General features: G+C 42.7%; 4 protein-coding genes across 9 annotated transcripts in view; 1 reads left to right on the top strand and 3 right to left on the bottom strand.

The window, feature by feature from the left end:
* Positions 1–4,013: 4,013 nt before the first annotated feature.
* Positions 4,014–7,236, bottom strand: arf3a (ADP-ribosylation factor 3a; the record flags this gene model as incomplete). 2 transcript variants are annotated; one of them, XM_080733135.1, is made up of 4 exons in its annotated part: positions 4,014–4,175; positions 5,777–5,901; positions 6,457–6,567; positions 7,089–7,236. In XM_080733135.1, the coding sequence occupies 4 exons, from the start codon at positions 7,234–7,236 to the stop codon at positions 4,014–4,016; spliced, it is 546 nt and encodes a 181-aa protein (XP_080589261.1). The 2 variants fall into 2 exon arrangements, with proteins under 2 accessions (XP_080589261.1, XP_080589262.1); XM_080733136.1 differs by lacking the exon at positions 6,457–6,567.
* Positions 7,237–17,272: 10,036 nt separating this feature from the next.
* On the bottom strand, positions 17,273–41,201 carry wnt10b (wingless-type MMTV integration site family, member 10b; the record flags this gene model as incomplete). 2 transcript variants are annotated; one of them, XM_080733346.1, is made up of 5 exons in its annotated part: positions 17,273–17,773; positions 18,229–18,366; positions 18,910–19,223; positions 20,748–21,010; positions 41,122–41,201. In XM_080733346.1, the coding sequence occupies 5 exons, from the start codon at positions 41,187–41,189 to the stop codon at positions 17,273–17,275; spliced, it is 1,284 nt and encodes a 427-aa protein (XP_080589472.1). The 2 variants fall into 2 exon arrangements, with proteins under 2 accessions (XP_080589472.1, XP_080589471.1); XM_080733345.1 differs by lacking the exon at positions 41,122–41,201 and adding an exon at positions 21,861–21,934.
* wnt1 (wingless-type MMTV integration site family, member 1) lies at positions 26,889–33,788 on the top strand (the record flags this gene model as incomplete). The annotated part of the gene is made up of 4 exons (XM_080733347.1): positions 26,889–26,992; positions 31,526–31,779; positions 32,482–32,747; positions 33,297–33,788. Exons 1-4 carry the CDS (start codon positions 26,892–26,894, stop codon positions 33,786–33,788), a joined length of 1,113 nt encoding a protein of 370 aa, XP_080589473.1. The 5' UTR covers positions 26,889–26,891.
* Positions 41,202–66,244: 25,043 nt separating the features above from the next.
* ikzf4 (IKAROS family zinc finger 4) overlaps positions 66,245–72,089 on the bottom strand; it is a 13,666-nt gene continuing 7,821 nt past the window's right edge. For all 4 annotated transcript variants that reach the window (XM_080733766.1, XM_080733767.1, XM_080733768.1 and 1 more), the window contains 3 exons: positions 71,413–71,562; positions 69,687–69,812; positions 66,245–69,134 (listed from right to left, as the gene is read on the bottom strand). In XM_080733766.1, the coding sequence (XP_080589892.1) occupies positions 68,326–69,134; positions 69,687–69,812; positions 71,413–71,562 (1,085 nt within the window). In that variant the 3' untranslated portion in view covers positions 66,245–68,325. The remainder of the gene's footprint in view (positions 69,135–69,686; positions 69,813–71,412; positions 71,563–72,089) is intronic.

Here is a 72,089-nt window from a genome sequence, read left to right as displayed (position 1 = left end):
GTGACGTGTTGTGAGCTTGTAGATCGGCTATTTTTTGGCAAAGACATTTGATAGAGAGTGAAAAAAAAGATTGTATCAAGTACGTATATTATAAGTACCTTTTACCATTTATAAAAGGTTTAAGTGGTACCGGATATGCAGCTTGGCAAATAAAAGGTGAATTGATCCCAGTGCATGACCACGATACGATTATCGTGAGTGTTTTTTATCATGATAAACGATAATATCGTTTATCGTCCCATTCCTATGCTCAACCCTTTTCATTTCAAAGAACCCCAGTTTGACACGCATTAGGCCATACTGTAGACCCCCATTTGATACGATTTTTGTCTCTGGGATCGTGGGACCTCAAGCTGCACTGTAAATCCTCAGTGTTAATTTAACTCAAAGAGTGTACAAATGGAGCCAAATTGACCCTTATACCATTTGGCTCCATTTGTACACTTCTCAAGAGTTACAGACCTTTTTTGTTCTTAGCTATCAATCATTAAGCTGGGGACCCACTGGAACCACATCAAGAACCCCTGTCAGCCCCTGGACCCCACATTGGCCCCATTTCCACCAAAACAACTTTGGTTCAAGAACTGTTTCCGTTCTAGATATTTCCAAAGTGACAATGTAAGGACTTTTTAATACCTCTAAAATGACAAATTAAACATTGGTGAAATTGTCAAATATAATTAGAGGCAGAAATTGTGAAAATAGCCGATCTACATGCTCACAACACCTGGCAACACGGCGCGTTGTGAGCATGTAGATCTGCTATTTTCACAATAGAACCACGTTATACAAAATGTAGCCTCGGGAACCCAGGCTTTTATACAAAATGTAATGCCTCAACTCTTAGTGCTCGGCAGGGTGGGTGGGGGGGGGGGGGGGGGGGTGCCCCCGGTTAAAATATGCTTATTTTGGGGGTCACGGCCTGAAAAGATTGAGAACCACTGGTTTAAAGCACCGTTGTAATAAGGGGCAGGAGTCCCAGTTGACTCCAAAAATAATCATATTTGAAATAGAGACCCCCCCCCAAAATTAATCATTTTTGAACTGGGGACCCCCCATCCTGACAAGTACAATCGTAGTAGTTGAGCCATTTCATTTAGTTTGACTCGGTTCCACAGATACATATTGTGAAGATAGACGATCGTGAGCCTGTAGATTGTCTATTTAAAAGATTTCCCCCCTCTCAGAACCAGTGGACTAACAGTGATCAGAAGGAAACGGATAATCAATTAAAAACATTGTATTTGGTCTTTTTATTGATTGGTCAGTGCAGTGCCAGGAATAATTGAATGTTTCCAGTATACTGTTTTCATATTTACCTCTTTATAGTAATCTGCTAAATTAACCAATCCAGTTTAATTGAAATTTTTTCTTCTTTACATACAATCAATTGGAATGTCAGGTAGTCGTGTTATTCATATAAGTTCTATTTTGCAACAACCATACCGTTAGTACTTTGTTGTTATATATTATATGTGTGTATTACATACACATTTTTATCAAAGAGAAATAGACCGCCGGCTATATAAGGCCACAAAAAATTAATTTCACATCAAAACTAAACTTAATGAAGGGCACATCACATGCACAAGCTGTTGCCAACTATACATATTTTGTCAAACAGACTGACCACAATTATCTACAGGTTTATCAATAACAATTTCTGTTTACTGCTGTGGTCTTTTACTTGTTAACAGCACATAAATATATATATACAGTTGCGTTCACATAGAAAAGCATGCTCTTGCATATTAGAGGGTTGTTGTTAGGTAAACTTTACACTAAATCCATAACATTTATCAGCATTGTCCAATCCAGCAGCGGCAATGTAAACTGAGAAATAGTCTGAGGTTACAGGCTATTATAATTTACTTTTATTATAGCTCTGTTAAAGTATTCACATGCCTTATGATGCATTATTACTACCATACTTTCTCCCTATTTTATGAATTAATTAATGATATTTGTGGGACTCTCAACATGACACCAACAGAACCAATTAGTAAATTAATTAAAGCCATGAATTCAATTAGCGCTTGCCTTATGGTGCAAACTAAATAAAACAAATTAAAAATACAAGACACACACATACAGTGCATATAGTACAGCAATAATATTCCTAAAATGTAAATTATGCAATCTGGCAAACATAGGGAAAGAAGTTAACACAAGAAACTCGCAAAGTCAAGCCAATCAAAGATGAGCTACTTAAAGACTGACTATAGCAATGTGCATATAAGCCTAATTCTTACTCATTGTGGAGGTTATCTGATCTTCGGGCTAACAATGTGAGTATAAATTAGGCTTTAGTCGGACAAATGCACTGCAGCCATCAGCACAAGCCAGATAGATAACCCTTAGAAACCGTACACAGTCAAATCATAAGTATCAAAGCTGAAATCCATAACCTTTTTTTTTTTGCGAATAAAACATTATGGTAGAGTATGTTAATACAATATAACTAACACAACTGCAGTGGTTGGAGGTGGTGGTCTCCCTACTCTTCCAATTAGACATTTAGGACCACTAGTACTGGCATAAAAGAGTATTGCACGAATCTCAAAGTGTAACATCTCCAGCGTAACATCTCCAGCATCTCCCTTGCACAAACACAGGCTCTGTACTTGATACCACACTAAACTAAGCATAATCAAGTGAATACAGGAGATGTGGCGTACGGCATGGATTTCTACACAGAGAGGGCAATTCTTTCAACATACGATGCTGCATTCAAGTTCAGGAGAGTTTGGACAAGGCAATTCTCTTGAATGCTGCCTTCAGGTATGGCATGGAAAGGGCCAAAGGGGGCATTTGCATTTCTTCCTCCATGGTAAAAACTGCTTTCATGGCACTTTTTACAGAAAACTCAAGCCCCCTTTGATGTCTACTGTATGTGTGCACATGCCTGCTCTGCTCAGCACAGGAGACCCAGGTTCGAGGCCAAGACAGGACATAAATGTTATGGGTAATTGCAGCTTCAAATGAACACTGAGGATTTCACTGCGTATAAGCTCTCTTAATATCGACAATCACATGCTCCACTGCAGCCCCTCGGCCCAACGCCTGGTCCTTTAGGCCTGTTCTATCAACCTACACATTACTTAACTATTGTACCACACATCACTGACGACAGCATAACACGTTTTGAGCCCTAATTTATCCAGGCAAGCTGACCAAGAACACATTTGACATGTTATTTACAGCAACGGCCTGTGAGAGTAGTTCTAAGCCAATATTGGGATGTCATTCTCCAAGCACACTGGGGAGTATGGGTACTGTATACGGTGGTAGAGGAGTTTCATTTCTAACTGCATTGGTAATGAACGTATAATGCAACGATGGGGGAGAGATTATATTATGGTTATGGAAATAAATAAACGTGAATATATAAGCGAATTACAATCCAGAAGGTCAGTGTTTTGTTTACTTTGGTAAAATAATAGTCATCGTAATAAATAAAATAAAACAAGATAATGTCTTTGATAATAACATGTAAGCTTCAGTGTGAATTGAAAATGAATAGCTTACATTTATCAGTAGTATACTTCTATACTATTTAATGTTTTACACAATGCAACGATATGTTGTACGGAAATCAAAACATTCTTCTTAAAAGTGTCTGAGAGAAAATTCAGTTACACAAAATTGCACTGCCACCCTGTCTACATTTGCCACTTCTCAGCAAATCAAAAGGTCATAGAGAGTGGAAATAGTTATGCCTTTATCATTGGTTGTAAATTATTAAGCATTTACGTCAGTAAGTGATTCATTTAGGCCAATTTTTTGATAATTGGTTTCTAAATAATAAAAAGTCACTGTAGTTTCAAACAAATCAATTTCATTTAAATAAGGTAAGAAAACAGGAGTTGAGAGGGAGGGGGGGTAATTGTAAAATCTCCCCCTTCGGGAACCTCCCATGCTACCTGCCCATGTAAACACAATGGATTAACTTTTATAACCACTACCTGGAGCCGTTACCCAGGTTCTTCGCATCCCCTTTCTGATTGGACCCTTCACTTTTTGTTCTTCAGCTGATTGGCTAGCCAATCAAGACCCTCGTAGAGACCATCTCCACTGGTGGCACAGGTGGCCTGAATATACCAGTTGCGGTGACGCAGCGAGTGCAGGCCCAACTTGTCCGTGAGCTCTGCCGCATTCATGGCATTGGGCAGGTCCTACACAAGATGATATTGACACAGTCAGTCAGTAGTTAAGCAGTTCGTACATACATATCCTATACCAGTAAGACGCCCTAACGGCGAGAAGCGACCTCGGCTCGCCCTGGGCGCGTGCCCATGGGCAGTGACGGCAGACTGCTGAGCGAGGGCAGGCGCTTTGGCATGGGATCAACTTTTAATACAAAAATAGGTTGGACAAAATGTGGCCACATTTTCCTAAATATGGAGATGACTGACATCATAGATGTCTGACATCATGTATGTCTGACATCATAGACCACATGAGACTGACACAATATGTCCATATAAGGGCATTCCTAGATATGGGCTTAATATTGTTGACATCAGAGATCTCCATATACAGTATGGGCATAGAAGGGCGTGTATTGATGACATCAGGGATCTCCAATTCTGTCATGGCCATATATTGACGTTCTGTTGAGAACTCTGAGCTGGTCAAGTCATTGTGATGTCAGACAGGTCAGCTATATCCTTTTGCTGAGCTGGTCAAGTCATGAGTGTGACATTGTGATGTAGGGGTGGGCGATATGGTGATAATTATTGTTGAGACGATACAATGTCTCCACGATATGCCTTTTCAGAGGAATCGTATATATCGCTATACAATTGAGGGAGCCTTGTAAAAAAATCCTGTTTAATCGTTAATACAGAGATTCATTGCAGAAATCACTTAAACGTGCATTTTGGTCAAAATCAAAATGTCAAGGTCTCCACTTAACTCTGACAGTATACAAATGAAACCAAATGGAGGGTCCATTTGGTTTCATTTGTATGCTGTCAGAGTTACATACTTGTAAAGTTCAATTTAGACCTCCCAAAAGGAACCCAGAGAGTCTAGTTTTTGTCAAGTAACTTGAAAAATAACCATGAAAAACAACGTGAAAAAGAATCATGATGAAATCGTGTATCGTGATACAGCTTGGGGAAATATTGTGATATTGTATTTTTCCATATCGCCCACCCCTATTGTGATGTCAGAACAGTTTGCATGCACGCACAGGAGATGCAGGTTTTTATAGTAAATGCGAACTGCGGTTGCAATTAAAAGTGACTAATGAGAGGACAAGCCGGCCGGAGGGACCGCCGAGCGAGTCGCCATGCCGAGCGTTGCAGCATGTGGTCGTGGTGTTCTGCTGCTGTAGTCAATCTGCCTAATGGTTGGTATAGTGTATTGTGTGTTCAGAGATGCTCTTCTGCATACCTCGGTTGTAATGATTTATTTGAGTTATTCGACCCAGTCAGGCCATTATCCTCTGATCAACAAGGCATTTCACCCAAAGAACTGCTGCTTGCTGAATATATATAGATACATATTTTTGCACCTTTATCTGTAAACCCTGTAGATGTAGACCCTGTATTTGGGTAGGAAGAATACTCCTTGAAAAGAGGTATTTGCCTGATGTTCAAAGTGCAATTCTCACACGCCCAAGCTCTTCTTAGCTCACCGGTAGACATTTGGTCTCCTTACGTGAGGAGACCTGAGTTTCGAATCCCGGGGAGGACATAAATCTCACGGATTGCAGCTTCAACGCTGATGATTTTATTGCATAAGGGAGGAGAATGTGACGGAGCCTTACTTGTTTGTTGGCGAAGACGAGGAGAACGGCATCTCGCAGCTCGTCCTCAGCCAGCATCCTCATGAGTTCTTCTCGAGCCTCGTTCACCCGCTCACGGTCATTACTGTCCACCACGAAGATCAGACCTGAGGGAGGAGACACATGGTCTCAATGAATCCCCAGGCTGTGCCCGGTCCAAGGAGCTAGCCGATACAAACATCAAGTCAGCGTGTCAGAATGAAAGTGACAGTAATTAGATACATCCCACGTTTTAACAATATGCTGACTTCATATTGTTATAAATAACATATTGCTAAGCTGCATTTATTCCTTGTCGAGTCTGTCAACATGACTGAGAAGGCGTAATTTGAAACAGCCTGACGCTGCGAGCTTGCGTACTCATCTCGAATATTAGAGCCTGATTTTAACGTAGGCGTACGATGGTGCCCCGCGCAAAATGTAGCCGATCTGCAAGCTCAGGACACGTCGCAATGTATCATGTTGTGAGCTCGTAGATGAGCTATTTTCGCCCTGGGGACACCAATGAGCAACCATGTATAAATCAGGCTTTAGTCATCCTTGCCCATGGGTGCTAGGGGTGATTCTATGTTACAGATGAATGAGTCACATACAGTAGTAGCCTTGTTAACCCTAGCCAGGCTAAAAGGCCATATCAGCAAAGAGGTCAGTTTTTGCTTCACCTTGGGTGTTCTGAAAATAGTGTCTCCAAAGAGGGCGGATCTTGTCCTGGCCGCCCACATCCCACACTGTGAAGCTGATGTTCTTGTACTCCACTGTCTCCACGTTGAAACCTGGAAATGCAAATCGACATTGCACACAAAACCCACAGGTTACACGTGGCATGTTTACAATATACAATTTAGGCATTTAGCAGATTTACAATAAGCATAGACACAATGTAATACATCAAATGCATAGAAATAGAAATCTAGGATAATGGGTACACTAAGAATCTATCATCAGTCTAAACAGTATAATATAAAAAAATCGGTACATAAAGCTATACAACAAACTATAGGATGCCAGGAAAACAAATGAACGTTAATTGCATCTGTCTATATAACATGCTATCTAAGTTACATTTTAAACTTTAAGCCTGTTAGGTCGTCAAAAGTGCTTTGTGTGCTCAATGTGTTTCCACATTTCTAGGAGGCGTAAATTACATAATCATAACAGTGTTTTGTACCGGTATATCTTTTTGTCAGTTGGAGGTAATCTTCCTTTGAAACACAAGCCGCAGAATCAATGTATAGTGGCTGCTAACGATGATTACAGTCAGAACTCTTTTTAGATTCTTTCTTTCCACACGCACCGATTGTAGGGATGGTGGTGACGATCTCGCCCAGCTTCAGTTTGTAGAGGATGGTGGTCTTCCCCGCAGCATCCAAGCCCACCATCAGAATCCTCATCTCCTTCTTCCCTATTAGGCTCTTCAACAGGTTGCTAAAGATGTTTCCCATGACGGCGGAGGGAGGGGGGTGCCTCTGCAACGGAACCGCGCTGCAACAGAGCTGTCACAAGAAAGGGCACAGAAAAAGGGATGGCTTTCATATACCGAGCAGTCAAAACAAACTGTGAGGCCGCATTTGCACAGAAAACCCCACAAAAACATGCAGTGAGACATGTATAGTTCTTCAAAAGAGACTCCCTAACATTTAACACCTCGTTACACACAGCTCCAAGCCACCTCCGCAGAACAGCAATAAAGCACACTTCACACCTCGGCATGCAGCTGACCTGGCTGAGAGACTGTTGCATTACACGTTGACAGCTCACTGGGGAAACATAGCTGCCATGTTGAAGCTCTTATTACGTGGGATGGCTTTTATGTGATGTTTAGAGCAGTGGTTTTCAAACTTTTTCTTGTCCAGGACCCCTCAAATGAAGATGTATTTGGTCACAAACCCCCATCTGAAAATCTTTTCTGCCAGCTAGTGACTCCCTTACAAGATTTGTGTTGTTATAATGTTTACATTTCCAAGATGTATTTAAACAAATCTACAAGCTTGTAGGTCTGATATTTTCATATAGCCTGTACTATAGACAGGATGAAGTGGTTAAAATGATTTTAATACTAAGATTTGTGTTGTTATAATGTTTACATTTCCAAGATTTATTTAAACAAATCTACAAGCTTGTAGATCTGATATTTTCATATAGCCTGTACTCTATACAGGAAGTGGTTAAAATGATTTTAATACTATAACTAATTTAGCTGGGGACCCTCTGGAACCCCCTCCCTCAAGGACCCCTGGGGGTCCCTGGACCCCACTTTGAGAACCACTGGTGCATGCAGAGTAACTTTACAATTGCTGGTGGTGTTTGAAGCCCATATTATAGATAGTAGTACACATATAGCCAATGACCCTGACATCAGTGAGAGGCTTAGTTGGAAATATCACTGTTCTGTTACTTTTGGGCAACCTGCCTTGTGTAACTAACTGGTGGCTACTGGCAGTGGCTACACATAAGGCTTAGTTAATTATAAATAACCGGTGCCAAACCGGTGCCAACCGGTGTAAGGGATGTGGGGGTCTCCTTGGCAATGGCATACAGACTCACATCTTCTAAATAATCTAGGAACCCTTAATGTCTTGGATAATGAAATATCTCAGCACACGTTACACGCTCGTTTAATAGTAAAAACACATGCATACAGCAAAATTCCGCCCAGAATGCATACAGATGCTAGCGACAGTACAGTACATGGCCACACAGTCATCATGTAACGTTAACATCTGCCATAATAAGGCAAGGCAAGAGGAGATTGATGATGAAAAGTGTAGGCTATATTACAGCATGACAAATTTGAATTTTGAATACGCAGAAACAGGAATCACAAAACGGATAGGCCTACGTTAAAATTAATTGTGCTGATTTTCTCGCCTGCAATACTTGAATTCATTTCGCCGGGATGAATTCAATATAACGTTACTGTAATCCTCTCTCTCTCTCGTGCAGTCAGTCACGACAGGAAAAACCGTCGGTCTTGAGTCGTCGTTTGACAACAATTATCACAGCGAGACGTAGCCTCGTCCCTATGCAAACCTACCACGATATGCCACGCTGTTCTTTTACACACCCACAGGTTTTTTCGACAATTTTTACAATTTGGATCATGTCATTCAAACTCACCCGTCAACGGTGGGCTACTATCTGCTGGATTCAGGCAAAGGCTGGTAGTAGGATGATAGTCTCGCGATGAGCTATTGCTTCCAATAGCACCCAATAGCACCACTGTTCATTCTCGCGGTAGTTGGGAACACCTCTCACTTTGGCTATTCCTTGATTAAAGTCAACATAACAGTGCTAGTAACCTCGCCTCACCAGGCTTTCCTGAGAGAAAGTGCTAGAGACTGAGCTTTTGTTATATTAGATTCAATCAATTCAAAGTATATTGTCATCAATACCAAACACTGATGACGTCACATTAAAACCGGCTTTAAAGTGTTATATATCTATACTATAATTTTGCGAATGTCTGTCTGTCTGTCTGTCTGTCTGTCTGTCTGTCTGTCTGTCTGTCTGTCTGTCTGTCTGTCTGTCCCAGCGTTTCTCCTCGGTGGCTGGAGCAATTGATCTGAAATCGCATCACCATCAGCATATGAACACACCTGACATAACTGTGAAGGCCGTTTGTCACTTTCACAAATCGTATGCTGTATATTAGCATTTTTATGGTGCATCTATATCTATTCTGCATCTAGCATGAGGCATATCTATTCTGCATCTAGCATGAGGCAACATGTTTAACCAGCTGTGTGTGTGTTTGTGTGTGTGTGTGTGTGTGTGTGTGTGTGTGTGTGTGTGTGTGTGTGGGTGGGCGGGGGGGGGGGGGGTTGTTGGCTGGCCCTCTTTCAGATGTTGTCATGTAGATCGGTAGGCTACACAGTATCTCTGTAGCCTTTAAACAAAACGGGTATTTCTTACATTGATGCTCCTACATATTATCATGCAAGCACCAGGAAGTTACTTTCCATCCCTCATATACTGTGTGTACAGTGCACACCCCATAACCCACACACTGCACATCATTTCGGAGCTCATATCTTTGAACGGGTAAGGACTAGTAAATATAATAATAGCCTCCGCCGTGGACTGAAGACTCAACCTAAACCCATAGCACTACTGAAACACTCAATGACCATGAAGCTAGTTAACATTTTTTAGGTTTTTAAAAACTTCTTTTGGTCTATCTATGTTATTGTTTTTTCTAGATTGATATTCATAATGCATTTGTTATATTGTTGCGATGTTCTGACATATTACCTTGTGTGATGTATAGTCTCCACCAGCCGAAGGCATGGGGGAGAGTATGTTTTCGCCTCTGTACGTCGTCCATCCGTCCGTCCGTCCGTCCGTCCGTCCGTCCGTCCGCGTCCGTGCGTGCGTGCGTCTGTCCATCCGTTACCAACACTCCCTGGATACCATTCAGAACCTCTGCCCCACATTTTTCACATGGGCCTGTTCTAGCGCCACCAGGAGGCAGTTTTTTGCTAAACTAACTATTGCCAGTAGACCTACTCCTACAGATTTCGTCCAAAAATCACGAAAATCGGTAGACAGTGTCTCTACAGTCATGTGATCGATATGGATCTGTCCGATTTTCCATATTCCATCCTGATTGGCTAAAACTGGCTTCCAAAGTTAGCAGGATTGGTCAGTTTTGAATAAAATGCCTGAAATCATTAACGCAGTGTGCGATTTTGGTGAAATTGTGCATGCACATTCCCAATAGGCAGAGGAATAAATGCCACTTATATATTTTCAAATCAGCCTCATGGTGGCATTATAACAGGCCGATTCGTGTTTTTACCTATAACACCACTGATCAGTGTACAACTTTGTATATTGTGCACTCCCTAGAGGCCAAGGAAAAACCTTTGCCCTGTATTTTTCGTATCTGCCGTTTATAGCACCACCAGGAGGCCGACTTATGTAAAACATATTTTGTCCTATTATTCCATGAGATTTTGACCAAAAATCATGCAAATCACTACACAGTATCTCTATAGTCATGTGATTAAGACAGATCTGTCCGATATTTCATATTCCATCCTAATTGGCTAACAAAATCACAAAATCACTTAAATTATGAACGCAGGTTGTGATTACAGAGAAATTCAGCACGCACATTCCCACTAGGTCAAGGAACAAATGCCACACTTTTCACATTGGCCTGTTATAGCGTCAACTTTTTCCAAACACATTTTTGGAACAAAATGCTTCAAGTCATGCATGCAGGGTCCCATTGCCGTTAAAGGCCAAAGAAGACATGGCACCCTTTTCACATTTAGCGCCACCAGGACCTACATGACCTGGTGGAGACCTGTGCTCGGAAGAGCACTGCTTCTAGTTATAGAACATTTTATTCACAGTTTCTAGCAAAACAAAAGTGTCTGGAGGCAAACATGTCTGAATAATTAACTAGGAATCATTCTAATGAATAAGTAACTCTGACTGTGACTGTAACACGATGCCAAGTGATACTTCCTGATGTGTGTAAAGGATTAACTGAATGTAACCACTCAACAATCCAATAAAATGCAACTAGGCCTACATAGCGCATCATTTGATTTAGCTGAAAGATTAATTCAACATGGTACAGCAAAAGTGTTTTTCTCACTTTCACACTCTTATTAAAGTGGCACTGTATAGGGTTAGGCTATGCAACATAATTTTTTTAATGAATGAAATTTAATTTTGTCCAATCTGTAATGGAGTGCTAATACAATATAATATCATTGGGGTGGCCTTAAAGGAGTGTAAATCCCTAACATCCTTTAAAATCGTCCTTATACAGGCGGCAGGTGCTCGTAACTGGTAAATAAAACAGACTAGAGTACAGTACAGTAGAAATATCTACTGTATATATTTTTTGCACTGTTATTTTGTTCTTTATTTCTGACAATATCTACTGCATAGTACTGTGTTCTATCCCTGTCATTTAATGTTATACGAGATACATAAAGTTTTCCTGTGCAAATAAGCCGAAAAGCTTACTAGGCTTACATGGTCTACTTTTAGTTGACCTTGTACCAGTGAACTGTACTGCCATGAAACTGTACCTTTTCCTATGCAAACTTCTAATAAAGTCTTCAATCAATCAAAACGTTTAGATTGTGTCAAAGGTCATGTCTCACGTAGACAAAAGATCTGACACACATCTGAGCAAGCGAGATTCAGCACTTGATGACAAAGTATAAAACATCGCTTAAGTGGTTAATCGATGCGTTCACATATTTTAAAAACTGTATCTAAAAATACTTTCTGCTCGATTCTTCGATTAATCGAATGATTAATCGATAGAACAATGGCAAAGAGGGGTGCCCGCTGGCCTAGTGTTCCAGGCGTATATAGGCTCTAAGTCTGACGGTGTGTCACGGGTTCGAGTCCCGAACCTGACGACCTTTGCTGCGTGTCACTCCCCTGTCTCTCTCTCCCTGTTTCCTATCACTCTACAGTGTGTACTACCAATAAAGGCAGAAAAAGCACGCCAAAGAATATCTAAAAATAATACGAAATTAAGAAATTAATCAATAGTTGCTGCCCTAGCTAAAAAACAATCCCATAGAACTAAACGCTCAGCAGTGTGTATATTTAATAAATCATGTTTTTTTTCAGCAGCCATCAGAAACATAAGCCAGTGTTATTGCAACGATGTGGCGCTCAACGCCGGGCCCTCCTCTCATCCATAGGTAATGAGACAGTGAATCCGTGGCGCTTGTCCTCCCTCTCTCTCACTTGTCAGTCAGCGGTCCCGTGATAGATGTGTTTATCAATTCGGCGGTGGAGGCCGAGAAGGGAATAAAGAGGGGAACAGATGTTTGCAGCTGCACACCAGATTACGGGGTGGAGGAGAGGGATCGGCGGGGACGCTTGCCGCTGTTTGTGTGCACTGTGGGGATGGGGGGAGCTCGGGAGGGGTTACAGGGGGGTTATACGGCGGGTATACGGGGTGTGCTGCTGCGGAGAGGTGGGGTGGAGGAGTTATGACTTAAAGGAGAGGCTTTCCCTCTGAAGTGTCTGCCAGCGTGCACCCCAGCAAACACAATCACAAGTCTGGTTGGTTCTGCTAGCTGAACTAATGAGGGCCTGTGCGTTGAGGGCAGGGGCCTTTGATGTTCTGGTATAGCTGCTGCAGCTCCTTGAGTTTTCTCTCTCCAGCTCTCCTTCTCCCTCTCTCTCTCTCTCTCCCTCGTCGTCGTCCCACATCAAAAAATGAAAATGGGAGTCGAGAAGCAGATGTTTCGGGCCATGTATTTATACAGAGTATACTTTATTCAACCCCCCCTCCCACCCTACCACCCTGCACCCTTACCCCACTCCATCTCCGTCCCCTGTTTGTTCTCGACATGTGCATCTCTATGGTATGTGGGCTACTATACTGTACTGGTATGTAGACTACTATACTGTACTGTACTGTACGGCACAGTAAGGATCTATTCCTCTATCCTTTACTTCCAGCTAAACACACTAAATCACCTCACTTTATACATATAATCATACTGTCAATCAAAGTGTGCATGGAACATTTATCTCTTCTAACTTCCTCTCTGTCTTTCCTCTCTCCCTCTCTCTCCCTCCCTCCCTCCCTCTCTCTCTCTCTCTCTCTCTCTCTCTCTCTCTCTCTCTCTCTCTCTCTCTCTCTCTCTCTCTCTCTCTCTCTCTCTTAATTTTGACCCAGTCTGGTTGTCATTACTGGGAGGGAGGGTGGGGGGGCAGTCAATGTGTTGCTATGCATGTGTCAGTGTCTGCAGCGATGGAGAGAGAGAGAGGGAGGAAGGGAGGGAGTGGGAAAAGAAAGAGGGAGAGAGACGGAGGAGGAGGGGGAGAGAAAGTGATCCCGGGTCGTCCACCAGCCTCTCTGTCTCACACATGGGAGAGATGGTGACAGGAAATTCCCTTTCGATGCAGCAGCTCCAGGGTGAAATGATAAAGGAATGAAGAAATGCAAACCAGAAATCCACTCCCTTATCATTCCATACCAATCCGTCTCCCGCTCCCTTTCATCCCTCGCTAAATACGAGAGAAAGAGAGAGAGATACAAGGGCATTACATGTCAGTGGCCACAACCATTCTTCAAGAGTCAAGGGAAGTATTTCCAAATCTTCACCGATTATATTCCTACTTTTTTGATCAATTTAATAATTGAGAAGCACATTTTTAGATCATTTATACTGTATATACACAAGTCAACATGGAAAAAACTATTATTTTCTTACAATAATCAACTATATTGATTAGTCTGATCAAATACTTAATAGGCTTGCCATACAACGGTTTTGTATGAAAATAGCCTACATCTACAAACTCACAACGCGTCTCATCGCAATGCAATTGTGAACTTGTAGATCGTCTATTTTACTGAGTTAGTTTGGATCATCTAAAGTTTCTCGACCTCTTTGACCCCTAGGCTGACATGCATTAAGATACTCAGTGTTCATTTGTACACTAACTATTCAACAGCTATCAGACCCCATGGAACCCATTCAAGGACCCCTGGGGTTCCCCGGCCGGACCCCACATTGAGAACGAACGAGTGCTCTAAGATTGGAGTGCGTGTCCTCCCAAGTATGTGCACGTGTCTAGGAATGCTCCCATTGTAAATAACACTGTCAGGCGTTGAGATTATCATTTTGCTAAATCTGCACTATGTTCTGGACGAGGGTGTAAATCACGAAGAGCATTGTCAGAGCATTGTCTGCTTTTCAAACTGAGTGTTAGCGTGAACATCCATGTGTGTATCTTACTGTACATACATGCATGTTCTTTGTGTCGATAACTGTGCCCGTGCATGGGTACATGTCATGCATGTCTGCATGATGTCACGCTGTCATGGTTTGCAACTGCAAGCATACAGTACATGTGTGTCCGAGGGTGTGTAATGTGTATGCATGCATGTGCGTGTGCATGTTTTTCAATCCCCCCAGCTGTAGAGACAGATAGACAGAAAGACAGGGACACATCGTTCCCAGCATGCAGTGATTCACTGAATGTCTTCCCTAGGCCATGACCTCTAGTCTGGACCCATTATGATCCCCATAGAGCAGTGGTACTAAACCCGAGGACCGGGGCCCACTTGAGGTACAAGTGAAGGACCATTGTATATTTGTTTTCCAGATTGTTACGGATGTTATTCCACCCATTAACTAGCCGTTGAGGCAAAAAAAGGTGGGAGGTGGGATCTAGCATCCGTTCGCCTTTTTACGGCAGCTCCACAGAGACAAAACTCTGTGGAGATATCTGCCATTATGAAGGAGAGATTTTGAAATTGCCGAGCGATAGCGATTAGAAACAATCAATCAATCAATTGATCTTTAAAATAAACATGCTCTGAAAATGCACGCGGACCACCCATGTGACCACTTAACAGGGCTGCAGCCGCCAGCCAGTCAGATGGGTGGGCCTGCGGGAGTTTTTGAGATTTTCAAGAAGCCGCTGATCCAGAAAAGGTTGAGAACCAGAGAAGAGTGGTTCTCAACGTGGGGCGCAGGGACACAGATGGGGTCCTTGGGGCTGTTCCAGGGCATCCCCAGCTACAATTGATAATTAGTAACCAATTAGACCATTAACCCATTAAGACCTGAGGCCAATTCTACAAAGGCCAAAAGTCAGTAGTCCTCACGTAACCCTTTCGTAATTCAAAGTTATTCAACATTTTCACGATTTTTCTAAAATGTTCATATATAGCAGATGTACAAACTTGCAGTGTGGCACATAGTGACGCAATGTGAGCTTGTACATGTGCTATTTTTGAACAGCCAACATTGAAATGACACGGATGCTTTCCCTTTCCCAGTCTTAATCTGCATCTCCAAGAGCTATAGAGAGTGTCCCAGAGATACCAATCGTCCGTGGCCTAATAATGCGTGTCAAACTGGGTGTCCTTGATATTAAAAAGGTCGAGAATGACACCGTAAAGAAGACGGTACAGTAAAATCCCCGGTGTTAACTTTAACCCATCTTGTGTCCATCTTTACATTCTCAGAGCCGGTATTTTGGTCACCTCCACTCTTTCCTTCTGTTTCTGATGCTTCTCTCTCCAGTAATAAAAGTCATACTTTCAGGAAACAATATCCTGTTGCCATAAAAAGTCCTTCTCTCGGCATGAAGTGGCCATAAAAGACTCCCACCTTGTGCATCTGTAGTCCGGAGAGTGTATCCCCCTCCCCATGTATCATGCAACACACATTCTGTCTCTCTCTCTCACACACACACGCACGCACACAGACCTCAGCATCACCTCAAGAGCAAAACAAGGTCCACCTCTCACTTTGACTTATACGACACAGTAAAATACTCAGTGTTAATTTAAATCCGAGAGTGTAAAGCTGGTCCTGTGGGTACTTAATTACACTTTGAGTTACCAAGAATGTTTCTATGTACATGTGGTATATACTGTATTTAAAGGTAAAATTTATAGGCACTAGAAGACTCACAGGAAAGAGAAATCTCACAGTGAAAACAAACAGAAGCATGGTCTTTCTTGACATAATAAGAACGCTAATAATACTCAAAATCATAATCATAGCTGTTCATTAAAATCATGATCCGAAACCAGAGACCATTGTGACTTGTTGACTGTTCTACTGTATACATCTAATGAGAATAACGAAATAGCATCCCAGAGAGTTTGCCTCGAAAATCAGTTTGAGATTTCAGTTTAGCTCATCACTAGTTATTTATTGTTTAACAGTGGCTTTAATTAAGACGATGTGTTGGCTAGACACATCTTTGATGTGGATCTTCAGGAAGGAAAACAAAAGTTTTGTTCTCCATTGAATCCAAGGTAAGAAACAGGTTGGATCCCATTTCTTGTTTACAGAGGCAGAGATAGAATATATCCACACACAGCACAACGGTCTTGGGAGAACATGGCAAAATGTCTGCTTTTCACAGCCGCTGTGACTTCTTGAGCATTTGTTGACTCGTGGCACTAGTTTCCAAGCCACATTTGGGCCTCAAATGTTCCTCTCGTAAACTGTACCCACATGGCACCCCCCCAAGGCCATGATAATAATAATAATAATATTAATATTAATAATAACACATTTACAAAAATATATATATACATATTAAAATACACAAGTACTGTACAATGAGATGGATAAGTACACACAGGACTTTAAATAGAAATGCAATCTGAGCTGCTGTTCCATGGAATATGGGGTCCAGGGCATTTTCATGGCTGAGAAGGCAGCGTCTAAACAGGCAGAGGCAAGACAAATGACATGAGTCACCTCCTCCTCAATCTCTGACTTGGCATTTTGAGAATAACAACGGCTACAAAGAGAAAATAGATCCCAGATGACAGAACGAGAACCAAAAAAATAAAAGGACAGAGGGGATAAACAGATTCTCTGGGAGACTTACACAAGGGGAAAAACAAACACCCAAAAACTCAGAGGGTGCACGGCTGTGCGTGCGTGTTTCGGGAGAATAAAAGGATTAGGCTCGCCATCTTGAGTCCTGCATGGGTAACGGCCAAAGTCTCTACTTGCACACATTGACCCACTCGGTCGCACGGCACTCCTCACACAGCACGTAGCAGCACCAGTGGAACCGGCAGTGGCAGCGCTCGCTGCGTGTCTGTTTCAGGATGTTGTGACCACGGCCGCAACACAGCGAACTGCAGCTGTCCATGCTCTGGCTGGTCTTGTTGCAGATCCGTCCCTGTGTGCCCAAGGAGTCAAGGGACGGCTCGCGCTCGCAGAAGTCCGGGGACTTCTCGAAGTACACGAGCTCCCGGGACATGCTTCGCCGGCGGCCCCCGTACGGGCCCCCCGTTCCTCCGCTTGCCCCGTTCCTCGTTCTAGGGTTGAAGACGCCATTGTTCTTGTTCTGGGAGTTGACGAAGATGGCTGCCAGGAACTTCTCCCGGAGCAGGGAGCCCACCAGTCGGAACTCGGGGGATACGTGCCAGCAGGTTTTGAACTGACAACTCCCTGACGTGCCGTGGCATTTGCACTTCTTCTTCATGTTGTCTGTGACTATCTGTGTATAGGGAGAAAAATAGGAAGAGGATTAGGCCTACTCAGAGACCAGGCGTGATCATGTGTTTTGAGCATGTACTGTATGGTATGTACAACTGCACCGCTCAACCTGGGGTCACTATTTTGGGTATGTCAGTGTAGAAGAAAATATAAAAAATTCAAATAAATCTCCAAATATTTATAAATATATAAATAAAAAAACAAAAATAACATAACAGATCTACAAGCTCACAACACATCGCATTGTGACATATCATGAGTTTGTAGATCCGTTATGTTCACTATTTGTTGAGTGATCGCATCGTTAAACGGAAGGCTAAGAACACAATTGGACAGGTGTTGAAAACTAGCACACGTGCAATGGACACTTTAATCCAATGTCATTGCGATGTCCGCGTCAAATAAACAAACATAACAATGGAACGCATACTGTGGAAGGATGACAGGATGGCTCACCTGTCGGCCCACCCGGTTGTTATGTATTCTCATGCGAGCGTGGATGTCCCTCGGGGACCCCCTCAAGTCCAGCCAGTCCCTGGAGAAGCGCTCCCCGAAGCGGGCGTCGTGGCTGCAGCCGCCCCACTCCCAGGTCTCCTGCATGTAGGGGTGGGTGATATGGAAAATCACTATATTTTTCCAAGCTGTATCACAATACACGATCTTATCACGATTCTTTTTCATGTTGGTTTTTCATGGTTATTTTACAAGTTACTTAACAGTACAACCACCTACAAGGTAACAAAAACCAAAAGAAAAAGGGGTACATTTTGACCATTTAGACAAGTGGTCCTCAAAGTGGGGTCCATGGACTCTCTGGGTTCCTTTTGGGAAGGTCTAAATTGACCCTTACAAGTATGTAACTCTGACAGTATACAAATGAAACCAAATATTTGGTTTCATTTGTATACTGTGAGAGTTAAGGGGAGACATTGACATTGTAAAGTTTGAGAACTACTGATTTAGACCAAAATGCAGGTTCAAATGAATCCTGCAATGAATCTCTGTTTTAAAAAATTCAACAGGATTTTTTTACAAGGCTCCCTCATTGTATCACGATGTACGATATCTCTGAAAAGGCATATCGTGGAGACATTGTATCGCCTCAATGATAATTATCACCATATCGCCCACCCCTACCTGCATGGACGTCAGCTCGTCCGGGAGCGGCTTGAGCAGGGTGGCGGGGTGGGCCGAGCGCAGGCCGGCGGGCAGCTCGCCGTGGCGGGAGCTTAACTCGGAGGGCAGCGACCCTGCCTTGGCCATGCTCACCCCGCCCCTCTGGAGGGTCTGCAGCTGCAGCTGTGTGAGCTTCAGCCGGATCTTGTCGTCGTCAAGGCGACGCTTGGCCTCACAGCCACACCCCCGCAGCTTGCCCATGCTGCAGGCCGAAGCCACAGAGTGTGCCACACCCGCCGCCAACAGGGACAAGGAGAAGGCACTTTCGCGAAAACCTGGCAGCGGAGAGAGAAAGATGGCTTTGTTCCGCCGCTCCAACAATGTGTCAAAGGATCGTTAGACCACTTAAACCCTACCGGTATATACTTTAGCTTTAACCTGGGTCTGCCAGAATTTCCCTCTACACACCATTATCTCTTCTCTGAAAATAGCTGATCTGTATGCAGTAACTATGGTTTTGGACACGCAATTTATTTGTGCATCCCGAAGGTCAAATTAGACTTTGTGATTTTGGGGGTTAAACAATTACCTCTAGAACAGACAATTAGTGTTAACACTTCCGATGCCAATTCCGATGTCCAGGGACGTGATAAGAATTACAGCGGTGCAACGCCACAGCCCCGTTATCACGTCCAGGGAGGTGTTAGCTGGTTACCATGGTAACCAGGTAAACAGATGCTGCGGCGGCGGCTAGTGAGCAAAAAAAGTCATATCCCATGATGCAACTCGACCGTCGTCAACAGGAAGCGTGTAATCTCCATAGGCTCCTGTTCATTGCTGCTGCAAAGAAACGGCTTTATCTCAGAATCTTTCTCCAAAAACGCTGCGATCGCAGAGAAATGCTTTTTTTCCCAGCGACACTGGGCCGCGACGGTCGGCCGCGGTTAGAATTTTTCATTTCCGTGTGAAAGTAAACATCCCGGTCTACATCCGGATTTAGTGAATTTTCACAACATGGACACGATCGTGGCTTCCGGGGCTCTTCAAAATAAAGCACAGTGAATGGCAGCACTCTGTATCCAAAAAATTACAAAAATAATGACATCCCAAGTGTTAATATCTAATTTGGCTGACCAGTTGTAACACTCATTTATCAGTGATTTTATTTACTGCACTTTTAGAGCAGTAACATATAAGCAAAAACCACAGAGACTACTCATGATGATGTGACAATAAAGATGATTCTGATTCTGTGTTGCCCAGTTGCACTAATTGTACGTGCTTCAGTTAGTGATCCTGTTGGAATGTCGAAACACTAAGGCAGGGTTCCCCAATTAGTTTTCCCAAAGGGCCGAATTATGTCTAGGGTACCATGCCGAGGGCCACAACATTGCAGGGGGCGACGGTGGTGTTCTCACTACTCCAGCAACAGTTTTCGTCGTTGTCAGGTGAAAATCTTGTATGTCCAAAACCGTTCGTTTTGAATTTATCATATTAAAAATGATTTAAACTAGTGAAAACAAGAGGCGTTGTGTGCTTGTAGATCTGCTGTTTTCACTACTTTTGTGCGACAGCCTTGTATGATTTGCGAAAGAACGTACAAATTTGTAGATACGAGATGTCCACCCGACAACGACGATATACTAGTGTTGTTGCTGCTCTTATACCACCATTATTACTGGGGTTGGTGTGGGCCAGACAGTAGCCCCCCGCGGGCCGCAAATGGCCCGCGGGCCGCCTATTGGGGAACCCTGCACTAAGGGAAGAATATCCTCCACCATGCCTCCTCCCCATGCTTCCCTCTCATATCCCCCCATTATGTAGACACATTTAATCACCAGCAGCCCAGCTCCTCTCACCCCTATTGAGGATGGCACTGTGGTGAGGCAGTTTGCCATGGCCCTCCAGTGAAGAGCAGTTCCAGCGCTGGTCCCGGAGCTGGTGCTGGCACTCATGAATGGCCACCTGGATGCCCTGCAGAGCGGAGGCCGTCACATCTGGGCTGCGAACACACAGGCGCATCTGACGCTTAGTGAGGCCCGCCAGCCGCAAGCACACAGAGTTGGGGGTCAGCACTGGATCTCCTGCCACCTTCAGGCCAAGGATGTCATTACACAGCACCCTGCAGGGAGAGAGAGGGGGGGGGGGGGAGGGGGACAGACAGACAGACAGTCAGTCAGACAGACAGACAGACAGACAGACAGACAGACAGACAGACAGACAGACAGACAGACAGACAGACAGACAGACAGACAGACACGCAGACACACACACATGCCCACACAGGCAAGCAGGCACACATGAACGCACACACGCACACGCGCACACGCACACGCACACACACACACACACACACACACACACACACACACACACACACACACACACACACTTCATTACAGGTAGTCAAGAGCTCATAAGTCACCAAGAAATGATTGGGTGGTAAAATGTTCTTAATGTTTTTAAAATAATATTATATTAGCATCCTTCCTAACTGGTGTTTTATAAATTATTACAAGCTATCAGACTTTGTGAAATGTCCCCAACTATGGTCAAAGGGTTGGATTTAATACCAAACTGGATAACCCATCTCAGCAAGTTCTAAATAAAAGTCTATAACAATGTCCCAGTGTCACTTATAAACAAGCACAGTTTAACACTGTATTCATATTGTACATGAATATTTCAAAAACATAGGCTACATTTCTGATATTTTCCCATGTCTGGAACACTGATATTGTCTGTTACAATATTAAACCAAATAAAGCTTTAAAAGTCTAACACTTTCTCTACAGGACAACAAGTGTATTTACTTTGACTAAATCTAAATAAGAATAATCTATAAAAAGCTACAGTATATCCTAACCCATAACCTCACGAAAACTTTGAATATAGTTTCTGCCTAGTGGTCGGAAGAACGCACATGTAAGCCTGTAACATCAACTCTCCTGGCGCTCCTCAAGTGCACTTACGTTAACGCAGGTGACATAAGTGCCGTTGTCAAAATCAGGAATTGGTCCCAACGGAGTTTGTATGATAGCTCCATTTTGGTAAGCCTCTTTCCCGGCGTGACATTAAAACAATGGTATTATAATCCTGTTCCCACAAAGAATTGAAGAAGAGCGCAGGCAGGGTTTTTATCGATGCGCGCCTCGAAAACGACCGAAGACTGAAGACGGGGGAACAGAATATGTCGGGGCGAGTGTTGTGGAGGAGGAGGGGGTCTGGGGGGGGGGGGGGGGGAGAAAGAGGGGAGGGGAGATGCCTCTACAGGCGGTTGTTTGTAAAATATTGCCCAATATGAAAGAGAGGATCAACAGTTTGACCACGATACTATTTGGGGATGCTGCTATCCACCCGAGCGTAAAATGACGCTTCCAAACCTTTTACGCGCGGCGCAGCTCATCCGTCATGCAGTTTCCCCAAAGGAGCGTCTAAAGTCCAAGATAATAGTTCTGGGATATCCTGGAATACTGGACACTATAGCAGCGGCGGCAGTTCGGAAAAAGCTAAGGTATGGCAACATGACTGGTGTCTTGCGCGCGTACAAGACACCAGTCATGTTGCCATACCAGCAACAGGCACGATGAAAAGTAAATTGTATTATTTCCCCCTGTAGCCAAAGTATGGCAGCTGCCATAGCTTGCCATACCCAATTGACGCCTCTGCACTATAGCAGGAACATCTCTAATTATGAAACAATGAAAATTGTGTTGCATGTCATGGCTGGCGGGCTTGTGGTGGAAAAAGTACTATTGTTATACTTGAGTAAAAGAGTAGCCTACCAATACTGCACTGTATACATACTCCGTTACACAAGTCAAACTTGATTAAAAGTACAAAAGTATTTTGTAAATCTTTAGAAAATCGCCGATCTACAAGCTCACAATGCGTATGCATTGTGATCTACAGGAGTAAAATAAATGTATAGTTACTTTACACCACTGCCTTTTTGGAGGTGAAAAAAATAAAAAAGTTCTCATAAAGAAGACGAATGTCCATAAAGGGTTGAGTTAGTTTAAGGGAGGCGGTGGGGGAGGGGCGGACTGCTGCCTGCCTGCCTGGTTCCACTGTACGACAGGCAGGGGTGTCGCACCAAATTCTTGGCCCTGCGTACAAGGATTCACTGCGGGCCCCCCATGAATGTTCTTCGTATAAGGGGAGGGGGTTTAAACCCATTTAGACTGGGAACGCATTATTACGCATTTATTTAGCTCACAGCGCGGCACCGAGTGACTACTAAAACTATGTTTCTGTCAGTGGTGCTCAAACCTTTTCATGTGAAGGACCCCAAAAATCATATGTATTTGGCCAGGGAACCCCATCTCAAAATATTTAGTTCCAGGGACCCCCCCAGTCCTATGGAAATAAGCTTAGTCTTTGATCTCCTTTTAGTAGACCTTGTACCAGTGAACTGTACCGTCATGAAACTGTACCTTTTCCTATGCAAACTTCTAATAAAGTCTTCAATTAATCAATCAAAACCCCAGAAGCAAAATTTGAGTCACAAATATTCGCTTAAAAATATCCAAAGATGTGGCCACATTTTCACGACTTTTCAAAAATAAGCAAGCTCGCAGCACGGCACCTGTGAGCTTGTAGATCTGCTATTTTTCAATAGCTAAAGTATAAAATAATTAAGGCCCCTCCACCAATTGGGCCTTAGTAACTCAGTCCCCCCCTTGTGACGCCCCTGACGACAGGCAGGGAGGCAGCAGCAGGCAGGCGCTGCAGACCCTCCAACAATGCTGCTGCATGGGTCTTTTTTTTTCTCGTCATCTGTTCCCCCGTTCCTCCCACCTCAATCAGCGCGTCTGTTCTTTATTATTGTGTTTGAAACAACTTCGCTCCTCTGAATCAAGTCTTGTTTTTATTTTTATTTAAGAGCAAGGAATACGCTCTAAAATTAGATTATAATTCATCGTCAGCCATCACCGTCATCATTAGCCAATTAATTGTTTGCCAAGTTGTGACATATTGACGCACTTAAACGAAATATTCCCAGTAAGGCCTTAATAGATCTGTAGCCTAGCACTTTGATTTTAATTGTAAACATTTTTTTAAAACTGTGTTATAAATCAAATGCATGTATTATTATTATTATTATTAGACCTATAGCCTATTTCTTCATGTGAATAATTATGCACAGAAACACTTTGCAGGCTCTTTTTATTGGCACCTTGCCATTGACATGCTTGCCTTCAATGCCTTGTGCCAAACTAAGACACTCTTATTATGACACTTCGCGCCTTTCATGCTCAGAAATCACTATGAACCAGATGCCCGAGAAGGCCTCGAAGTGGTTGCTCGCGCAACACAAGATAAATCAAGAACCCTAACGAGGATCTAAATAAACAGTCAACAGCTCCACGTTGACACTCACGCGGATTTGATCAACAGGTCGGGACACAGGAAAAAACACATCTCCCATTTAAACAATTATTCTCGATTCGATTTTTTTTAGCAGAAAAAAAAACGCCAACTGCAGCATGGCGATTGTGCGAGGGGTTCTTCTTTCATAAAATTAAGTTAAGACCCCCCTCAAACACCGTGCGCATATAGTGACACCAATTCTTCCGTCTAATCTCCTTCCATTCCCCACTAAGCTGCGGCAATGAAAAGTGCATTAGCATTCTGCCTTGGCGTGTATATCTAAGTGGCTTAAAAAGTGATTTGAAGTTGATTTGTATATAAAAGGCCTCCCTCTTTATCCGGATTGAAGCTCTAATCTGCTCGGTGTCGCTTGACTGCACCAGGAAACCCATTTGGGCACCTTTATTAGGGCCGGAGTATAAACGTAAGGATGGCTGTCATTAAAGCCCCTCTTACAAAAGCACACTTCCTTTTTTACTGTCATCACAGAGAGAGAGAGAGAGAGAGAGAGAGAGAGAGAGAGAGAGAGAGAGAGATTATTCAAACTGTAACATGATGGGGTTGCGGATGGGGCATCCAAATTAGCAGATAAATGTCACCCTTGTATGTGTGAAATAGTGAAACATTCAGACTGAGTCAGTGACAAGAAATGTGGGGACATTTTACTCACAGTCTGGGACTTTAGATGGAGATGCCGCATGCATGCGCCGTGGCTCTCTCAGGCTATGATTAGACTGCTGCGTGAGCGTCGAGGGAGGTCTGCAGGCCAGATGTTTGGAATGGTTTTTATTCTTATTCGTTCCCTTCCTCTCTTTGGTCATCATTCATCAAACCTCTGATTGGAGACCATATTTCATGTTAAAACTTTTTAGAGTCGTCCTCTTCGCAGCAGCGCTGCTATAACCAAACGCGCTGCCAAAGCCGCGCATATGATGTGTGTTTGCAGACAAATAATATAGTAGGAATTAAGAAAAACGTTTTTGCAATTGCCATAGAGAAACTTTCAATAAACATCCATTTTAGAGCGTCCATCAATCACTGTGGGATGGATGGGAATAAAGCACAATAATTTAGACCTGATGATCATTTTTTGCTATAGATGGGATGGGAGGGGGGGGTGCAGGACATTTAAGAGGAAACGTCTTTTAGCCACTGAAAACATCTTGAGAATGTATACGAGTGTTTTGGAGGAGAAAGGAGGAGGAGACGCGGTTTAGAGGGAGCAATCCAACCACCGGGTAAAAAGGGCAGTTTTTAGATGGCTCATATTCCGCTGTAACTGTACTGTACCGTGACACCAGCCCTGAGCAGCAGATGCAGGAGCACTGTCTGCACGGCGCACACTCACTCACACGCTCACACTCACACGCACGCACGCACACTCACACGCACACACAACACACTCACATCACAGCATCATTCTCTACAAACACATGCACCACACTGTTTCAGAAGGACATCCTGACTGACTGCAGCTGGACTGGATATGGAAGAGCGCGCGGCGGCCAGCAGCAGTGGGAAATTAACAGTTGCGCGTTTTACATGCCATCGATTCTTTGATTACCGTGGGATCTTCCACAAAGTAGCCTAATATGCTGCAACACTGTGCGGATCGCCCCCTTTTTTCTCCTCCTCCTCCTCCTCTCTCTGTCCGGTTGTTTTCTTTATCCACTGTGCGCCCTATGAAGAGCATTAACTATCCCTCCTTCCAATCCCATTGAAAGGGGGTCCGAAAAAAAAGACAGAGGGAGATGAGAGCAGCAAATCCCTTTTTTATTCCCCTCGTAGCGCTCAATAAGACAAGAATGTGTTGCCTATCAGTCACCGGGGGGATCAGGTCTTCGGGACTGTCCCTCAATGCGCTCAGCAACGCGCTGTGCAGAGCATCACTGAGAGAGACAGAGTAGAGAGAGAGGAGACGCGCTGCAACCTGCCTGGACACTGACTGAACATCCTCAGCAACAACCTGACCTGCCTGTCTCGTCGGCAAATTAATTTTAGTCAATTAGGCTGCACTCCACTGCCCTTTACCCCCACTTTGACCAAGTCCTATCACTGGAAGCTGGTGAGGTGAGTATAGCCTATAAAACACCTTGCAATGTGACCATTTGATAATTCAACAGATAAGACAAATAGCCCATTTATATATGCTATTTTTTTTATAGATTGTAATTACGAATGGCAATTAATACCATTAGTGAATTACCTCGTTTTCATCATTTATTTTTTGGTGTCTACATTTTTGGTGTCTACATTTATTATAGCAGCCTAACTTTAACGTATTGCTTTGAATGGGAGGATGGCGGTCAAATTATTTTGGTATATAGCCTGCATATTTTCTTCTTTTTTCTTACACGATTATTACTTATAAAATATAGTCACAGTGTAAAGCAGTGGTTCTCAAAGTGGATTTCAAGGATTCTCTAGGTTCCTTTATGGGGGTCTAAACTGACCCTTTACACAAGTAAGTCTGTAGCCTAACTCTGACTGTACAAATGGAACCAAATGGACCCTTTTGTACACTGTCTGTCAGAGTTAAAGGCAGCCCTTGAAATGTAAAAGTTTGAGAAACACTGGTCTAAAGTTTGACATGTTGTTCTCCCTCCATGTGTTTTATAACGTCAGACACCATGAGGAGCCTGGCGTTGCTCCTGGGGGTGAAGGCGGCCTGCATGCTGCTGGTGTCGTCGCTCTCAGGAACGGGGGCCGTCAACAACAGCGGCCGGTGGTGGTGAGTTGACTTGATTAGTGTGTGATGTTGTGATGTAATTCATTCAATTATCGGCCTCCCTGCGCTCATTTCAACGCCCGGCCCTCACGCTGCTACTAATGAGACACTAGCCTATGTTGCGTTTAATTGGCTGAAAGACCCCCCAGTTGTTACCGCCGAATTAGGTTTAACAAAAAAAAAAAAAAGAACAACGCATTCCACCGCTTCCACGCTGCACGGGGAGGATAATGTGTTATTGTTGGCAACCTTCACGATTTCTGTCCAGAAAAAAAAATAAACACCAACCGCAGGGCCATTAAGGTTTTGTGGGATTTAGACATCGTTTCCCAATTACTGCGCGTAAACTCAACCATATCTAGTGTTTTCGCCTCATTCAATGAAGGAAATGATGATTCGATATCAAATGAATTTAAAATGTCAGTGGGCAATGATGACAATTTGACTTATTTTGAGAACGTGGTCGCCAATGTTTATTCTCCCTCTCTCTCTCTCTCTCTCTCTCTCTCGGTCTCTCTCTCTCTCTCTCTCTCTCTTCTCTCTCTCTCCCTCTCTCTCTCTCTCTCTCTCTCTCTTCTCTCTCCCTCCCTGTCATTTGGACAGTGTGGTTTGAACACGGGACAAAAATCTTTAGTCCAATGTGGGATAAATTAAATATGGATTTATTTCATGGCTGAAAGCAATCCCATACCCAGGTCGTATCCAGGCTTGTATTCTTCTAATATGCCGAAACAAAATGAGCTCTAAAAATCGCATATTTGTCCATATTTCGATATAGGCCAGTATGGTAAATATAAAATTCATACAAAATAGAGCCTATTAATGAAGGAATGTCATACTTTTGCGTTCTGTTCAATTATAGGCATGAACGAAATTCGAAAGATTCTTCCAACTTATACGTCAACAACTCCAGACACTGCATAATGACTCGATTCCAGTTTTCTCCGATGTCATTAAACGAGAGAGAGGATTTGGCGCACACTCCTGATTTAACTTTACACGCTGAGGTTGCGATTATACGCGAATTCAAAACATTAGCTTACAACAGTCCTTGCCAAGAAAACAATGAGAAAAAGATACCACAAAGAGGGGAGCTTAGCTATACAGAAGGAATGAAGTAAGCATCCAAAAGATGGGATAATTATTAATGTTCCAAAGTCTCCACCACACAACTGGCTGGGTCAGCCACGAGACTGAGACTGCACCGTTTACCCAGCTAATTATTAGCAGGAGACCCTGGGCCATTTTACAATTTCATATAAAGGAATCCAATGTTTTGACACTGAAATGCTAAAGATATCAAAGATTAAGTATGGGCCCTTGGTGGGCCCTTAGGCAAGGCAAGTTTATTTCAGAAGGAAATCAAAGTATACATAAAATATAGACAAAAGAAAAGATAATCATTTAGCCTTTATTATATTATGGTGAGTGGTGACCTTTTTATCCAATTTTACACATTCATTCACACAGATGGAAGAAACCATGTAGGCCTATGGCACCAACCTGCTCATCAGGTGCAGTAGGTTCAGTGTCTTGCTCAAGGACACTTTGACACTATAATGTATTCGATTTCAATTCAAAGGAGCTTTATTGGCATGAGAAAACATATGTTTACATTGCCAAAGCAAGTGTCAAAATATAATAAAAACAGTTGAAAATGGGGAACGCATATACCGGCGTACAGCATTGAGTAAACAGAGCTATGTCACATTGTGTCCTTCCTTATACATGTTATACATACAGGGTATAAAGCTTTTTGAAACAAACAGCGGCAATCTTTTGCAGTCGCTTTGGAGCAAATAGCATTTCTTTTTTCTCAAAATGATCTCTCTATCTGGGAGCGTGTCGCTGTTACTACATGTCATCTTTTCAACACCCGACTCTAACCCTCACCCTAACCTCCGTGGAGTGAGTCGCTAACCCTCCGGTCGAAAGAGCGCCATTTTCCCTATCTATCTATCTATATCTGTCAGTCAGTCAGTCAGTCAGTCAGTCAGTCAGTCAGTCAGTCAGTCAGTCAGTCAGTCAGTCAGTCTAAAAAAGAGATAATACCAAGGTATACTCTTGTTGTGGAAAAATTCAAAAGCCTTAAATGAATTGGAATAGAATAAGAATAAACATACAATATATAGATTCAGAAGGTAACAAGAAAGTAGGATAATCAAGAAAGCCTGTAATTCTGTCTATCTATCTACTGTCTGACTGTGTGTCTGTGTCCATCCATTCATTGGTCCGTCTGTCCATCCGTCCGTCAATCTTCCTATCTACCTATCTACCTACTTACCTATCTAAATGCAATGAATGACATAAAAAACAAATGTGGGTACTCGCTGAATAGAACTCTATAGTATGTTCCAAATCCTTATCCCAAGGATCATTTTATTAGTGTGCCAAACCATGAACCAACTGAGAAATGAGCCACCAACACTTAGACACTGGGCTAACTTCCACCAATGTTAAGAGTTTGGGTCGAGGCACTGATATTTAGTCAGTATGTTTCTGCATGCATTTTGAGTAATTAACACTGATGAGGAAATAAATACTAGTAAGACACCCTAAGCGGGAGGTCCATATATGGGCATAAAATCTCTATATATCGGATATAGGATGGAATTCATTTGCAACTGTTATTTGCGTTGCGGTATCATGAGAATGAGACTGACACAATATGTCCATATATGGGCATCCCCAGATGGGCTTAACTCATTGAGTGCCAATCCCGAACTAGTTCGGCTTTATTAGCGTATCGTAGAGTGCCGATCCCGAACAAGTTGGGCTTTTAAAAAAAAAAAAAAAAAAAAAAACTTTTTTGAATTTTTTTTTTTTTTTTTTGGACCCCATCAAATCTGGTGAACATGATTTCAATCGCGATTTTGCATGTTCCACCCCCATACAACCCCATCTAACATACAGGGCAGCCATTTTTGTTTACATTACATGTAAAACATAATGGCGATTATCTCAAGAATGCCTGAACGGATTTCCAATCGGATTTTTTTGTTTGAAAGCTGTGAACAAACTGCACAAATCCACTCCAATGCAATCCAGGATTGCATTGGATTTTTTAGAGCTCATTCTTCTCTGTTTTTTTCCCATGCATGAGGTGTGCAAGGTTTAATCATGGCTAAGTTGACGAAAATAAGGCTTCTAAAATGCTTGGTAGCCAATAGCTAACTTCAAGCTAACTTCATCCTCTTCCTGTACATGCACAAAGGAAAGTGTTCAGGCAAGTAGGGCTTGGGCTTGGGCTCCAGGGCTTGGGCATGCATTACCAGCATATCTCTATTATTCTCTGGTCACTGGGCGCCCTCTAGTGGTGATAGGCTGGCACTCAATGAGTTAATATTGATGACATCAGGGATCTCCATATATGGACAAAAAATAGACAAGGACAGAATTAATTTGCAAGTGTGGTGCCATGATGGAGCGTGACATGAGGCGTGACTGACTGACCCAATCACTCACTGACAGGAGGTGGAGGTTTTGATGCTAATATTTCCATTCCTAAACCTGCCATTCCTACGCACTGCCATTCCTACGGAGGCAGTGACCACATAAACCAAACCCTAACCCTAACCTCAGTAGGAATGACAGTGGGTAGGAATGGCAGGTATAGGAATGGAGAACCCCCGGGTCCTTATCGCAATTCGTTTAACCACGTGAACCCTGAGATTGGGACTTGGATATTGAGGGAAAATAGGAGCGGACCAAGTATAACGCCCTGGGGGACCCCGGTCCAGTATATTGTCACTGTATCTCCATAACCTTTTATGTGAATGGTCTGATACATCATACAAGAGCTGTCATGCAAAAGTAGCAAAAAGGCTGCTCACAACGTGTTGCGATATGACGCGTTATATGAGCTTGTAGATATGTTTCTATTTTTCTCTATTTTTGAAAAATGTTTGTCTGTGGGTCTTATATATATTTAACCAATGAAAAGTATTAACAAAAGCTTGTAATGACGAAATAATCACTACATCGGTTCCATTGGAGACACAGGTTATTTTTACCACTTCGTTTCCAATTCTTTTGAGATTTTGACTTAAAGAAAAGCATAACACAAGTTAACAACCCACACAGGCAGAACACGTTGTTGGAAAGTGTCAATCAGTAGGAAACCTCATTATTATGTATTCTTTTGCGTAACATTTATGAACAATATTTAAATATCAAAATGGGCCATAGAATAAATCTTGCCAACAAAAAATATAATAATTATTTGATTGTATGTTTGATTTCTATGGATTATGAAGCATGAACTTTTAATTTCCTACGCCTGAAACCGTCTTTCGAAGCGTAACAGTTCAGAGAACGTGAGGAGACAGTGTGTCGTGAAACCTCTGACTCCACGACACCCTGTCTCCTGTGAACTGCTGAGGTCACTGTTCATCATTATGAAACTATAATTGTGTATGCACTTCGTGCACGGCATGCCAAGGCACTCCAATTTTGAAAGAGGGGTTTACAGAGAAAGCGCGACGTGCACGATGTGCCAATTTCCCTAACTTCAAGATTTTGCCGTTGCTTTGCCAGGGGCATTGTGAACGTGGCCTCCTCTGCCAACCTTCTCACCAACTCCAAGAACGTGCAGTTGGTCCTGGACCCCAGCCTGGCCCTGCTGAGCCGCCGCCAGCGTCGGCTGATTCGGCAGAACCCTGGCATCCTGCACGCCATCGCCGCTGGGCTGCACACGGCCATAAAGGAGTGCAAGTGGCAGTTCCGCAACCGGCGCTGGAACTGTCCGACCACCCACAGCCCGGCAGTATTTGGCAAAATCGTCAACCGCGGTGAGCCTCTCTTGTCTCTCTCGCTAGGCAACCTTTTTTGGGGCGAATTTTGGGCAGGATGTCATGGAATCTCTCGGAGGCATTTGGAGGAGAAAAAAAAGGCCTTGTCTTTACATATTTTACAGCAGGGGTCTTCAATGTTTTCAGGACAAGGACCCCTTTAGTTGAGAAAGAGATGAAGCAGGGACCCCCACGACCTTTTCATAGATTCCATATAGTTTCATTGTTTGACAGCACAATCATCAGTGTATTTTGGATTCATGTCAATTTGTGTTTTCAGATATTTAACCGTCAACACTTAATAAATCTGACCTTTCACACTACTTGCTCTGCTCTTTTCCCCCTCTACACCAAACCTCTTTGCCGAAAATTGCAGATCTACAAGCTCACAACGCCTCGCAGTGTGAGGCGTTGTGAGCTTGTAGATCTGCTTTTTTGGCTAAAGTTCTCAGAATATGCACACTAGGGTTCAAGTGAGTGCATAAAGGAGAAAAAGGCTTCTATCACACAAAGATTTGGAAGACCCCCTGTAGTAACTCTGAGGACAACCTATAGGGGTCCCAGACCCCCTGTTGAAGACCCTTAAATATTTTACAGTGTTGAATAGATTATGCTTGTGTTTCGGGGGGAAATAGCGTGGCATTATCCGTCTCCGAAAAAGGCTGGATCGGATTCTCAACAGAATTTCCGTTGTTTCTTCAGGTTGCCGAGAGACAGCGTTTGTGTTTGCCATCACGAGTGCAGGGGTGACCCACGCCGTGGCCCGCTCCTGCTCTGAGGGTGCCATAGAGTCCTGCACCTGTGACTACCGGCGCCGGGGGCCCGGAGGACCAGACTGGCACTGGGGAGGCTGCAGTGACAACGTGGACTTTGGTCGAATGTTCAGCCGGGAATTTGTGGACTCCAGCGAGAGAGGCCGTGACCTACGTTACCTCATCAACCTGCACAACAATGAGGCAGGGAGAATGGTGAGGGATTCTATGACTCTCTAGTTGCCACATATTAAGTCAGAGGTTTTAAAGCAGTGGTTCTCAACCTTTTTAGGCCGTGACCCCCAAAATAATCATATTTTAACTGGGGACCCCCCGCCCTGACGAGCGTTGAGGCAAGAGTTGAGGCATTACATTTTGTATAACATGGTTCTATTGTGGAAATAGCCGATCTACATGCTCACAACGCCTCCCAACATGAGGCGTTGTGAGCATGTAGATCGTCTATTTTCACAATTTCTGCCTCTAATATTTGACAATTTGGCCAATGTTTAATTTGTCATTTTAGAGGTATTAAAAAGTCCTTAAATTGTCACGTGCAGATACCCGGGCATCTATACACTTAAACTTTATGTTGGTTTGTTTACTGTTGGGTGAGAAAACAATGTGGCACATTAAGTTAATCATCTGGGGACCCCCCAAAATAATTTGGGGACTCTCCTGGGGGTCCTGACCCACAGGTTGGAATCCAATATCTGTGTGGTTTTGAAGATTTCATCAGTAAGCCGTTGTTGCTCTTCTCTCCAGACAGTATCATCAGAGATGCGCCAGGAGTGTAAGTGCCATGGGATGTCTGGCTCCTGCACCGTGCGCACCTGTTGGATGCGCCTGCCCAGCTTCCGTGCAGTAGGGGACTTCCTAAAGGACAGATTTGACGGTGCCTCCAGAGTGGTTTACGCTAACAAGGGTAGCAATCGCGCCTCTCACCGAGCCGACCCCCGCCACCTGGAGCCAGAGAATCCTGCTCATAAGCCTCCCTCTACCAGGGACCTGGTCTACTTTGAGAAATCGCCAAACTTCTGCTCGTACAATGGCAAAACGGGCACGTTGGGCACCTCTGGGAGAACTTGCAACAGTTCTTCGCCAGCTTTGGACGGGTGTGAGCTCCTGTGCTGCGGACGTGGGTTCAAAACCCGGACTGAGAAGGTGACTGAACGTTGCCACTGCACGTTCCACTGGTGCTGTCATGTCAGCTGTCTGAACTGCACCAGCACACTGACGTTACACCAGTGCCTATGATCACACGTGAACAACTAGGTGTATGTGGGGAGGAAGGAAGACTTGAGCCTGTACTTGCGTCGTACGGTGTGTCCCATGTCAAAATAGCCAATCTATAAGCTCACAATGTGTCACATCCCGACCTGTTGTGTTGTAGATCTTGCTGTTTTTGGAGCATAAATTAGACATGAAAAAAGCAGGGCATAGTTAGCTAAAATGATGACACTAGCACACACACAACAGTGTGAGATTGTATAGGTAGAGGTTGTCAGTGTGAAAACCTTCAAGGCGGGTATGTTGATACAGGGATATTACTTCTGGCACTGAAATTCAATCAAGTACTTTCAAAACGGGACGCGAGATAAAAGCACAAATATACAAACAGGGTACAAAAGTGAGTGTGTGTTTGTGAGTGTGAGTATCAGTGCCTGACGGTAAAAAGAGGGTATTTTGAATATTACAACCAGCCATGAAGAATGGAAGCCAATCCTCATGCCTCAATAGCTTAGCTAGTTGAGGAAAGATTTTAATGGAAGTACACAGTAAAATCCTGGATGTTCATTTAACTTAGAAGTGTAAAAAAGAAAAGGGACCCTTCCGTGTCTGTTTTTGCACTTTCCGGATTTGAGGGTGTAGATGGCTAAGATTCCATGGCTGTGACCTTTCAAGGTACTACTATACTCTGTTTTTCCCTAGTGAGGAGAGAAGAGGAACTGGACACAATGTCTGACAGATGTTTTTGTGGCCATAGAACCCACAAACATGCTCTTCTCATAAACTGGTGAAGGACTCTAACAAGAGGGTGGTATTTCTAAACATCAGTGTTTTGTTTTCCTTTGCTGAAGGTTTGGCTTTTTTCACATAAAATTGCGTGAAGTTTATCTCCTGGGATAGGCCCGTACATTCCCATTTGGTATGTACTTAGGCCCTGGATTCTGCCCAACCCCTTATGATTTCCTCTTTAACTCACCACATTCACCGCTTTTGTTTAGTTTGCGCTGGAGTCAGCTACACCTCAACCATGATTTACCACTCTGCCATTTACCACAGCAATGGTCCTGACGTTAAATGGCTGGACCCTGCCGCGTCCAACCATAACAGAAATCTAGACGTCGCCAACCTGGAATTCCGCAGAGGAAATCTCACTGAAGGCAAACTAATGAATTGAATGTAGTTATCAATACACTGAATGTTGTGGTGCAACGAGATACAAATAATAACTGGTGTCCGATCTCAGCTGCGACAACAAACTGAGACCTGCAGAGCTAAATCAAAGCCTGCAGAGGGACAGCCGTGTCATAATGACATTATATAAGAGGCACAATGACATAAAAAACAAATACTTGTTGCGAGATGTCAACAGTAACATCTAGGCATGTTATTGTTATTAAGATAAAACATTTTGTGACAAGTGCGGTATTATTATAGCATCTGCAAAGGAAATCATAACGTATATCAGCTAAGAGAACCAAAATGTTGTACATAATAAATAAATAAATATGAATATATTTATGATGAAGTTACTTGCAATTTGACGGGACGATTTATGCACCTGCCAGTGGATGGAGAATATGCTGTCATTATTATTAAGTCAGGTGATGTTTTGAATCTATGCTTATTCACATTTGGTGTAATTTACTGTACACAAAACTGTTAAGAGAAGAACCAACTCTGACAAGAAAGTGAACGTTCTTACTTCTCTGCTTATTTCCTCTGAAAATACTTTTGTGTCATGCACTGAATATTACTTCTCTTTTTTGCTGTTGTTGCATTAGTGTAAATACAAAATATTTATTTCTGAGGATTTTATACTGTTTATAGAGAGAAGTAAGTAAGAAAGCCCATTTTTAGGATTCTTCAAAATGTTTAGTTTAAGGTTATTTTGTATTGTCAAAATAGAATAATAAAGTTTATATTTTCGATTCAGTTTCCCCTTGTGAATCTGTCAAAAGACACCATTACGTTAGTCATAGTTTCTGTGTTTGAGATCATTTTGACAACCAACCAAGTGAGCATATAAGCCTATCCCTGGGTGTCCCTTTGCCTAATCCTATTACCATCGCCAGAGTAGTCTCTTTCTCCAGCCCAACTTGCAAAAAACGGCCCCAGCATCCATAACCACAGACGCAGCCTCCCTCCCGCATATCACACAAAGTAACTTATTTCGTGCAGCACTAGGGTTTTTTACGGCACCAAATGTTTTTGCTTCATTTACTTAAAGTCGGAAAGAAAATAAAGAAATAATATGAGAAATAATGAAAGCCTACACACACAGTCCCCCCGCCCCTGGAAACCAGGCCTGACCACAGGAGTTTGGAAGGCTCTGTGCACTCTCTCCCCAGCCCCACCGCAGCACAGTACGGGGGCAGAGGGGGTCAGCCAGCCAGAGCACGGCATAGCCACACTCAGCCCGCCAACACACACCCAGCAGCACAAAGGTCCTGCCACCAGAGCAGTCAAAGTGTCACACGAAGGACAGACAAGTGCGACTTAGCACAGAGGACAAAGGAATGGGACTGTCCAAATTCAGATTTTCATGGGACTCTGAGAATAAAATGCGTTGTTTTGCAAGAGAGAGAGAGAGAGACTGCTTTGGCGGTGTGATGAACTGACACAGCTACGTGGGTCACCCTGAAACGGGGCTAAAATTGGTCCACGTATTAAGGAGTAAGAAGAGGATCTCTTCGGAGGAATGAGCATGGAGTTGGGAAGATATAAGAGGACCAAGAGACATAGAGCTAATTGAATGAAAATACAGAGCTGTAGGATCATGTGAGGGAGGGAGGCCTACCAAAACAGAAAGACGTGAGCTGGAAAACTGACATTAATGATAGGGTCACGCACACAAATGGTTTAAAGCAACACCAATCATCATCACCACTGGCTGACTGTATGACTGGCGCATGAGGCCAGGACGTAATGATTTACCTTACAGTGTAGAAGGAATAGAAGGAAAAGCACTCTAAAAGCCACATTATACATTGTTGCGCGCTGGTGCCGGGTACCAAAAACAGCCGATCTAGAAGCACAACGTGTCCCAGCGTATTGCGTTGTGTGTGAGCTTGTAGATCGGCTATTCTTGGGGCACAACACCGGCATGCATCTATGAATAAATCACCCATAAAACTATCCAGGGCGAGAACTGGACAGAGGAAAGAGAAAGAGAGAGAAAGAGAGCAACAGGGGCAGACAGATAAAAGACAGACAGAGAGAGAGGGAGAGAGAGAGAGAGAGAGAAAGGGAAGCGAAGGAGGGAAGGCAGGGTTCAAATCCCAGGCGGTGAGACTGAGGTGGGGGAGCCGTCATTGTGGGAGTGCTGAGGAGTCAGTGATAATTAGCTCAATTAGTGACAAAGGCAGTGTAATAAATACCGACTTAGTGTCTAGGTCCCTGCTGGCCTCTCCCTGCGCGGCCTGCGATGTGGCCCTGGCCTGACGGACAATTCATTAAACCGACAAAATACCCCACCGTCCAGGCGTGACGCAGCGAGTTAGTCCCCTACCGGCCAGGCTCATTGTTCTAATTGTCCAGGCTGGAGTCACTTTGTGGCTCCCTCCCTCCTTAAACCCCACCCCTCCCTCACACTCTGCCTTCAGAAAACCCAGGGAGTTAATGCCCCTACCTTACTCTGTAAGTAGGTGATCGGCAGGTTGGAGAAGGAGAAAAAAAAAAGGGCAGAAAGAATTGGTGTGTGTGTGTGGGGGGTGGGGGTGGGGGGGGGCTGGTGGTGGCGCTTGGCGGTGGCAGTGGGGGGGCAGCGGGATTAGGGAATGGAGGTTGCCTGGGAGTGCTGGGAGCAGCACCGATCGGAATGTAGGAGAGATGAGTCCAGGAGCTCGGATGCGGGACAAAGCGAGAGTTAATAAGGAAAGATTGAAGGGCTGGCGACAATGGGCCGCCACCCGAGTCGAGATGAAATTGCTTCCGTGGATTATTGGGAGAGGGTGTGAGCATTGTGGGCTGTTTTTGTGTGTGTGTGTGTGTGTGTGTGTGTGTGTGTGTGTGTGTGTGTGTGTGTGTGTTTGGTTGAGCATTTGCGTGTTTGTCTTTATGTGTGTGTGTGTGTGTGTGTGTGTGTGTGTGTGTGTGTGTGTGTGTGTGTGTGTGTGTGTGTGTGTGTGTGTGTGTGAGGCAGGGGGAGTGCTGGATTGATGGCTGCCCCTCTGGTTGGGGAGCAGGGGACCGAGGGAGGCCAACCGGCTGTTCCCACAGTCTGTTCTGCTACTGCCACCTTTGACACACGGGGCTGCCAGGCGGCGAGCAGGCAGCTAGGCTGGGAAAGACACAAACAAAAACAACAGCTCTCCACCCGTAAAAAATAAATACAAAATAAAATCTGTCTGAGGTCAGGCTAAAAAGAGAGGAGCAGGCTAAAAAATTAATATTCGGGGTCGTAAAATTAAGAGAATACATGAAAAAGGATGAATGAAAAAGAAAGAACGAAAAATATAAAATTGTGGTATTCATTGTTTGTTTAAATCCTTTATACTAACAAAATCCCATATTGATGGCTGAGTGAGTCCATTTAATATTATTGGTGTAATTCTATTGATCCAGATTTTTACTTAAAAGGGACTTGATCATCTTCTCTGTCATCCTAATGACTGCCTTGACTCCGCAGGCTTGCTAATTGTTACACGGTCAGTTTACTCGCGGAATTAATCAATTTCCCATTTTTGCCCATAAAAAAAGTTAATTGAAGCAATATGCTGCCTTTATAGGACCACTAACCTACACCACTGGGGCCAAGGGTTGTATAAATCCAATTGAATAATAGTGCTAATTAAGTAACTTGATAATAGCCTAAAACAAAACCACACTGGTCCATGTTGGGCCAAACAATGACACAATGCTGCTTAACGTGATGCCGTTGATGTTCAAGCCCCAGCCAGGGCACCGTTTTCAGTGGCCAAAATTATGCTCCTTACAGCGACCCAGACAGGGGCGTCACAAGTGGGACTGAGTTACTAGGGCCCAAGGTGGAGGGGCCTTAAAGGAGTAGTTCACCCCCAAAATGACCTTTTTTCCATTGATTAGTCACGCCATGGAGACTAGAGTTCAATAATATTTTTAGTTTTTTGTCACATTCCTAAGACAAAAATGTGATAACAATAAATTTACCCCCCTTCGTTCCGGATGGGGACCCGTTTAGAAACGGGTCCCCATCCGGAATCAATGGGGATAAATTTACTCGAATCAAATTTTTGTCTTAGGAATGTGACAAAAACCCAAAAATATTATTGAACTCTACTCTCCATGGCATGAGTAATCAATAGAAACAAAAGTCACTTTCGGGGTGAACTACTCCTTTAATTATTTTATACTTTAGCTATTGAAAAATAGCAGATATACAAGCTTGTAGATCTGCTCTTTTTGAAAAGTCGGGAAAATGTGTGCAAATCGTTGAATATATGTATTTTTTTAAGCAAACAATTGTAACTCAAATCTTGCTTCTGGGGGGGTCCCTGGAACTTGGAAAACTGGATTTGAAATATTCCAAGACTGCGCTGTGAGCTTGTATATCTGATATTTTTCAATAGTTAAAGCACAAAATAATGCGTAATAATGCATTCCCAGTCTAAATGGGTTAAAACCCCTCCCCCTATGAAGAACATTCATAGGGGGCCCGCAGTGAATCCTTGTACCCAGGGCCGATGGTGCGACACCCCTGGACCCAGATGCTTCTTTTTTTTTTTTTTTTTTACATAAGAGATGATATACCATAATAGAAACACAACAGTTTCCAATTAAAATTCCAGCTAAATTGTGGAAAAAAGATGTTTGCTCGTTGGGTGGAGATGGGGTTAATTCTAAGGCCATAGGATAATGAATGCAAAATTGGATTTGGGTCACCACACTGAATGAGAGGCTGCTCCGTGTGATTGTAATGGACAATGTGCGGTGGCTTGGGCCTGCTCTGTTTTGCACAACAGTTCTATGATTACTGCTCAGCATCACCATTACGCTGTAATCCCATAATTGAATTGCGGGCAAAGTCACAATTAATTAGGGTATTGTTGTGACAGAGGTAGCCCTCAAAACCCCTGATATAATCACCGACAGCACTTGCGTGCAACCATTACATAACCACAAGGCTGTTATGCACGCTGTTAACGTATATGCAGCTTTATCGTGTTAGAAAGTAAAAGGGGTTTTCAAGCTGCAATGTTCTTTGTCTGAAGTTATGGAAAATCATACACCGATGATTTTAGTGAGCAGAAACAGATAGGGGAGTAAAATGTCTTGGATGGAAATGACGTGAAAACAGTTCAGAAGCAGCAAAGAGAAAGCGTGTATGTTACATATAAATTTGTTACATAATACATACAGTATGAATGTGAAAGTCTGTCTTGATGTATCCATTTGCACACTGTATACTAAAACTACTGTAAGTGATATTTGTTCAAATAAGTTAGTTTTTGTCCCCTAATAAAGTTGTTGTTACCTACCTTCTTCCCCAGCACCCCCTCCCCCCCACACACATGCTTGTAAAGCGACTTTGGTTACTCAGAAAAGTGCTATATAAATTCCAGATATTATTATTACATTCCCACAGTAATCATTGCTATAGACTAGAGCATTCTTTTCAGTAACTAGTGTCTCCCCAGCTCTTTAGCAAACTGTCTAAAGAGCTGGGGAGACACTGAACATACTTTCTTAGGTCTGAATACCGATTTCATTAAATCAGGACAGGAGTGAGAACTCATAGTATACTATACAGGGTAAACAAGTCAATTTGGATGTGATGAACCAGAAAAACCTGTCAAAACTGGAAGTGTTCCATCTAGGCTGGTTAATGGGTTCTCTCTCCTGATCGGATGAAATCGGTGTCTCACCTTTAAGTGTATTCTCTGTTTTTGATTGATTGAAACCTTTATTTTATTCTCAAAAAGAGATTTCTTTTCTAGAGAAAAAAACACAACGCTGCGAGGCGTTGTGAGCTTGAAGATCGGCTATTTTCGGCAAGGAGCTTTGGTGTAGAGGAGAAAAAGAGCAGTACAGAGTGAAAGGTCAAGTTTATTAAGTATTGACGGTTCAAGTGGTTAAATATCTGCAAACACAAATTGACACGAATCCAGAATACACTGACGATTGTGCTGTCAAACGATGAAACTATATGGAATCTATGAAAGGGGTTGTGGGGGTCCCTGCTTCATCTTTCTCTCAACTAAGGGGTCCTTGGCCTGAAAACGTTGGAGACCCCTGGTTTAGACTAAAACAACGTCACTAACAGCACCTTGAAACACTCAGGAGTTTTACAGTGTGGTGGTGCGTGCGTGTGGGTGGGTGGTGAGAGGAGGATGGCAGCTGGAAGGCAGACAGGGTCCAGGAGAACCGTCCCCTAGCAACTGACCTTTCCGGCAGATGGCAGCTCCAGAGTAACAGCCAACCAGCATCACAATGGTCTCCAAACATCTCCATCACTTCATCATCCACCGGCCTGCCACAGCATGGCAGCCAGGGAGAGAGAGAGAGAGAGAGAGAGAGAGAGAGAGAGAGAGAGAGAGAAGGTTACATTCATCACAAGCATGCACGCACACACACAGGCACGCACGCACACATACAAACAAACTAGGGCCAGACGACAGAGTCAAAATATCCACAATATTACTTTTTGGACAAAATACATTGATATCGATATTGTGATGATCATATTATCAACGTTCAAAATGTGCAACAAAAATACAGATCTACAAGCTCACAAGTCACTATGTCACGCACACGCACGCCATGCACGCACGCACCATTTTATCAAGGTCCCTTCTCAGTCAGTTTCATTCTGTCCGTGTGTGTGTGTGTGTGCGTGCGTGCGTGCGTGCGTGCGTCTTTTCACCTTTGACCACTATCTTTACCTGACCAAGATCCCACTGGGTTGCGAGCCGCCGTCTTTTTTATTCGCATGTCTTTTTCAACAGACACAACGATTCTCCCTGGGCAATCCATACAGATATGAGGCACCGGTCTGTCAGTTCCTGTGTTTAGGAGAGAAGGGGATACAAGGCGGTTAATAAGGGATGATGATGGGATAGATTTAAGGAGAGACACACAGCGGACACTGACTACCGTCCGCAAGCCTCCAGACGATCTGAGAAAAACCACGGATTTCCTCGACGTGCACAGTGAATCAGGGCGCGAATGTGGACAGACCGCTCGACCACTGTGAGCAATCAGTATGATGTCTGTGGTCTGAGGCTCTGTGCCCCTGTGGAGGGAGATGGGGAGGTGGGAGGGATAACATTTTGTGGTGTTAGTGTGCCTCTCGTGTGTGTGTGTGTGTGTGTGTGTGTGTGTGTGTGTGTGTGTGTGTGTGTGTGTGTGTGTGTGTGTGTGTGTGTGTGTGTGTGTGTGTGTGTGTGCGTGCGTGTGCATCTGGCCACACAAGTTTGTGTTCATGCTCCAAATGCAATCAAATTGGGTATAGTATTGTATTGTTTGCATGCACGCACGCATGCGAGTGTCACTACATGATTGCGTGTGTGCCTGCATGTAAATTGGACATATTGCAATAATTTATGGTGATTTATCGACCCCCCACCACCCCCCACCAATACAGACCACCATGACCTCTTGATTATGTGACCACTGGTTTGATGGCCTGGTCCCAGTTGGCCCGTTTAACTCATACTAAATTATCTTCTAGACCACATACATGAATGTGTATGGATGGAGTCGTCAATAACAGTGACAACTTCCCTACTGCGTCTCCTCTCACGTTACAGCAAACAAGTGGGTGGTCAGCATGATCCAACAACCACTTCATGTCAGTACCAGAGTGCTCTTGTCAAGTTTAGTTTTCGTCACCTGACAAAGACAAAACCTTTGGTGGAATTGTTGTGTACATTCTTATCGTGTATATTTGGGCTTCTGCACGGCCTATTGGAACAGCAAGCTGGCGTGCAGAATGTTTATTTTCTATGTGGTAACAATGTAACTGGCTTTGTCCTGCGCCAGCATCTAAATGGATCATAACATCTCCTTGTGAACTAATAGGTTTAGTAGACATACATTGTCGACTGTGTAGACAGACTGTTAGTACATTTGGTTAAAAGAGACTTGCAACAATGTAGATGCTACCAATTCATTCCAATATTAATTAGGAGCATCCACAGTGCAAGTTTCTTAACAAAGTTCAAGTTTAGGAAATAGCCCAACATCAGTCTACCAAATTGACTGGAGTCCTCCAGGGGTCTGTACTTGGCCCACTCCCCTTTTCCCTCTACACACCAAATATCTACACAGAAAATAGCCGATCTACAAGCTCACACATTGCAATGCAACATGTTGTGAGCTTGTCGATCAGCTATTGAAATTGTCGCCAAATGTCCACTAATGACATGGCCAGAATAGGGATGTTAGGGTTAATGTGGGCAAAGAAACAAAGTCGGACAGTATAAAAAATTGGCGCTGCAATGGGATGAGTAGCGTAGGTGGAAAATTGTGAGTCAGGGCTTTAACTGTAATCCACTCTTGTGTATTCTAGAGGAGATGATCTGATAGACAAACACACTCAGACTTCCCGTAAACAGATCCGCAATATGAGGGAAAGAGGAGGACGGATAACCGACAGTAGGACATGTTTACAGACGACTGACATTCTATGGATACAACGATAATCTCCTCATGAAATATGAACACCTACTGTGGTGCAATCCATGTGACACAACATGAGCCTCTGTGCGTCATTTCACTTGTCAACGGGGACGAGGCCTGCACTTATCTAATCATCGAGAATGTAGCAACTTACTAGCCGATGATGAATTACGGTGCCACATGTGTCTAGTCGTATCGGATTTTAATGCTTCTGAATCTGTGTAACTGCACCCAAATGTATCTATCTGTCCCAGTCTATCCAAAATGCACCATTTACCATTTTATGTACAATATACTGTATGTCTAATGTTGTAATGAGTTTCAGTTTTTCTTGTGCTATAGACTGAGCACATTGTAAAATACATATCAGCACCCCAGCACCATCCAAGTCAAATGCATTGTACCTGTAACACACGACCAGTAAAGGTAACTCTGATTCTTATTAGAGTCTGAGCTGACCGATGCCATATGCTTGGGTCCGAAGCCGATCATAGGGTCCTCCTAGCCCACTGATTACTGATGTGTTGACTTTTAAATAAAATATGCTAAATCAAATTGTGATCCATTAACATAATTTGATGAAGGTTTTTCAAAAAGAACGACATTTTCAAAATTGCCCTAGCCGATATACAAGGCAAGCTCAACCTTTAAAAACCTTTGACATTGTTCACCTAATGACATGCCCAAAATAGGGTGGACAGGTAGAAAGTGGTTAGAAATCAGGTCATATCGGCTGCAAGATTGCCGATACAGATGTCATCATCAAGAAAGTAAAATGGCTGATATACTATGTGTAACGGAGGTGATCCGAACCTCCCCACCCGGCTTCGAACCCGGGTCTCCCGCGTGAAAGTCCAACCATTACTTAACGATTACTCCAAAGGGATATCCCTATGGAACGGCAGATACTAGACTTTTGAAGCTTCAAGGCTGGGGCTGAGACTCTCTCCGCCACACTCACCTTGACCTCCTCCTACGGGGAAGCCCGGATCCGGGTCACGGCACCAATGTAAAAGAGGTGATCTGAACCTCCCCAACTGGCTTCGAACCCGGGTCTCCCACGTGAAAGTCCAATATCTTGACCATTACACCAAAGGGATATCCCTATGGAACGAGGGCAGATACTAGACTTTTGAGGCTTCAGGCTGGGGCTGCGACTCTCTCCGCCACATATGTATCTATGTATCGGCCAGACAGATATATATCGGTCTGGCTCTAATCCTTATATTATTATTTATTAATTATATATTATTTGCGATAGACACAGGTAACCCTTTTCGAATCAAATATCAAAAGGCCTATTGAAGAAGCCTAATGAAGAATTAACATTGAACATTGAACCTAATCAGTAGGGCCATTGTCTAGTATTCTACTGAATACAGTGCTTGTTTTTTTTTTTTTTTGGTTTTAATTACAAGTTGTGTTTTACAGCGACAGTGGGCGAGGGCTCAGCACTGACACAGCAGTGGAGGAATGTTTATTTGCTGCAGTTTAGGACCAGAGTGGCTTGCAGGAACTGTGACACATTCCTGTGTCACTCGCTCTTGCAGACACTCCACTACCCACGTTCGCACACACATCCAACCCTCCTGCCGGGGGCCACAGTTGCACGCACACCTTCTTCCCCACTCACAAATCTTGCACTCCTACAGACCCCGTAAATGTGACACCTCAGGAATTTGTATGTCTCCCCCCCTCCCCCCCAAATAAACCCCCAACACATTACTGAGATCACGATCATTCATTGCAAGTTAGTGTGACATTGCTTTGTCAGCCTACTACTTTCCTCAAGTGTGTGTGTCACCAGCACTGACTGACTCTGACATTAATTACTCACTGCATACTTTTTGGATGGGGGGATCCCTGCCCACAAAGGCTGTGTGTGTGTGTGTGTGTGTGTGTGTGTGTGTGTGTGTGTGTGTGTGTGTGTGTGTGTGTGTGTGTGTGTGTGCGCGCGTGTGTGCGCTGTGCTGTACTGTGCATGTCTTTGCACGCACCTATCCATCTTTCTCCATTGATTATCCCTTATCCCTATCAGACTCACCTCACCACTACTCACCAGTTAAGAATGGGGTGGCTCAGAGTAGATGACAGAGTACAGCAACTTGCAAAGGGGCTTGTGTACAAGATACACTACACCACTAAGAAACCCATGTACCTGGCAAAATACTTTATAAAGGTTAAGGATGTCCATAATTACAACACCAGAGGCAGCGCCACAGATCACGTTCAACCCAGAGTCACCTCAAAGAAAGGGTCAAACTCGTTCTTCTGCTATACCACAAAAATGTGGAACGCCTTACCGAAGGCCTTAAAGGAGTGTGGATCACTAGCATCCTTTAAAATCGCCCTGAAAAAACAATTACAGGCAGCAGCCGTTCGCAACTGGTAAAAACAAACATAGCCCAGCCCTCCCCTCCCCTGACCCCTCTTTGTATTTACCTACAGTATGTTTTTATTTTTAAATTGTTTCCCCCTTTTTTTCCTGACTGCATAGTACCTACTGTGTTCTATCCGTCTGTCATTCAATGTTATATGAGATACTTCAATGGTTTCCTATGGAAATAAGCTTAGTCTTTTCTAGGATGTCTTATTAGTAGACCTTGTACCAGTGAACTGTACCGTCATGAAACTGTACTTTTTCTTATGCAAACTTCTTCTAATAAAGTCTTCAATCAATCAAATTATCTCCAGCTAAAGCCTGTAAATAAGACATTTCTCTTGGCAACACATTTTTAAAGGCAGTGACACAGGGGACAGCCAACCACAGGAGCCACACTTCTCCCAATCTGCAAGCATACTGAGAACTGTAGCATAACAGAACCTGCCCAATCTGTCTCTCTTGCACGCACGCACGTGCACACCCACCACACCCACCCACCCACACACACACACACACACACACACACACACACACACACACACACACACACACACACACACACACACACACACACACACACACACACACACACACACACACACACACACACACACACACACAACCTACCCGCACGCACGCAGGCAGCTGTCGCTTTGCAATACAGTATACTCACCCACCCATTGAAGGCTAATCACTTCCAGAAACGAGTTATCCTGGCTACAGTCTTTCAATAGCCTTCTCCAGTCTCTGACTGTAGGCCAGAATGATGGGCTGGCTAAACTTGAACTTGAAAGCAGAAACAGTTCACCAGCAGTGAATGTTATGCTTCGTGGTTGACGTTGTGCCATTAAAAGCTGCATGTTCTTCTCAGTTCTTAACATTGACTTGAAAAAGGCAAGTGTAATCGAGTCTAGAGGGTTTATGCGGACCATAGTACAATGCTTCCATCTAGTGGACTACCTTGCAAATACACAAATACAAACGAGACTTCACCATTAGGTTTACAAAAAAATAATGAAAACAATACGAGTGTGGGGTTAATTTGGTTCTAGGATAATTCATTGTAAAATATAGTAAAAGTAGTCTACTCAAGAGTAGGTTTTTTTGAGGATCTGTACTTTTACTGTAATTTTTAAACGCTCTACTTTTACTCTTACTCTTTTAAATAGTAAATAGGCCTACTCTCTTCTTCGTTACTTTTCATTGAGTAATGAGTAATGAGTAACTAAAATATTTAAATTCAAGTTTTTGACACATTACTGATATACTATTCTGTTGGTCCAGTCAGTGGACCACAATGGCTCTGCAGTGGACCAGTCACAGCCGCCCGCAGTATCTGCAGGAGCATTGAATTGAAGACTTTTAGAAGTTTGCATAAAAGGTACAGTTTCATGACAGTACAGTTCACTGGTGCAAGGTCAGCTAAAAGGAGCGTTTCTGCTTATTTGCACAGTACAGGAGACATAACATTGAATGACAGACAGATAAAACACTACTATGCAGTATATATATACTATGCAGTATATATATGAAAAAAATAAAAAATAAAATAACAGTGCCAAAACAATATAGGCATACAGTAGATATAGGCCTATACAAAGAATGGTCAGGGGGAGGGTAAGTTACCAGTTAAGAGCGGCTGCTTGGTTTTTCAGGGCGAATTTAAAGGATGCTAGGGATTTACACTCCTTTAAGGCCTTCGGTAAGGCGTTCCACATTTTTGTGGTATAGCAGGATAACGAGTTTAACCCTTTGTTTGAGTTGACTCTGGGTTGAACGTTATCCTTAATGTTTTTAAAGTATTTTGTCAGGTACATATCTTAAGCCCCTTTTCCACAGACCCAACACCACACCACTCCACACCGCCCACTTGTGCCAGGTTTGAGGTTTTCCACTACAAGGACCTGGGTAGAGTGGTGTGAAAGTGGTACTGAACGTGGTAGGCTTACTAAAAAGTATCCAATCTAGAGTAGGTCTGAGCTAGGCCAAACAGGGCCAAACACTTCATAATGACTGATCACTCACTGACTTTTCATTTAGAGTAACCCATCAAAGGACTTGAATACGGTGCTTCTTTACGTAAAACATCAGTATTCCAGTCTCCGATTAGGTATTTCTCAATACCGTCCACCTTTGCTAAGCTCTCCTCAAGCAGATCATAGAAATCATTCTGATCAGGGGGTCTATCGACAGTGCCAAATAGTATGTTAGTAGCAGCTGCAGACCAGGTAGCCGCGTAGCTTACTCATCTGTGAAGAGAAAATGCAGTGAACTTCACCTATATGGATGATACAGGGGAAACAACTAAACAAGGACGGAACAACGCCTCCATATTTAATGCATGTCATAATAGGCTTTGCGGGGGAAAATAGGGTTAATTTCAATAATTTCACCTAAGGTAAACTAAGATGTATTTTTCTTTTTCATATACCTTATATACCATATCCATCCGGTACAGTATGTACATGAGGTACATCAACATAGCAGCAGGTAATACTGTGAATGATAGTAGACAATAAGGTGCAAAAAACTATATCAAGCAATAAAAGCCTGCAGTATCAGAATTGTCAGAGAATAATAATAATCTTTATTTGTCAGATACTGTAATTTGACATTTGTTCTCCGCCTTTGACCCATCTCTTGGAGCGGTGAGTTGCAGCTGTGCCGCGCTCGGGAATCAGTAATGGTGATGAAACCCCCCCCAATCCAACGCTTATGCTGAGTGCCAAGCAGGGAGGCATTGGGTCCCATTTTTACAGTCTTTGTTATGACCCGACCAGGGATCGAACCCCGACCTCCCAGTCTCAGGGCGGACACTCTAACCACAAGGCCACTGAGCTGGTAGAAGTTCCTTCCAAGCAAATAAACGGAAAACCTGTATTAACAAACTCAGTGTGGGTTCTAAGTACTGAGACATGTCACTAGTCCAGTGATTGTAGACATAGATATAAAAAGCTAGATACCTCATCTGCCACTGAAGTTCATTGGAGCAACGTGTAACAACTGGAGGCCAGACGTTCGGAAAAACTGAGGGAACGCTGCCAGTCAAAGTGACTACTGGCCAATCACAGCGTGTCTTTTCCGGGACTTATCAATTCAGTTCAACAGAGCTTTATTGGCATGTTTCCATCCTGAAGTTGCACAGCTCAGCTATTCTTAGAGGTTGCATACGAAAAAACCTGCCAACTTCCAACTTCCGTTTCTGTGACGCACATAGAAGCGATGCACGCAGAAGCGAGCTGATTCCCTTGGTCCCCCGATGCATATGCCCCAGAGCCGAAGGAGGTGTCTATACCTTTCGATAGACTGTAGTCCAGTAAGGGTTCTGGGGGGTACTGTAGTCCAATGAGGGTTCTGGGGGGTACTGTAGTCCAATGAGGGTTATGTGGGGTACTGTAGTCCAATGAGGGTTATGTGGGGTACTGTAGTCCAATGAGGGTTATGTGGGGTACTGTAGTCCAGTGAGGGTTATGTGGGGTACTGTAGTCCAGTGAGGGTTATGTGGGGTACTGTAGTCCAGTGAGGGTTATGGGGGGTACTGTAGTCCAGTGAGGGTTCTGTAGTCCAGTGAGGGTTATGGGGGGTACTGTAGTCCAGTGAGGGTTCTGTAGTCCAGGGAGGGTTCTGGGGGGTTCTGTAGTCCAGTGAGGGTTATGTGGGGTATAGCCTCGGGATACAGGCATTTCAAAGAGAAAAGCCTGGGTGAGCCCCCTTGTAACTGTGGTTCACAACATTTGAATTGTAATTTTGTGCATATAAAATATATGTAGCCGTTCAGATATCTTATTTTACATCAATATTGTTCATGTGAACTGGTTTGTTTATGCTTAACCATTATAATTATCAAAATCGCTATGATTTATCACTTGTTTTCCACCGCGGATTCACTTCCTCATTTTACTCATGCAAGTGCCACTGGAAAGCAGCAGCGCAGCAGAGAGAAGTGAACAGAGGGGGGAGGTGAACAAGACAATTGGCCGGTGAGATTGTCCGGGTAGTGTATGGGGCATAGAATGTCCGCGTTAGGCTAGCCTATGTGGGTACTGTAGTCCAGTGAGGTTTCTGGGGGGTACTGTAGTCCAGTGGGGGTTCTGGGGGAAAGAAAGAAAAACGAGGCAGGACTCCATCTGTCCATCTGTACAGTTTTACATCAACCCAAGATGTCCAGAGAGGAATGGGTCGATTTCACAGAGAATCAATCTCATGTTTTCTCTTGCAACAGCTCCTTTTTTCCTCACTGTATCGATGACAAACGTTGCCTTTTCAAGTTTCCCCTGCATCCCTTCAGCTGTTTCTCGCTCAACCTCAGTTAGCATCTTCTTCTCGAAAAGTTTGTCCAAGACATATTTGAGATTAGGAGCTGAAATGCTGTCGATGAAGCTGCTCCGCACAGAAAACAGCCTGTCGTTCACTTCAGGACTCGGTGTGTGCTCAACTTTTTGTCTTCTTAAAGGAGGAGCTGGAAGGGAATCAAGGGATACATAGCAGTCCCAGACACAGTGTGAGGTGTTACTGTCTCTTAGAAGCAACGTAACATGATCCCTAAACTTTCCCTTTAAAATCACTTCAAATGTTACAACGTAATTCTTATAGGTTGATTGATGAACTTCAAATGTCGTCTTCTTTGGTTGAATTATGATGGAATCGTCTTGAGAGGATGTGAGGATATATTCTTGATTTGGAATTAGTTTACATGGAGGAGGTTTTTCAATGTAAATCTCTTCTGGATGTATGCTCCTCCTTTCTGTTAGCACTTCACGAAGCATGACGTTCCCAGGTAGCAGTAATACTTTCAGGGTTGAAATGAGTGGTGCATAAAACAGTAACACCAATGCATGGATAGGAGTGGCAGTAAGAAAAGATGTGACCCAGTGTTTTACACCTGCAAAAAAAACTTTAGTCGAAGAATTGCTGCTGCTGTCGACAACGACTCCATAGGGTGAAAATTCACTTATATTTATGATGACGTGAGTTTCTGTGATCACATCAGGCTTGATAAGCTCTATGCCATCATCCGTCACATGGACAACATACAAGGACTTGCCTCCACCCATGGAGAGGATCTCACAGTGTGGAAGGTGTAACTGACACACAGACCCCTGTGGACATTGGATGTCAAACAGTGGTCCTGCAGGCCTCTTGCCAAGCTGGGCTTGAAGCCTTCGGTTCCAAGGGACAGTTCCGTAAGTCACATCTGTCTCTGCCTCCATCTTAAACACCAGGCCGGTCACGTTGCATTGGAATAGTCCTGCTTGGGTGCAGTGCAACCTGTAGCTTTCCTTGTTTTCTGCAACAATGATGTCAGGTGTAATTTTCTGTGTTTTATCCAGTAGTCCAACATCATTTAAACTGTGGGAGCGCTTTGCTCTGAAACTTGCCTTGTTCTCTATACATGGACTTTGGCTCCGTGAGGGTAAGCTGTGAGAACAGGCCAGGGAGCTGGATTCTCCCATCCTCAAACCACTGAAGCATCTACTTGGATCAGGCTCATCTTGGAGCTCCAATGAGGCATGTGGAGAGGACAGCGACTCTGTAACAGGATGGTCTGTGGTTGAGAAATCACAGGCTGTGTCACGTGACACTTCTTCTGGGGAATGTTGGAAGGACTGTTGTGATACAAGCAGTTTCTGGTATGGTGTTGTGGATACCACATCATCATCATCATCATCATCATCATCATCATCATGATCAGAATCAGCTTCCATCTCATCATGCAAAAAAGAGAAAAGATGAAATTAAACCAAATCATTGATATTAAATAAACACAAATACAAACAGTATAAGACTGTTCTACAGCACCAAAAAGAATGTCACTCCCTGCGGACTGACTGACTGTGTGATTCTCTCAGCCTGCCTCAATGACACTCAGACAGGAAATGAAGATTTTGCCATGTGGGAACAATTTGTGAGTGAGATTAAAAAATATATATATATTGTCTGATCTACCACAATTTTGAATCACATATTGAGGGGCCTTGAAACAACACCAAAAGTGATTTAATTTAGACCCCTAGGATTTCTTTAATGAAAGGAGCTCCCCACACTAGTGCTGTTTAAAAAAAAAAGAAGAAGAAGAAAGATGTGTGTCTATGAACAAACATGTACAATTGATAAGTGCCAGTGGTATTGAAAAGTTCTTAAATGTATTTAAAAGAACATGAGGTGCTTGGACCTCACCACTTGGTTGCAATAAATATATCATTAAGCAAGTACAATGAGGAAAAGCATTATGACTACCATTTTAAAGCGCTTGTCTTTCAGGAAGGGGGTTGTGTCCTTGAAGCAGTTGTTGAAGAGTCTGGAAAGACATCAAAAGGATGAAAGATTTTAATTCAACATGTATGATGTGTGTAAACCGTGTAAACCACCACGAGAACAATACGTATTTCTATTAACTCATTTAACGCTGATCCCGAGTATACTCGTGGAAAATACTCGAGTATTTAGAGTGCCGATCCCGAGTATACTCGCGTAAAATACTGTATATAGAGTAACGCCGGCACCCTTACCCTACGGTCCGTTGGAAAGTCCTGGCACGATTGGACTCGCCGATTCATCATCATCACAGATCCACGTGCACCAAATAATAATCCCTTATGGAGGCCGACGGTGGATCTCATCTTTAATGTCCATTTTCTCCAAACAACACTTTTAAAGCCAAGGATGGCATTAGATTCTCGCTACAATAACGTAATAACAAAGGCAACGATTCTCACCGTGCAGTTTTGATGGAGAGCAGCTGGAGTAATCTGTCTGTCAGAGCATCAGTGAGATTATTGTGACTCAGACTACAACAACAGAAGGAAGAGAAAGGACACAAGAATAGATTAGTACCTCATGGTCACGTGCGCGCACACACACACGCACGCACGCACACGCACACGCACACGTGTAAGAATACTCACTCCAGGACTTGTGCTTTGTGCAGGTGGGGGATTAGAGTCTCTAGCAGCTGGTCAGTGAGTTGACAGTGACTGAGGTCCAGTTCTGTCAGTCCCTCAGAGTGCTTCAGAACCAGGGCCAAACATGTACAGGCCTTCTGATCTAGTCTGGTCCAACTGAGGTCCAGCTCTCCCCCTAGGGCACCAACCAGGGAACCTGCTCGCATCACTGTGTTCCTTTCACTGCCCTCAGAGACTGGAGATAGGAGCTGGAGAAGGAGAAGGAGGGGTTTGCTGTTAAATAAATTGATCTCTGTATAATAAACATAATAATATAAAAAGGTCAACTCTGTGTATCAGATATCAGTTTAGTGTGAGTCTGTGAAAACTTATCATAAAGAATAACCAAGCTATGAAGACAGATAGTGTATAATTTCATGTTGGGATGTTTTGTAATTACACACAGAATACAACGATTCTAGAATCTTCTCTCCTGTTTCTTCTTCCTGTTCTGCTGCTTCACGGATGAGCTTTCCCATGAACTTGGTTGTTTCTGACATTCCTGACCATCCATCAGCAACACTGCAAAAGATAAATGAAAACCAGCGTTAAATAAATTGATCTCTGTATTATAAACAGAACAGGGACACCAGATTGAAAGTCTTTAAATAACATAAGAATAAATAAATAATACATTATTTTTTCTAAAACACTAAAAACATCTTCAATGAAAGAAGAACCCATTAACCTAAATCGTGAGATGTAGGTTAGACACTGAAGGAAGATCCTCACTTCACTATCATCTACTGGTTTCATTTTAACTTTTACTCAAGTTTTCTCCATAGCTATATTTATAATAGGACATAAATGAGTATATTTGTCTTGTGTAAATCAGTGCCCAAAAAGTGACAAATAATCAGTTCACAATTAATTCAATTGGATAGCCATACCTCATCTTTACATTAAATCTGAATAGCTTTTTTATATAGGCAAATGTTAAATGAAATGAAACACATTAACCTGAGCTGTGAGATGTAGGGTAGACACTGAAGGAAGATCCTCAAGTCTTCCCACTCTTCATCTGACCAGCCAGTCAGCTCTACTGGTTTCCTCTCTGGTTGGAGTTTCAGCACCTCTGGGAGGAGGGAGACCTTTCCCTCTGAGAGGTCTATGGACCAGACTGCAGGAACTGACTGGTAAACTGGTTTTAATGCTGGAAGAACACTTCTGCCTGTTTGAGTCTCATAGTTCTTCACATAGGAGTATAGGTCCAACAAACAGTACATCACATTGATACTTCCTGTGGTACCAAACATCATTCCAGGCAATACAGGGGAATGTTTTGTAATTACACACAGAATAAAACAATTCCAGAATCTTCCCTCCTGTTTCTTTATCCCAATATGCTGCTTCACAGATGAGCTTCCCCAGGATCTTAGTTGTTTCTTGATCAGAGACACTGCAACATTTTAAATGAAAAAACAATACAAAATATTGATCTGTATCATAAACAGAATAGAATAAAATAAAGGTCAACCCTGTATCCATCAGATTTCAGGTTAAAGAGTCAGTGGAAAATAAAAGAAAACTTTAAAGTGTATGATATACTAAACTTCTAAACCTATAATGAAGAATAACCAAGCTATGAAGTGTATAACTTTGTTTTTTTACAACATGGGTTCATATTTTAGATTGTAATTAGAGAAAAGAAAAGATGAGTGTTAAAATGTTTTCATTTACTGCTTTCTATTGTTTTAGCGATTTTAGTATTGTGATTTCAGTGGGTGGGGGCATGTGTACAAGTGGCTAAATATGTATTTTTAAGCCGTAATATTCTTAGTTATTATTTACACCAGCCCCCATAAGTCACATTTGCCCATGAAAGATTGCGTTACATCTTGGGAATTAGCTTATTGTGTCTAAAAAGACATATTTAGCCACTTGCATGCAACCTGGGGGCATGCATGCAAATCAAAATCGTTAAAATCACTAAAACGACAGAAAGATGAAAACCCTAACCCTAACCCTAACACTCATCTTTTCTTTTCTCTAATGACCATCTAAAATATGAACCCTTGTTGTAAAAAAAACAAATTGTCCTTTAAATCTGGGATAAAATCACAAAAGTAAGACGGAGGGACGGACGGAGCTCCTACTGACAGATTTAGAATAGGATAATAAAATTCCAAATCAAATTTGTTTGTTGTAAATGCAGTGCAACACTGTGCCAAATAATCAGTTCATAATGAATAAAATTGGATAATCATACTTTATTATCTTTATAACTAGTAAGAAGCGTCCTCGCCCTTAAATCTGAATGGCTTTTATATAGAGGATATTAGATTAAAGGAAACAAATTAACCTGAGCTGTGAGATGTAGGGTAGACACTGAAGGAGGATCCTCACTTCATTCTCTTCATCTGACCAGCCTCTTAGCTCTACTGGTTTCTTCTCTGGTTGGAGTTGCAGCACCTCTAGGAGGTGGGAGACCTTTCCCTCTGAGAGGTCTATGGACCAGACTGCAGGAGCTGACTGGTAAACTTGTTGTAATGCTGGAAGAACACTTCTGCCTGTTTGAGTCTCATAGTTCTTCACATAGGAGTATAGATCCAGTAGCACATCACATTGATACTTCCTGTTGTACCAATCATCAAAACAGTTAATAAAGGGGAATGTTTTGTAATTACACACAGAAGACAACAATTCCAGAATCTCCTCTCCTGTTTCCTCTTCCTGTTCTGCTGCTTCACAGATGAGTTTCCCCAAGAACTTGGTTGTTGCTGACGTTCCTGACCTTCCATAAATAAAACTGCAACAGTTGAAAACAAAAACCAACATTACATATTGATCTCTGCATCATACAAAGAATAACATAAAATAAAAGGTCAGCAATGTATCCATCATATTTCAGGTTAAAGAGTCAGTGGGAACTTTAAAGTGCATACTGTATACTGTATACTAAACTTCTAAACCTATCATAAAGAAAAACACAGCTATGAAAATATATAGTGGCCTACTGTAGTGTATCATTGAATACTGTGATAAAATCTAAAAAGTTACAAATAATCAATCCCTTTTAACCGCTTGAGCCCCATTTCATACGTCATCATTCGACGGTGTCACATGATAGAAATAGCTTCATGATGCTTTTGCTTTCGTTACCATGACCACACAGTAAAGCCCTCAGTGGTAATCCATTTTTATTTCCAGGCTTGTTTAAATGCTTTTTTTATTTCCAGGCTTGTTTAAATGTTTGATTCTGATTGGTCAATCGCTGAAATCAGAGGTCTGATATTTCTGGATAACAGACCGCTGCACTCTATAACAGACCGCTGCCTAGCCTCGGGAACCCAGGCTTTTATTTTGGCGATCGGAAAACCGCAGCCTAATCAAAGGCTCAGAACACCTGCTGCAGTTAGGCTGCACTGCGTGAATCTTGTGCCGTAACCAACATGTCAGCCATGTAAACAAACACACAGCGACATTTAGAACTAAACGTTGCTCTCAAGAATGTTTTTAAAAATATTTTAAGCGAGAAATATAGACCACGTATTATCAGAAAAAGGATTCTATCTAATCAGCACTTCCTTGTTTTCCAAGGCGACCGTGAGCGCAACATTTGTGGAATACTTTCAGCCGTCTGTAAACAAGGAAATACTTTGTTATGTTTTTAGTTTTGAGTCAAATTATTAATTGTATTTCGTAGCCGGGTAATAAGTGGGATAATGACTGGCTCCTTGGTGGTTGTCCATATAACATCCCTTCAGCCTGATAACTCCCCCCAGCTGCGCCTCGGGGAGTTATCAGGCTGTTGGGATGTTATATATGGACAACCACCGCAAAGCCATTCATTATCCCTTACGTTACTCTGAATACAAACGTAACCAAATGGACCCTTACATGTCCATTTGGTCCATTGGTAATAACTCATGCTCGTTTCATAGCAGTCAATGAGTTAAAGCAGGGTGGCTTTTATATGATTAAATGATAGGAAACACATTAACCTGAGCTGTGAGATGTAGGGTAGACACTCAAGGAAGATCCCCACTTCATTCTCTTCATCTGACCAGCCAGTCAGCTCTACTGGTTTCTTGTCTGGTTGGAGTTGCAGCACCTCTAAGAGGAGGGAGGCCTTTCTCTCTGAGAGGTAAATGGACCAGACTGCAGGAGCTGACAGGTAAACTTGTTGTAATGCTGGAAGAACACTTCTGCCTGTCTGAGTCTCATAGTTCTTCACATAGGAGTATAGGCCCAGTAGTACATCACATTGATACTTCCTGTCAATCGAGTAAATGAAGGGGAATGTTTTGTAATTACACACATCAGAAGACAACAAATCCAGGATCTTCTTGCGTGTGTCTCCTTTCCGTCCAGCTGCTTCACAGATGAGCTTCCCCAGGAACTCGACATCGGTTGGTTCTGACATTCTTCTGACACGGCAACAGTTGAAAGGAAAACAACATGAAATATTGATCTCTGCATCATAAACAGAACCAGACAATGATGGACACTGCATCCATCTGAATTTATGTTAAATAGACATGGAAAACAAAGACAATGTTAGAAAGTGTACGGTGATATATTTAACTTATAAAGAATAACATAACTATTACACTTGAGCCTATTTTATACTTTGTCATTCAGAAATGTCAAGAATGTCAAGTGGCAACAATAGTCCATCTACAAGTTCAAAATGCATCGCTTCATGAAAAGTTGTGAGCTTGTAGATTTTCAATATTTTTTAAAAGGTTTTGGAAATCTTAAATTGATATTTGTTTTTTATTACAGTTTGAAATGTTGTGAAACACATAAGAGTGCAAAGTCCTACCTCACTATCTTCAAATAGATCTGTTGAGATCACTTTTATATGTAAACAAATCTTAAATGAAAGAAAGCACAGCATTAACCTGAGTTGTGAGATGTGGGGTAGACACCGAAGGAAGATCCTCACTTCACTCTCTTTAGCTGACGGTTGTCAGCAATATTGGTTTCTTCTCTGGTTGGAGATTCAGCACCTCTAGGAAGATGGCAAGCGTGTTTTTGGGCGAGCGATCTGGTTACCTCTCTCTGGACCATTGGACCAGACTGTAGGAGATGGTGGATAAAGTGGATTCAGGTTGATATAATCAGAGTTAAAACACGGTTTGTATTGGCTAATGATTCCTCAAAACTAATCCGTTTTAAGTTGATCAACATGTAGGCCTATCTTATGTCTCTATGATCATCAGACAGACCAACCATAGATAGGCCTACCAACATACTAACAGTAACAGAACACCAAATGAACCTGAGGACATCCTCAACATTTTTTGTCCATGCCCCTAACGTTTTTTTTTTTTTTTTTTACTATTTTGAAACATAATTTGTAAACATTTAAACATTTTAAAATACTTCAAATACGATCTACAAGCTCACAACCTGTCGATGCAGATCGGCTAGTTAAACACATGTTAAATGTTTTTCAAAATAGAATAAAAAAGGCAAATAGGCCTACGTTTAGGGATAAGGGGTAAGGCATAGAAGAAAATAGGGCCCTAGCTGTGTACTGTATAGCCCATTTTCCACTGGCCCAACTCCACACCACTCCACACCACACCGCCCACTTGTGCCAGGTTTTCCATTACAAGGACCTGGGTAGAGTGGTGTGAAAGTGGTACTAAACAGGGTACTAAAAAGTATCCACTCTAGAGGTCTGAGCTAGGCCAAACAGGGCCAAACACTTCATAATGACTGATCACTCACTGACTTTTCATTTAGACCACCAGGATATAGTTGTAATACATGATAATAGATTCTATTGTGTTATAACCACTATTACCAGTAAGACTCCCTAATCGGGAGATAAGCGACCGTTGGTCGCTTATCTCCACAAATAGGCCAAAAGTTTGTTTTACCAATTATCAAGACATACGGGCAGTTGACAGTTTGCCATGGTTACTCATTGAAGTTGAATCTCCATATATGGAGATAACCTACGCATCACACTAAGTCTGACCTCACCAGCCCATATTTGGGCATGAGCAACTTATGTCTCCATATATGGAGATATGATGACATCACACAGTCCTCAGCCGATGATGTGGCGTGATGTCATACAATACACAAACGAGCCCTACAGTATAAAGGGGCAATTCTTGCCAGGAAAGAAGCATTTCTTCGACTCAGACCTTATCGCCAGGGTTGGCTTATAGCAGCTGTCGGTAGGACCATATATGGATTCTGTTAGTGTGGATCTCCTAACAGGGCATCATCTGGGATACAATCCCTTTTACGCCCATATATGGAGATCCCTAACAGAATCCCTTTCATGCCCATATATGGAGATCCCTAACAGAATCCCTTTTATGCCCATATATGGAGATCCCTAACAGCATCCCTTTTATGCCCATATATGGAGATCACTAACAGCTAACAGAATCCCTTTTATGCCCATATATGGAGATCCCTAACAGAATCCCTTTTATGCCCATATATGGAGATCCCTAACAGAATCACTTTTATGCCCATATATGGAGATCCCTAACAGAATCCCTTTTATGCCCATATATGGAGATCCCTAACAGAATCCCTTTTATGCCCATATATGGAGATCCCTAACAGAATCCCTTGTATGCCCATATATGGAGATCCCTAACAGAATCTATGCCCATATATGGAGATCCCTAACAGAATCCCTTTTATGCCCATATATTATGGAGAAATCCCTGCTCTGAGTATCTGACATCAGTGTGATGTCACCTGTTTATGCCCATATATGGAGATCCCTGCTCTGCGTATCTGGTTGCTATGGTAAACAGTTGGTTGCTAGGGTAAAAAAAACATGGTTGCTATGGTAAACAGTTGGTTGCTAGGGTAAACAGTTGGTTGCTAGGGTAAAACCATGGTTGCTAAGGTGGTTGCTAACGTACACTAACAGACCAGCAACAACAGACTGTTGCCACAGCAACGTACACAAAGGTTTGTGTACACATGTGGTGTGATGTCATACTGATGCGGAGATATGAGCAGGGCAAAGGTGTGACGTGTGACGTGTGACGGACGGACGGACGGACGGACGGACGGACGGCCGGTGGAGGTTTTCATAGTAAACTGCTCCCTGACGGTCGCAATAATCTACCAGTAAGACTCCCTAATCGGGAGATAAGCGACCGTTGGTCGCTTATCTCCACAAATATCACAACCTCCACCTCTCACAATCCCTTTTATGCCCATATATGGAGATCCCTAACATAATCCCTTTCATGCCCATATATGGAGATCCCTAACAGAATCCCTTTTATGCCCATATATGGAGATCCCTAACAGCATCCCTTTTATGCCCATATATGGAGATCACTAACAGCTAACAGAATCCCTTTTATGCCCATATATGGAGATCCCTAACAGAATCCCTTTTATGCCCATATATGGAGATCCCTAACAGAATCCCTTTTATGCCCATATATGGAGATCCCTAACAGAATCCCTTTTATGCCCATATATGGAGATCCCTAACAGAATCCCTTTTATGCCCAGTTGGTTGCTAGGGTAAAAAAACATGGTTGCTATGGTAAACAGTTGGTTGCTAGGGTAAACAGTTGGTTGCTAGGGTAAAACCATGGTTGCTAAGGTGGTTGCTAACGTACACTAACAGACCAGCAACAACAGACTGTTGCCACAGCAACGTACACAAAGGTTTGTGTACACATGTGGTGTGATGTCATACTGAAGATATATGACATCACACCGTACACAAACAAAGGTGTGACGTGTGACGGACGGACGGACGGACGGACGCCGGTGGAGGTTTTCATAGTAAACTGCTCCCTGACGGTCGCAATTATAGTGTATTTTAATTATCATAGTAATACATGAATACTCTATAATGTATTATAATCACAGTTATAATCCATTACAGTGCATTATAATTAGGATAGTTGTAATACAAATTTATATTGTATTATAATCACAGTTAAAAGGGTCAATTTGTTTCTTACCGATAGGGGTACTTTTTTGTAATGGAAAATGTCGATATTTTGTATGTGGTGCGGTGTGGTGTGGTGTATAAACTGCAGTCGAAAAGGGGCTAAAGTGTTAAAGACAGACAGGCTCTACACCCCGTTCACTGCTTGGTCAATCTAGACTAGTCACGGTGAATAGGACTCCACCGCGTGGCGTACTATGATGGCCTGCACTTATTTTCTGACTTGAGGTGGAAAGCTTTCCACCTCAAATTTGCGGTGGATAGGTCTCCACCGTACACTCTGATACGGGCTTCAGCCTACTCCAACACAAAGTCACCCGACAAAGTTTCAAACTCTAGGCTTACTGAATAAAACGGTTAATCTCACAACTAGGATACAGTGTTCTCAAAAGTAGCCTACACATTCAGAAGTTAACTGCATTATAGATCAAAAAGTGCTTTTTAACATACAAAATGTGCATTTCCTACCAATTCAATGTCCTTATAACAGCTTGTAGTTTAAAGATTCAGTCTCACCAACGAACAAAATCGAAACAAAAAAAGACATGACCTTCCTCAATCCTCAGGAAATACTGAATGAAAACTAGGAGGCTAAACCCTACTACACCAATAATGTTCTCAAAGGTATGCTGAAGTGGCAAGTGCAGTATTATTATAGAGATCCAAGAGGTTGAGAATAATAGAGAAAACACATTTAAACCTATAAAATATGCATATCCTACCAATGTAATGTCCTTATGCTATAACAGCTCGGTGTGATGAAGGCTAGATGCATTCAGTCTCTCCTGAAACCGAAAAAAAATTGAAACTAAAAAGAAGGTGAACTTCCCATATAGTTATAAGGAACTTCCTCATGATTCATGGTGTAACTGCATGACTCCTGGTGCGTTCGGAAATGCGCACTCAACGCACTGGTGTGCCATTCGGTGCACTCATCGTTCGGAAATCCAGTGGGCTGCGCACCGGGTGTGCTGACGGGTGTGCTGAGTGCACGCACTGAACGTCTCTACTCAGACGATGGGGTTTGGCAGTGTGGCGCGTCAGTGCAGTGTTTTGATTTGATTTGATTGGCTTGAATTTGATATGTCCTTTTAGGGTTGTATTGTTAGACTACACACGCATCAACGTGTAAACTAGGAAGGCCAATGTTATGAATTAAATTGCCTTTCAATAGCAACGTTACGTCGTTAGCAAAGTTCTGCTGCTTTTCAGGAAGTTTTCCTTCAGAGTGAAAAAGCACAGCTGCCTGCCCCTTTAAGGAAGCTTATGATGTAGGCAGTAGGCCTAAGGGCTTTATATATTGCTATTAAAATAAGGGGAATTTCATTGTTCAGTGTGTAGGCTAATCGATTATGTAAGACCGACATTTGATTCATAGTTTATTTGGTTAAATAATTCTTGTTAATTTACTACTGTTCAACTTATACCACTGTTATGGTGGTTTAGTCCCAGTCCCAGATACCTTTCCTTGTAGGCCTACATAATTTCATTGAGCTGTGAATTGTTCAGTTGATGACAGGACATTTTCATTGTATTTTAGCCTGTAATACCACTACAGTTGATAAATGGTAAATCAGCTGATTGGAGTTGACCCTTTAAAGTTATGACATTCATGTGAAACGCCACATGTAGCAAAACAAAACTAATGTATTATGTTCTAATGCCAGGATCATTGCTCAATGGTCATTCTTAAACAGCAGCATCTGAATGTCTTTCATGTGAACAAGATATTCTTTGCTTATTCTTTAGGTTTATTGTAGACAAAATGAAATCAACTGATCAGAGCATTTTGCCCATGTGTAAGCACCCCATACTAACCTAGCCTCGGAAACCAACCAACCGCTAACCAACATAACATTTATCTTTCATTTCTATTTTCATTTTTGTGTATTTTTTTACTTTTTTACGTGGCACTGTCATCTCCTCCAGGGTAGCCTACTTAACCCCCTGGCCCTGGCTCATGACTAAATTAATTTGGAGTATGTCGCCATCTACTGTGCAAATAGCGCACTGACACTCAAAATCATTTTGTAGGCAGAGGAGAATTTCTGCCCCCAGTTTCCGTGAATCTTTTTACTATTTTTACTATTTACACATTTTTCTTCTCTTTGTTGTTGAAAGGAAAGTGTTAGAATTATACTTTAGTCGTTATTTTTGTCTCGGATCTGTTGAAATAGCGAGGAACAGATATTGACAATAAATCTGCTTGGAGGTCTGACTACAAAATGATGTCACGGCTTAAAAGCCCTAGAAGCAGTGCTCTTCCGAGCACAAGTCTCCACCAGTTGTGGAATGTTGGTCGTGGTTCAAGGTGAGTGAACAACTTTGCTCTCAGAGACAGTAAAGTTATAGCAAACAATAGTGTTATGTCATTGTAGGGAGTGCACATACAAAGTTTGTCACTGATTGCTGGAGTTATAGGTAAAAACACAAATCGGCTTGTTATAGCGCCACCATGAGACTGATATGAACATTTTGAAGTGGCATTTCTTCCTCAGCCTGTACGGAATGTGCATGTACAATTTCATCAAAATTGCACGATGTGTTCATGATTTGAGGCATTTTGTTCAAAATGGACCAATCCTGCAAAGTTTGGAAGCCAATCTTAGACAATCAGGATTTAATATGTAATATGGGACAGATCCGTCTTCATCACATTTCTCTAGAGATACTGTGTACTGATTTGTGTTATTTTTTGATAATATCTGAAGGAGTTATATCCAAAAATGTGTTTTACAGAAATCGGCCTCCTGGTGGCACTATAAAAGTCTGATGTAAAAAAATGCAGGGAAAGGGTTTTTCCTTGGCCTCTAGGGATTGTGCATACAAAGTTTGACACTGATCAGTGGAGTTATAGGTAAAAACACAAATCGGCCTGTTATAGCGCCACCATGAGGCTGATTTGAACATTTTGAAGTGGGATTTCTTCCTCAGCCTTTTGGGAATGTGCGTGCACAATTTCATCAAATTGGCACGCTGTGTTCATGATTTGAGGCATTTTGTTCGAAATGGACCAATCCTGCAAAGTTTGGAGGTCAATCTTAGCCAATCAGGATGGAATTATGGAAAATCAGACAGATCCGTGTCAATCACATGACTGTAGAGATACTGTCTACCGATTTGTGTGATTTTTGGGCAAAATCGGAAGGAGTACTGTCAAAAGAATTATTTCACAAATACCGGCCTCATGGTGGCGCTATAAAAGGCAGATGTGAAATATGTGCGGCAGAGGTTCTGAATTGGCATCCAGGAGTGTGTGCAAAGTTTGACAGTGACCAAGCCAACGGCGCCGGAGATTAGCTGGTAACAGACGGACGGACACACACACGCACGCACGGACGGACGGACGGACGCACGGACAGACGGACGGACGGAGACGAAAACATACTCTTCCCCCATGCCTTCGGCTGGTGGAGACAATTATACCATATTTTATGTTTCTGCTGGTAAGCTTAACCTACAATAATACATCATAACGAATATGTTTTGCATTAATAATATAAATCTTCAAATTAACTAGCTACTATAGCTGTAAACTTATTGTAGTGGAGTTAAATTATTGTCTCCACCAGCCGAAAGGCATGGGAGAGACATGTTTTCGCCTCCGTCCGTCCGTGCGTCCCGTCCGTCTGTTACCAGCTAATCTCCGGTGCTGTTGACCCGGTCGCTGACAAACTGTGCACACACACTCCCTTGATACCAATTCAGAACCTCTGCCCCAAATTTTTCACATGGGCCATGTTCTAGCGCCAGGGGGCCCGATTTATGCAAAACTAATTTTTGCCACTGCCAGTACTCTGTACTTTGTCCAAAAATCACGCAAATCGGTAGTATCTCTACAGTCAAGTGATCGACATGGATCTGTCCGATTTTCCATATTCCATCCTGATTGGCTAAAACTGTCTTCCAAAGTTTGTAGGATTGGTCTGTTTTGAATAAAATGCCTGAAATCATAAACGCAGTGTGCGATTTTGGTGAAATTGTGCATGCACATGCACATTCCCAATAGGCAGAGGAATAAATGCCACTTAAAACATTCCAAATCAGGCCGATTTGTGTTTTTACCTATAACTCCACTGATCAGTGTACAACTTTATGCACTCCCTAGAGGCCAAGGAAAAACCATTGCCCTGCATTTTTCATATCTGCCTTTTATAGCGCCACCAGGAGGCCAACATATAAAACATTTTTCCTATTATTCCTTGAGATTTTATCCAAAAATCATGCAAATCAGTACACAGTATCTCTATAGTCATGAGATCAAGACGGATCTGTCCGATTTTTCATATTCCATCCTAATTGGCTAACATTGGCTTCCAAAGTTTGCAGGATTGGTCCATCTTATATATACATTCCTCCTATTGCCGCATCCCACTTCCAAGCCCATTAACGCCCCCTTTACATCGACTTCAACTCATAGGTAGTCGTTGTCTAGGACGTAAGGACTCTGCAGCACTCCAATTGGCTATAACGTCCCCCAGTCCAGGGGATCTTAACGTCCGCCCAGCCCATGGATCTGTAACCCTACACCAGCCCATACAACAAGCCTGCACCAGCCTGCAAGCAGCTGTTGTCACGGTTACGCTCCACCTTGGCTAGGACTGATCACGTGGCACACGGAGATCCTAACCGGAAGTGCGTCCGGCGGTCAAATATGTCCGACCGGAAACGTGCGCTGCGGCACAATAGTTCCGCCACAATAGTTCCCCCCCCCAATTTTTTTTTTTTTTTTTTTTATAATTTTTTTTTTTTTTTTTTTATATTTCTTTTTTTTTTTTTTACTAGATGTCAGCGGGCCGAAGGCCCGCGAACCTCTAGTTTTGAACAAAATGACTTAAATCATGAACACAGCTTGTGATTACAGAGAAATTCTACATGCACATTCCCACTGGGTCAAGGAACAAATGCCACTCTTTTCACATTGGCCTGCTATAGCGCCATCAGCAGGTTGACTTTTGCCAAACAAATTTTTGGAACAAAATGCTTCAAATCATGCATGCAGCATCACATTGCCGTTAAAGGCCAAAGAAGACATGGCACCCTTTTCACATTTAATAAAGTCATAAAACTGAATTACTCTAGTAAAGAAAAAGTACCTCAAACAGTACGCAATTTCTGTAGCCTACTTGAGTAAATGTACTTCATTAATTTCCACCACTGCTGCAGAGACCAGCATGTTTAAGAATGAATCACATCCTGTTCATTGGCAGTGTGCTCATATATGTAGGACGACAAGGAATTCCACTGAGAGAGTATGCCAAATTTAGACTTTCTATTCTTCAATATATATTTTTTTACAATTAAAAGGTTCAACATAATCAGTAAAAAAAGGGAAGAAGGAAAGAAAATATATATAGAAACAGGTGAATAGGCCTATTACAGAGATTAGTGATCCTGTCCCGGATTCAGAATGGGATCAACTGTTTGTAAGAGTGTAATTAACGAACCTTAATTATTTGTTACTTATGTCTGACTTCCGCAATACTCAAATTATACTTATACTTCCAAATGTATTGTGGAATAGTTTTCAGTGTGAGCCCTAAATCATATTTACTCACCATATTTTGAATTGATACAAAGTACTGGATGCATCACAGACAAGCAAAAAGAAACAGTATGCTGTCACAACTAAAATTGACAAATCAATTTTACAATAAACTTGACTTTATTGACAGTAAAAAGTCTAGAATATTGGGGAGCACGCTTTTGTAACTGCAAATAACATCTCGGAAAGCAACATGACTCTTTGAAATAATGAGGCAGTTGTACATCTTTAACTTTGAGGTAAAGTGTTTTGTCATTTCACGTTATTTCACAAAATATTGTAAAACATTTAAAAGTCACACAAGGAAACAAAAACCCATGCCTCATTTTCTGGTTTGAGATAACTTCACATATCATAAAGAATTCACAATTCCGATAAAAGCGGTAAATGACAAGCACACATGCTGTTTTTCCATTCACACACATTTCCCTACTTGTCAAACCATCAAGTGCAGTTGTAGTTGTAGTATCTTTTAAAAAGTTTCAAGTACTTTTTTCTTCTTTTTTTAAGCAATCAAATGAAAGAAAAGGTCAAAACAAAGCTGAAAACACACACTATAACATAAGTTAGAATACTGAATTTGGTCTCATCCATATTCTCAACATTACCATTATCAGCAAACTCACCATACAGTAGCAATAAGGTATTTGGGTGCTATAAAGAAGCAGGAGGTAACATTTTATGGACTTGAGGAGTATGCTGAATAAGATTTGGGATATAGCTGACTAAATACAACAAGGCTGTAACAAACAACACTAAATAGATAATCACAAGTGATTCTTTATTTTTTTTTAATATAACTGAATATATGACAAATGATTTTGTTCATTACTTCCCATTACATAAATTATTTTAAAATCTCCTGCTAAGTGCAAAACCACAAAAAGGCTGTACTCTTTAAATATCAAATTGTCTGTTGGTTGTGACACGCCTAGTCACACACTGCAGCAAAGTGATCACAGGTCCAGTATACAGTAAGATTCTGTAGAATCCCCACCCCCACCCCTTTTTAAAATGTATGTCGCAAACTAAATATTCAATTATTGTTTGATTATTATGCAATTTATCAGTGCAGTAGAACAATCACAGGAAAGGAAATACATGAAAACGGTAAAGCCATCAAGTGCTTCAGCGAAAATGCTCATACAGTATATAAGCAAAGAACCAAAGTGCAATCTTCTACACAGGGTTGGAACCCTGTCTGATCTTGGTCAGGCCCTTTTACTGTACACAACATGGGTCACGGTCTGATCTGCACCAGGGTTCTAAGGCTCACTCTATATTACAGTAATCTATTCTACATCTGAGCCCAGACAACTGAATTCCATCTAAGGCTAATCATTTCAAGTTATTTTAGTCCACGCTCTTGCAATGTTCTAAAAGTATTTTTGCAGCTGCACATATTTTCCCTTCTGAGATGACCTCACCCAATTTAGAACCATGCTGTAAACAATGTATTCCTACAGCAGGGTTACTGTTGTAGGAGTTAAGGCAATCCATGTATGTGCTTCATTAGAGACAAAAGCTCCTCTCTAACCAAGAATCACAAAGCTCTCAGTGCATGTTAAGCTTGAATCTACCGACCCAAAAATCCCATCCCCAATCACAAAACGCAAAGTTGTCTTAGTGCATATTAAGCATAGCTAACAGCTCTGAAAATGCATGTGCCATACATATCTTTTGATCAATTTTTAAAAGCCTCTAGCCATTTTAGATTGAGTCCATTCTTCTTTCACACAAAGCAACGGGTTAGTACACTTAGCCTATCAAAGTGCCAGGCATAACGCCCTTCACTAGCCAATAAAAGATGGCTGTTGAAGATTTTTGAGCACCAGGTTTCCCCCACAGTTTGTCTGTAAAAGGAAATCCCCCAAGAAGGCACTTTTGAAGCAAAACCAAGAGTTTTGCATTTGATTTGGGAGTGCAATCCACCATAGAATGTAATTTGCCTCCCCTAATCTTTGAATAACGCGAGTGAAAAAAAAACAACTTCACTCACATCTGCTCTAGCCCGATTATTCCTCTTGACAATTAAAACATCAAGTCCACTTGCTAACACTAAAGATCCAAAGCAACTGATCTGGTGCAGAACAAACCTGAGCCCACAATCTCAGAAAGCAGCAGTCGTCCCCACCACCTCCTACCACCGTTATACTTAGCTTTGCCCCAAACCCCTCCCCAGCTTCCCCTTCTCCTTAGCCCATTTGGTGCTCTCCGCGGCTGATGTGCGAGGAGAACTCGTAGCGGTCCTGGCTGCGGTAGCCACAGAGGTTGCACTCAAAGGGCTGATGGAAGCCATGGCAGCCCATGTGGATGGTGAACATGACGTGGTCCAGAAAGTAGATACGACAGTGCGGGCAGTGATACGAGCGCAAGGCTCGTCCCTCCCTGTCTACCACCTGCACAGTCTGCCGGGAAGAGGGCGGCGTGCCAGGGCTCCTCTTCACAGCAGTGGTGGGAGGAGGGCACGCCCTCTCCCAGTCCGAGTCTTTGGCCTGGATGGGGCTGGAGGTGGGATGGCTGCGGGGGAGTGCGGGGGTCGGGTAGCGGACATGATGGTGGTTGGAGGTACTGGTTGTGCTCTGCTCTTCCGCTGTGCTTTCTGTGTCTGTGGAGTCAGGGCAGCCATTGGGTGAGGTGGTGTGGCTGTGGGCTGAAGGAGGGCCATCGCGGCCTTCACCTGCTTCCCGTCCAGCCAGGCCCACGGACATGGCAGTCAGCACGCCTTCGCTATGGACTCTGGGGGCCTGACAAGCCACGTGGCTGTAAACTGAGCCCATAACTGGTGGGATCTCTGGTAGAAAGGCAGGGTGGGGATGGGACTGTTTGGGTGGCTCATGATTCTCGGCTTTAACCCTGGCTTCCTGGAAGTACTTAGCACCCAACCCCACCAACCCAGTGGAGTCCCTAACAGGCTGAGGGCTCAGGACGTCTCCATTCTTCTCCGAGCCGGAGGACAGTTCATAAGGTGCTTCAGATACATCGATGCGCATGTGCTTTTCACCTACAAAAAGGATGTATCAGTAATTGACGCAGTTCATAATGACGGTGGCCACCTGGACAAACTTAATTTTGTGTTCTTTGTCTATCTCACAATACAAAGTGCATCGTACACCCAATCTTTTCTAAACTGATATGAACAAGAGTGACCGCTTTGAAATTGCAAGGTTCCCGGTTTGATCCCTGGCTCTACATGTGTCAGTGTCCTTGAGAAAGACATTGAACCCCTAAATACTCTTGATGAGAGGATGTTAGTGCCTTGCGTTGTTGCGTTCGCCATCAGTGTGTGTGAATGTACGTAAGAATGGGTGAATGTAATGCACATTGTAAAGCATTTTGGATAAAGGCACCATTTACCGTTTATTTACAAAAACAATTGGTATGGTAAATGATATAAAAACTGGAAATGCTGGAAAACCAGGTAGCCACCATTTTATAACCCTAGTAGAATAAACATTTCAAGCTGGATATTGGTAAAAAGCTACATATGACTTCAATGTTAAATGCAAAAATAAATGTCACAAAAGTGCTATGGCAAACAAACAAAAACACTCACCCAAAAACTTCTGTGGTGTTGATCTCTTTCGTTTGGTGATGCTATTAACCAGTCTGTCAACAAATGGGAGTTTTTCAGCGGATGGTTGGAGCGTAGGTTTGGGCTCCAGGCTTGGAGACTCCTCTCCTGAAATATATAATGAATCAATGCTATATTATGCATTCATTTAAAGAAGCAGCAAGTAGGGGAGCAGGAAAAAATCTATTTGAACTTGAATCGCGTTTCTAACATGGTATCATTCAGAATCGATTCTCATTTTCCAAAAAGAAAAAAATCGATTAATTTTAAATTGATTTTAATAAAGTTATTACATTAAATTACATTTAATTAATTACTTTAATGTAATGTTCTGGTAACTGTGAGAAGTAGCTTGAGTGTCAGACTCAGAAGATATTATGTTGAGTTTGTACAAGCTCATTTTGGCAGCGACGGCGACTGAGATTAGGTGGTAACAAACTGCGAGGACGCACGGACGCAAGCACGGACGGACAGATGGATGGAGGGGAAAACATACTCTAACGGACGCAAGCACGGACGGACGGATGGATGGAGGGGAAAACATACTCTCCCCCATGCCTTCGGCTGGTGGAGACAATAATTATATCAAGCATCGGCGTCGCATAAAGAGTAACTACAACTTTGTTTTGTATTATAATAAGCCACTATTAAAATGCCTATTATTCTATACAATAACAAATCTGTTACATTTACATTTAACAAAAACACTAACGGATGAAAAACAACCAGTAACCCCTTGATGAGGACCACCCTTAAAGTTGTACAAAATATACATTATAAGAGTAATAATACAGACTCAAACATGAAAACAGAATTTTTAATTTATGAACAAACTGCTTGACAAACAGTCCCTTATGCTAGTGCAAGTGTAAAAAGCTTGTACCAAATCTGCTGTGACTGGTAAATGTAGCTTTCATTTCTGAAGTACTACCATGGAAATAGTAATACCGCCCTTGGTTCAACTTAACCTTTACTTTAAACCTTAACCTTAAGGGTGATCCTCATCAAGGCGTTACTGGTCGTTTTACATCTTTTTGTAACAGATCTGTCTCGAGATACGCGGATTACATACATACACGAAAGTACGCACACATGCAGAGACTTATCGCATTTATTGTAAGATAACGTATCTCTTGGGAAACTGTGGGAGGAGTAGTACGGCAAAATAGTTTATCCAGAAAGATGGAATAAAGTCGGACAAGTACTATAGTGTGGCAACCACAATAATAATTGGCATCTTAATGGTGGCTTATTAAAATAACACAACACAGACTTACTCGGACCGCTCGATAAGTGACACCTGTCTGCTATATGATGATATGCTGAGGAAGTTGCACCAGTGCTGCCCGTGCCATTTAATAAACCAGAAGATTTTGAAGTGAGTGCTGGTCATCTTATGATTCTTTTTGTATGTAAATACACTCAGTGTCTGTTTATCCATTTGTATCCATTTGAAAGTGTGCAAATGTCCACAGTCAGAAGTCCACATGCACAGTCTCAGAGTTAAAAGAGGAAGAGGATTTTCAAGAAAATAGCCATTCTACTAAATTTGCGATGAATTGCTATTTTCAATAAATATTGATAAAAACAATATATATATATTTATTAAACATTTTTAACAACATAAATAAATCTTTTATGGGAGTCATGCACATCAATTTGGGGGTCCTTTACATTAAAACGTTTGAGACGCACTGCTCTATGTTACCTTGTGCTGTGATTGGTGACTGCTGATCCAGACTCTGTAGGTATGCTATGCTATGGCAGCGTTCCAGATGTTCCTCCAGAGTGATCTGTTGCTTGTAGCTCCGCCCACAGTAGGTGCACTTGAACGGTTTGCCCACTATCGGGGAGGTCACTGGAAGACAGAGACAGCATGTGATGTGACCATAGACCACTGGAAGACAGAGACAGCATGAGATGTGACCATAGACCACTGGAAGACAGAGACAGCATGAGATGTGACCATAGACCACTGGAAGACAGAGACAGCATGTGATGTGACCATAGACCACTGGAAGACAGAGACAGCACGTGATGTGACCATAGACCACTGGAAGACAGAGACAGCATGTGATGTGACCATAGACCACTGGAAGACAGAGACAGCACGTGATGTGACCATAGACCACTGGAAGACAGAGACAGCATGAGATGTGACCATAGACCACTGGAAGACAGAGACAGCATGAGATGTGACCATAGACCACTGGAAGACAGAGACAGCATGTGATGTGACCATAGACCACTGGAAGACAGAGACAGCATGTGATGTGACCATAGACCACTGGAAGACAGAGACAGCATGTGATGTGACCATAGACCACTGGAAGACAGAGACAGCATGTGATGTGACCATAGACCACTGGAAGACAGAGACAGCAT

This window comes from Nannobrachium achirus (assembly GCF_963921795.1).
Source record: "Nannobrachium achirus genome assembly, chromosome: 9".
Classification (NCBI taxonomy): domain Eukaryota; kingdom Metazoa; phylum Chordata; class Actinopteri; order Myctophiformes; family Myctophidae; genus Nannobrachium; species Nannobrachium achirus.
Note: the sequence above shows the minus strand (reverse complement) of the source record. Positions and strands in the feature narration are given on the sequence as shown.